This window comes from Staurois parvus, unplaced genomic scaffold, assembly GCF_062004578.1.
Source record: "Staurois parvus isolate SC_StPar_1 unplaced genomic scaffold, SC_StPar_1.0 ptg000003l, whole genome shotgun sequence".
NCBI lineage: Eukaryota > Metazoa > Chordata > Amphibia > Anura > Ranidae > Staurois > Staurois parvus.
The window spans coordinates 42,396-114,484 of record NW_028317799.1 but is presented as its reverse complement, the minus strand read 5'-3'; the positions used below and the strand labels follow the sequence as shown (position 1 = coordinate 114,484).

The window sequence follows — 72,089 nt, the reverse complement described above, 5'->3', positions numbered from 1 at the left end:
ATGACATGTATTACAATCATCTAATCCCTTTACAATTACTTCAAAGGGAGCTGCAAAGCAAGCTTCTCTGAGCTACCCATCGTGCTGCATAGATACAGGGTGCTCATGCTGACCTGTGCCCACAGCCAGAAACCCCTACAATGGCATCAGAACAGGACCACGGAGCAATGGAAGAAGGTGGCCTGGTCTGATGAATCCAAGAAAGGTTTGAGGAACACAACACCAAATATGAGGTGTTGACTTAGCCTCCAAATTCTACAGTTCTCAATCCAATAAAACATCTGTGAGATACAGGATGATACGGGAAAAACAAGTCCGATCCATGGAGGCCCCACTTCTTAACTTAGAGGACTTAAAGGATCTGCTACTGAGAGCTTGGTGCCAGCTACCACAATGTTTCAAATGGTATGATTGCCTGTCATTCATACCTTATACCCTTTGCAGTGTTTCGAAAGTTCTGAAACATATTTAAGCCTCCCTTGTAATAATAAGGCGATTTAAGCCAACAGCATTGGTCACAGTTGTCTTCTCGCACAATGGTGCCTGGTAGGGTGGTGGTCATTTATGTCCAAAGGGAGAGGCGGCAGTGCTTGTTAAGTATTCTGAGATTGAAGGAAGGGCATTATAGTAAATTCCGCTCCCCGCTTGGACACATCTGCTCAGCAGTACTGTAATAATAAATGATAAAAGGTTCATAATACATATTTTGTTTCTTTCCTATCTCTGCCCCCCCATTGCATCTTATTTACTGCATTCGCTTTTTAAATGTGTAGCCTAGGGCAGCAATAATTTAGACATCACTTCTAGTTTTTGTTTATAAACCTTCATTTTGTTTTTCCTTTTTTTCCCCCCTGTGGGCTGTCTGGATGGTTGTTTATTTGCTTGATGTGTTTGTAATATGTCCGTGTCTAGATCAGACATTTCATATCTTAGATAAAAATCTTATCCTTAAAGGCGTACCCTCGAAATTGTTATTACATGGTTGGCCACATTGCAGTTTCCAAAAAAATAGCAACACTTTATCTGAAAACCAAAATTGATTGTCCATGGTTTTACAATGTTTGACCAAATGCGTGCACGGAAATTGATAAAAATGAGGACCTTTTGATGAGCTTTTCTGCTAGGTGACCTGTACTGTTAGCATAGTGTAAGGAGGGCACAGACACATTTAACCATTTGACGCCCGGCCTATGGCCAAATGGCGTCCGCAAAAATGTATTACCTTTCCGGGAGGCCGCCATATGGCATCCTCCCGCACATGCGCAGTTTGCACGCTTGCAGAGCCACGCAGCGGCGCGATCTGTCACCGGCCGTGTACCTCGGACACGGCCGATGACAGATCTGAGTACCGGCCCCTGTTGTCGGTACTATGTGACCTGCTGTGACCAATCACAGCAGGTCACATGACAGTTGTATACAATGGATGGCTTCATTCATGCCATCCATTGTATACTAGTGACTAGCTGTGAATGGTCACAGCTAATCACATGCACATGTCATGTGATTAGCTGTGGCCAAATCAAAGCTAAGCACAAAAAAAAAAAGCTGAATGAATCGATGTCATTCAGGTAAATGCTTGCTTATAGCAAAGTAATTCTTTGCTATAAGCAAATTGTGTAAAAAAAAAAAAATACTGATCACTTCCCCAAAGTAGTACAATGTTACTATGGTAACATTGTACTACTTTGGACATAGTGAAATTAGAAAAAAAAATCTTAAAAAAAAGAAAAAAATGTAATAAAAAATTTTAAATAAAAAAAAATTAAAAAAAAAATTTTTTTTTTCACGCTGTCACCAGTCAGTGTCCCTGATCACCGCCATGCCAGTTATATGATGACGCTGTACTGCACTGGTGACAGTATGTAAAAAAAAAATAGTGAAAATAATTTTTTGTTATTTTTTCATTTTCCGAAAAATTATGACAAAAAAATACAACTTCAAAAAACTCGCCATTCCTCTTATGAAGTACGTCGGACTGTCTACTTTGCAAAAAGGGGTCATTTGGGGGATATCTGTACTGTTCTGACATTCTTGGACCTCAAGAAATTAGATTGGCCGTCAGTACTTCAGGATTGATCAATTTTCAGATCTATACCATAGTTTGTGAACTCTATAACTTTCCTACAAACTAAAAAATACATCCTAATTTGGGTTATTTTCACCAAAAAAATGTAGCAGAATACATCTCGGCCTAAATTTATGAAGAACAATTATTTATTTGCAAACTCTTATAACAGAAACAAAGAAAAACGTGTTTTTTTTTCAAAATTTTCGGTCTTTTTTGTTAATTTAGCAAAAAATAAAACCCCCAGAGATGATTAATTACCACCAAAAGAAAGCTCTAGTTGTGTGAAGAAAATGATAAAATTTTAGTTTGGGTATAATGTTGTATGACCGCGCAATTGTCATTCAAAGTGTGAGAGCGCTGAAACCTGAAAAATGGTCTGGGCAGGAAGGGGGGAAATTGCCCGGTATTGAATTGGTTAAACATCAGTGGCTAATTTGCAGTTTGCTCTATTTTTCAAAGGACATTGTAATTGATAGTTAATTACGTTTAGCGATTTCGGCAGCTACTTGTTCCTGCTTTATATTAGATCATAATCAATTTGTTATATTTCAGGAGCCCAAACGCCGCAGTATATTCCGAACAGTGGACAGCGGAAACAACCTGACAACTGATGACATTGTACAGAGGATTATCAAAAACAGGTCTGTACTGTAGTGCATGTGAGTGTTTGAATGATAAATATATTTTTAAATTCAATATAATCAAAGGTTTGTTGACGTCTTCCAAATTACTGAGTTTGTGGAATCAATAATGCCCCAGCATACACATAATTTTAAGAGCAGCCTTTTACAAAAACAGGGTTATTTCAGAGGTTTCGGGGGGGGGAGGGGGGTTGGTTACACAGTTAGACTGGCTGAAAAGAGACAAAAGTCCATCCAGTTCAACCATTAAAAAAGAAAAAAAAAAGTTATAATCCTACACCCACAGTTGATCCAGAGGAAGGCAAAAAAAACCAGCAAAGCATGATCCAATTTGCTCCTGCAGGGGAAAAAATTCCTTCCTGATCCCCTGAGAGGCAATCGGATATTCCCTGGATCAACTTTACCTATAAATGTTATATCCAGTTATATTCTGTGTATCCAAGAAAGAATCCAGGACTTTTTTAAAGCAATCCACTGAGCTGGCCAGAACCTACTCTTGAGGAAGTCTATTCCACATTTTCACAGCTCTTACTGTGAAGAAACCTTTCCGTGTTTGGAGATTACTTTTCTTTTCCTCCAGACGTAAAGAGCGCCCCCTTGTCCTCTGTGATGACCTCAGGGTGAATAGCTCTACACCGAGTTCACTATATGACCCACTGATGTATTTATACATGGAGATCATATCCCCCCTTATGTATTATACCTGGAGATCATATCCCCCCTTATGTATTATACATGGAGATCATATCCCCCCCTTATGTATTATACATGGAGATCATATCCCCCTTATGTATTATACCTGGAGATCATATCCCCCCTTATGTATTATACCTGGAGATCATATCCCCCCTTATGTATTATACATGGAGATCATATCCCCCCCTTATGTATTATACATGGAGATCATATCCCCCCTTATGTATTATACATGGAGATCATATCCCCCCCCCTTATGTATTATACATGGTGATCATATCCCCCCTTATGTATTATACATGGAGATCATATCCTCCCTTATGTATTATACATGGTGATCATATCCCCCCTTATGTATTATACATGGAGATCATATCCCCCCTTATGTATTATACACGGAGATCATATCCCCCCTTATGTATTATACATGGAGATCATATCCCCCCTTATGTATTAAACATGGTGATCATATCCCCCCTTATGTATTATACATGGTGATCATATCCCCCCTTATGTATTATACACGGAGATCATATCCCCCTTATGTATTATACATGGAGATCATATCCCCCCTTATGTATTATACATGGAGATCATATCCCCCTTATGTATTATACATGGTGATCATATCCCCCCTTATGTATTATACATGGAGATCATATCCCCCTTATGTATTATACATGGAGATCATATCCCCCCCTTATGTATTATACATGGAGATCATATCCCCCCTTATGTATTATACATGGTGATCATATCCCCCCTTATGTATTATACATGGTGATCATATCCCCCTTATGTATTATACATGGAGATCATATCCCCCCTTATGTATTATACATGGAGATCATATCCCCTCTTATGTATTATACATGGAGATCATATCCCCTCTTATGTATTATACATGGAGATCATATCCCCTCTTATGTATTATACATGGTGATCATATCCCCCTTATGTATTATACATGGTGATCATACCCCCCCTTATGTATTATACATGGAGATCATATCCCCCTTATGTATTATACATGGTGATCATCCCCCCCCTTATGTATTATACATGGAGATCATATCCCCCTTATGTATTATACATGGAGATCATATCCCCCCTTATGTATTATACATGGTGATCATATCCCCCCTTATGTATTATACATGGTGATCATATCCCCCTTATGTATTATACATGGTGATCATATCCCCCCTTATGTATTATACATGGAGATCTTATCCCCCCTTATGTATTATACATAGAGATCATATCCCCCCTTATGTATTATACATGGAGATCATATCCCCCCTTATGTATTATACATGGAGATCATATCCCCCCTTATGTATTATACATGGAGATCATATCCCCCTTATGTATTATACATGGAGATCATATCCCCCCTTATGTATTATACATGGTGATCATATCCCCCCCTTATGTATTATACATGGAGATCATATCCCCCTTATGTATTATACATGTTGATCATATCGTCCCTTAATCTTCTCTTCTCAAAAGAGAATAAATTCTTTCCTCATAGCTGAGCTCCTCCATGCCTCTTATCAGTTTGGTTACCCTTCTCTGTACTTTCTCCAGTTCCCCAATGTTCTTTTTGTAAATTGGTACTCAAAACTGAACTGCATATTCCAGATGAGGTCTTACTAATGATTTGTACCGGGGGAATGATATCTCTCTCTCTGGAGTCTATACCTTTTTTAATACAAGAGAGGATTTTGCTCGCTCTAGAACCCGCAGCTTTGCATTGCTGCCATTATTAAGCTTGTGATCTACCAGAACCCCCAGATCCTTCTCCACCATTGATTCCCCCAGTATGTATGATGCATGCATATTCTTAGCCACCAAGTGCAGAACCTTATATTTATCAACATTAAACCTCATTTGCCACATAGTTGACCAATTAAAGAGTGCATTGAGGTCGGCTTGTAAGTTGGAGACATCCTGTAAGGTCGTTATTCCACTGCAAAGCTTGGTGTCATCTGCAAAGACTGAAATTAGATTTTTAATCCCAGACCCTATATCGTAGTAAGGGTCCCAACACTGAACCCTGGGGTACACCACTGACAACCCTAGACCATTCAGAGTATGAATCATTAACCACTACTCTCTGAATACGATCTTTTAGTCAGTTTTCTGTCCATTTACATACAGATTTTTACAAGCCCGTAGACTTTACCTTACACATTAGCCGTGTGTGGGGAACTGTGTCAAACACTTTTGCAAAATCCAAATATACCACGTCCATAGCCACCCCTCTGTCCAAGTATACCACGTCCACCGCCACCCCTCTGTCCAAGTATACCATGTCCATAGCCACCCCTCTGTCCAAGTATACCACGTCCACCGCCACCCCTCTGTCCAAGTATACCACGTCCACTGCCACCCCTCTGTCCAAGTATACCATGTCCACCACCACCCCTCTGTCCAAGGGTTTGCTCACCTCCTCATAAAAAGAAATCAGATTTGTTTGACAACTTCTGTCTTTCATGAATCCATGCTGTCTGTTGCTTAAAATATTTTTTTTCCAGCAAGAACTCATCTATGTGGTTTTTTATTAAACTCTCCAGTATCTTCCCAACTACAGAAGTTACACTAACAGGTCTATAATTACTTGCTAAAGATTTTTTATCCCTTTTTAAGTATTGGCACCACATTGGCCTCACGCCAATCCAGTGGTACTATGGCTTTGAAATGACAGAGCTCAGTTCTTTAAGAACCCGTGGGTATATGCCATCCACTCCAGGTGCTTTATTCACCTTTATACTGTCTAAATATTTTTGGATCATATCAATTGTGAGCCAATGTGGATCATCTGGAACTGTGTCAATACCATGCTGTCTCAGCCAATGAGGAGTAAGAGACCCAGCAGAGCCGCTGCTCTTGTGCACATCACTGGATAGAGATGGAGCTCAGGTAAGTATTAGGGGGGGGCTGGGGGGCTTCTGCACACAGAAGGTTTTATACCTTCATGCATGAAGGTAAAAAACCTTGAGCCTTTAAGCTTTATCTAGCTTTGGAGAACCTCTGTACTGACTGCTAGTCACCTCTGTGCACTTGTAATAATTAGACCATTTCTTACCAGGGGCGGACTGACAACTCATGGGGCCCCCGGGCAATAGGGGATCATGGGGCCCCTGTGTCCTTGCCCAAACTCAAAAAAGCCTATGAAAAAGGTGCCAGGGGCATCTCATGGGGCCCCCTACTGACCCGGGCCCTCGGGCAGTGCCCGAGTTTCCAAATGGTCAGTCTGCCCCTGTTTCTTACTGTATGATAACGCTCTTAAATAATTCTTCCTTTAGGTTGGAGTATGAAGCTCGGAATCAGAAGAAAGAAGCAAAAGAACTAGCGGTGTTGGAGGCACAGCAGAGACGGGAACGAATCATAGAGGGGCAAGAGAACTGAGAGGCTGTCCTCATCTCCCATATATACACAATATTCTCCATCTTCTAATCCATGAACAATACTACACACTCACTACGACAGTCCTACATCCAGCCTCCATTCATCATCACTGCCCCCATCTTATCACACAAGTGGTCCAAGGATAACGTTTAGAGTTTGATCAGGAGATTAAACCACAGGCAGCATAGTGCAGAGAGCCAACCTGACACGAAATCTAGGTTCTCATTTCTTATAAAGAGCAGCTGTCTGAAGGGGCAGGGAGGAAACCAGTTAAGGTGCTCATACACTAGAAGAAAAGACCGTTGTCTTGACCATATTCATCAAGATATTGTTTGAGGATCTGTCACTTTTAAAATAGCTTATTCATTCAATTTGAAACAAGCTTTGACATTTTATGATAAACATTGCAGCTGTTTTAAAGTACCTTTACTAAGGCTGGCCATACACTATACAATTTTCTTACAGTTTTCTGCCCAATTTCCTTTAGATTTACCTTCCACTATGTAGTGCAAGAGCCTGCCTAATTAGATACAATTGAAAGTGTTGTTTAGATTTGACCTCATATAATATGTTTTTTGGTAAATCTAATGCAAAAATCTCAGGAAAATTGTATAATGTATGGCCAGCCTTAGTTGGCATTAACAGCCCCCCACCCGATTACATAATGCTGGTGGAAAGCAGTAAAAATTGAGAGTAAGGCTGGCCATACACTATACAATTTTCTTTAGAAAATTGCTTTAGATTTCCCAAAAACCATATAATATGAGGTCAAATCTAAACAGCACTTTCAGTTGTATCCAATTAGGTGGGCCCTTGCACTACACAGTTGAAGGTAAATCTAAAGAAAATTGGGCAGAAATTGGACTGAAAATTGTATAGTGTATGGCCAGCATTAGGCTGGCCATACACTATACAATTTTCATACAATTTTCTGTCCAATTTCTGCCCAATTTCCTTTAGATTTACCTTCAATTACGTAGTGCAAGAGCCTGCCTAATCGGATACAATTGAAAGTGTTGTTTGGGTTTGACCTCATATTATATGGTTTTTGGTAAATCTAAAGCAAAATTGTCAAGAAAATTCTACAATGTATGCATTAGGCTGGCCATACACTATAAATTTTTCTTACAATTTTCTGTCCAATTTCTGCCCAATTTCCTTTAGATTTACCTTCAACTGTGTAGTGCAAGGGCCTGCCTAATTGGATACAACTGAAAGTGTTGTTTGGGTTTGACCTCCTATTATATTGTTTTTGGTAAACCCTAAGCCAAACATTTCAAGAAAATTGTATAATGTATGGCCAGCCTAAGACTTGCCATACATTATACAATTTTCTTTAGAAAATTGCTTAGATTTACCAAAAACCATATAATATGAGGTGAAACCTAAACGATAATTTCAATTGTATCCAATTAGACGGGCCCTTGCACTACACAGTTGAAGGTAAATCTAAAAGAAATTGGGCAGAAATTGTACAGAAAATTGTATAGTGTATGGTCAGCCTAAGGCTGGCCATACACTATACTATTTTCTTACAATATTCTTTTTCATTTTCTGCTCAATTTCCTTTAGATGTACCTTCAGCTTTGTAGTGCAAGGGCCCGTCTAATTGGATACAATTGAAAGTGTTGTTTGGGTTTGACTTCCTATTATATGGTTTTTGGTTAATCTAAAGCAAAAATCTCAAGAAAATTGTATAAGGCTGGCCATACATTATACAATTATCTGGAGATTTTTGCTTTAGATTTACCAAAAACCATATAATAGGAGGACAAACCTAAACAACACTTTCAGTTGTATCCAATTAGGCCGGCCATTGCACTACACAGTTGAAGATAAATCTAAAGGAAATTGGGCAGAAAATTGGAAGATAATTGTATAATGTATGGCCAGCCTAATGTATGGTATACAATTTTCTGTCCAATTTCTGCCCAATTTCCTTTAGATTTACCTTCAATTATGTAGTGCAAGAGCCTGCCTAATCGGATACAATTCAAAGTGTTGTTTAGGTTTGACCTCATATTATATGGTTTTTGGTAAATCTAAAGCAAAATTCTCAAGAAAATTGTATAATGTATGGCCAGCCTAAAACATAAAATTTCTGTCCAGCTTCTGGTGAGCTCGCCTAGGCACAGGTGACATCACTGGGACTTCTCACAGGAGCCTGGGAATCCTGAGGATGCACATGGCTGGAGCATCTGTTCCAAGATCCTGCTGTAAGACTCAGTGATTTAAGCCACAATAAGCACCTGGAAACTGAGGGGTAAGATGAGCATATTTTTTATTTTTTTTTAAGATTTTATTCATCATGCTGTGTTCCTACAGCATTTCTTAGGTAGGGTGGGGGGGGGGGTCAAATAAGTGGACCTTGTGCCTTAATGCATGGAACACCTATAGCCACTGCTCACTCTCTTCATTTCTGAATTAAAGAGACCCTGACACCTCACCCATTCAGAGCAAAGTTCCATTGTCTCTTTAAATCCTACCCTCCTAAACCAGTTTTACCTTCACTTCGCTACCCTGCCATTCCTTCCTCTGTAACTTCTGTCACAAAATACCAGATGTTGTGTTGGCTAAGGTTTCAGGGGTCATGTTATTCTTGTGACAGTATTGGAGCCTAGGAAAGAGAAACCCCCAAATGCCGCACACCGACAAGGGCCGACAGTCATAGAGTAAAAGCAGCCTCATCCCAGCTCGGTCCAGGCCTCTCCACCACTGCATTTCACCCCTCCCAGGGGACTTAGTTATGGTCCATGACTAAGCCCCGTGGAGGTGGGGTGTATGTGTGTGAAACGCGTTGCATGGCCTGGACAGTGCTGGGCTGAGGCTGCTTTTACTCTATGGTTGGTGGATCTTGCCGGTGTGTGGCATTTGGGGGGGTCTCTTTCCTTGCTGTACTGCTTGCATCGAGACAGGACAGGCTGTTTCAAAGCCATCGCCCACAGTGTGAGTTACTGGATTTGGATAGAGGAACTTGGAGTGGCACCGTTAGCTTTTTTGGTGTGGGTTCACAGCGTTGTAGCCTAGTCATTAGCTGCTAGGACCCAAGCACGGTCATGGAAGGAAGTCAGATAGTCCCCCATACCAAAAACATTATTTACGGGGTATACGGTATATACAGTATTTTGCAGCTGCTGCAAAGAAAGAAGGAGTGTTAGGGTAATGCTGGGAAGGTAAGAACAGGGCTGGCTTTGAAGAGACCTTGTTGTTTTGATCTGAATGGCCAAGGCAACAGGGTCTCCTGTGATGTCAGGTAGGGGAGGGGTGGAGTGGGTTGCTGTGCTTGCAGTGATGCAGGAGGATGGTCTTAAATTGGGCAGGGCAGACCATCATCAGGGAGTCGGGTGGTTTTTTTTTTCTATGAAAGACTTCTTGAAGACAGCCAAAGACAGACCATATAAGAAAATGTAACTTGTGCCAAGGTGAATGAGTGATTTCAGAAGTGACTGGTTCTCTTTAAATGCATTTTCCATCAGGGTTATATGCAGAATTGCATGCAATCCTGCTGAGCACCGCTTTATAACAGACAAAAGTAGTCACCCTTTTCCTGGCCGTGCAGTGTCCAGTCATTGCCAGTCTCTATTCAACAGCAACTATTGTCTTTTAATCCATATCTGTAATGATCAAAAGCCGATCATTTCTACCACCTTGTGACCAATCTTTGCTGTTTTTCTATGAAAAGGGGAGCTAACCATTTAACTGACTGAGGCATGCTAAAAAAACAGGCAATCCCTTTGCTTTTCCCCAAAGGATGCATTTCCCCCACACCCCATTGTGGATTTTTAACACACAATTTAATGAGGTTGACAATTACATTTGCATATCTTTTATAAAGCACAAATATTACGCGGTCAGCTGTGCTAGTTTTATACGGTGTTGGGGGCAGTTTTTGCAGCACAGCAGGTATTTCAAAGGCTTGCAAACCTTTAAAATGATGATCTTTGGATTGCGCACAAACCCAGCCCAATGTTCCTTCCTTTTCTCACAAAATCTGCAATCTATTTAACTCATTTGCAGCTCAACTGCCTCACATTGGTCGCAAGTAGCGCTCAAATGTATTTTGCAGATATCTGCCTGTATATGGCCAGTCTCAGGAGTCTGCTGTCAGCAAAGTTAAAACCTTTTGTCTGTGTATGAGCACCTTAACTTTTCATCGGTTTGTCAAAAGTTACCACAGTTGGGACCATTCTTTTTTTTTTGTTTTCAATTGTAACAATACTAGTCCTGATCTTCTGACACGTGAAATTTTATTTATAATAGAGAGGACTGGTCTGCAGTGGGGTTAACATATATTACCCAGGAATGCTTTCAATGTAAGGCTTTTAGAGTTCCAGGTAATATTTTAATTCAGTCTTAGGGGTCTGTATTTGAAACATTTGTTGGATGAATGTCACAAGCATTTGCCCAGGCTGTACAAATGTCCCATGTATGTTCAGTAATGCTTACTATGATTGTCAGCTCCATCTAGTGTCCAAAATGTGGTATATTTCTCTAAAATACCTTAATCAGAAAATTGACCGCATTTTGGCCAATAGATGGTGCCAATGATCTTAGGAAGTCATAGTGTTAGAGAAAATGAAAGAAAAAATTTGCACAACCCAGACAAATGCTTGAGACATTCCTCCAACGAATGACTTATAACTAGACCCCTTCGTGTAATTTGCGATGTTGGTGTACAGTGAATATAGTTTTTGTTTTTATTTATTGCAATGAAAGATAGATTCATTAGCCAGAAGGAATAGTTAGAGTTTTCCCAGTTTAAAGGTAGTGGCAGAGCTTTGTGTATAGCAGCTATGTTCTCATTTGTTCGCATTTGTGGAATGTATATTTTTTGCAACTCCTCAGATGCCCACAGTGTGGGTACATAATAAAAGAGACCCTGTCATTCTTTAACTAATCCTAGCACAACTGTGCAGGAAAAGAAGTAAGATACCCACTTCTGTGGCGGCCCGTAGCTCTGTTCTACAGTTGCTGCTTTGGCATTTGCCAGTTCTGTTGGTGGTGGATGCCTGTGTCCCCTGCGGTATGCTGTGGTTCCATCCTCTGATCCCTACATTAATATTATTATACAGGATTTATATAGCGCCAACAGTTTGCACAGTGCTTTACAATATAAGGGAGACAGTACAATTACAATACTTTCAGTACAGAAGGAATGTGAGGGCCTTGTTCGTGGAGCTTGCAATCTAAAGGAAGGGGGAGGTGATACAAAAGGTGATAGCTGCGGGGGATGATCTGGCGGAGGTGAATCAAGTACATTTCTTAGGTGGAGGTGGGGTGGGCTTCCCTGAAGAAGTGAGTTTTCAAAGATCACCTAAAGGCAGACAGGGTGGGGGCTGACCGGACATGCTGTGGTAGGGAGTTCCAGAGGATGGGAGGGGCTCTGGAGAAGTCTTGGAGGCGAGCGTGGGAAGAGGTGATGAGGGAGCTAGAGAGGAGGATATCATGGGAGGAGCGATTTGGGCGGTATCTGTGGATGAGTTGGTGCTGTGTCCTGTGGGGACTTTAAAGTTGGAGGATAAAACCGCAGCACACAGCAGGGAAAAGAGGCAACCATCACTCTTGGAAGAGTCTGGCAGTGGCTACAGCACTGGAATGGAGGTAAAAAAGAAAGCACAGGTTGTCAGAGAGGTGAGTATAATACGTCTTCACTTGCAGGGTGCAATCAGGATTTTATAGAGACTGACAGGGTCTCTTTAGGAAGCACTTCTGTTTACAGCAACAGCTGTTAGAGGGCAGAAACAGCAACAAATACCACCATATGCCTCCCCTATTGACTGTTCTGCTTGTAACAACCAGATTCTATTTTCCATTTTATTAATATAAGTGCGAAAATAAAGAAGAAAAATCAGGTTGTTGGAGGCATGCAGTTTTCCAGGTGCTTTTAGTTCACACGGTCTTGTAGGAGTTAAAGTGTATGTCCCGTATCTGTGTCTTGTTCATGGCTGACTTTAAAATGTTTGCGTAAAGTAATGCTTGACTCCACGTAGAATTCTCCTACACAACCCACATACAGTAGAAAATGACACATTGATTGGGCCAGTATGTTGCTGGCGCAGTGTCTTGCCCATCTGCCACTTCAAACCAGTAGGGGGCACCTGTCCCACAAAGAATGATAGAGAGGCTAAGACCGTATTGGGCTGGCTTGCAATTCTTAACCGACAACCCAATACAGATGGGCCATGTGGGGCTCAGCAGCCGTGTGGCCAACATAAGATGGCCAGTTCTGTTCATTGTTTTGCAGTACTTACTGTAGCAGTTAAAATTTGCATTTGTAGCTTAAGCTTTCTACTGCCTAATATCGCATAATGCCACCGTCGGGGCTGATTATAAAGCCAGTTGGCCAGTTGACCGTGAGAGATGGTCAGACGGTGTTGCTGTTAGCATCAGAGTATCCCATTGCCATGGACAACACATTTGTTTTTTCCATGCTCATTACCAAAAACTTCACAACTAATTATAACAGCCTCCTCTGTCCACCTGACGAATAACGATTCATCGGGACACCAATCTGTCTTATCTCTAAATGTTTTAAATTAAAGTTAAATTAAAGACTTTTAATTGTTTTACCCGTCGTCCTGTGTAATTCAGGTGTTGTGTAAGATTTATGTGTTGCTTTGCAAATTTGGCCCAATTTTCCAAAACTTTAGGCATTCGATTTTTTTTCTGTCTCTAAACGTCCCTCTATGTTAGCCTGTCTGTCCATAGGCAGAAAAAAGAAAAGCACCACCAGGGGCGGACTGACAACTCATGGGGCCCCTGGGCAATAAGGGATTATGGGGCCCGTGTCCTTGCCCACACTCAAACTACACCAAAAAAAGCCTATGAAAGTTACCAGGGGCATCTCATGGGGCCCCCTACTGACCCTGGGCCCTCAGGCAGTGCTCAAATGGTCAGTACGCCCCTGAGCACCACCAGCGTGTTCAGGACAAGAGTGTTTTGAAAAGAAAAAAAAAACACGACAAACGTACAATAACTTTAGCGTGTTTAGGCACATTTACATGTCAATGTATTCTAATGGCCAAATGAAATCTATATTCTGACCAGTAGAATGCATTAACGCCAACTGTGCATGCAATACACAGCTTTAGGTGCTTTTTCCACCTATCTTTTCCTCGACCGGAAGAAAGGCATCCAAGGGAGGAAAAAAACCTGTGTGCCTGAAGCCTAACACAAACATAAGTATCATGGACTCCACTGAAAATAGCTGTCTCATTGGTAGGAATAGTGTCTCATCACTGGTGTGATTGGGAGGAATAGTGCCCCATAGTTGATGCCATTGAGAAAAATAGTGTCCCATCATTGATGTCATTGGTGGGAATAGTGCCCCATCGTTGGTGTCATTAGTAGGAATAGTGCCCCATCGTTGGTGTCATTAGTAGGAATAGTGCCCCATCGTTGATGTCATTGGTGGGAATAGTGCCCCATCGTTGATGTCATTGGTGGGAATAGTGCCCCATTGTTGATGTCATTGGTGGGAATAGTGCCCCATCGTTGGTGTCATTGGTAGGAATAGTGCCCCGTCGTTGGTGTCCTTGTTAGGACTAGTGCCCCATCGTTGATGTCATTGGTAGGAATAGTGCCCCATCGTTGATGTCATTGTTGGGAATAGTGCCCCATCATTGGTAGGAATAGTACCCATCATTGGTAGGAATAGTACCCCATCATTGGTGTCATTGGTAGGAATAGTGCCCCATCATTGGTGTCATTGGTGGGAATAGTGCCCCATCGTTGATATCATTGGTGGGAATAGTGCCCTATCGTTGATGTCATTGGTGGGAATAGTGCCCCATCGTTGATGTCATTGGGGGAATAGTGCCCCATCGTTGATGTCATTGGTAGGAATAGTGCCCTATCGTTGGTGTCATTGGTGGGAATAGTGCCCCATCGTTGATGTCATTGGTTGGAATAGTGCCCTATCTTTGGTGTCATTGGTTGGAATAGTGCCCCATCGTTGATGTCATTGGTGGGAATAGTGCCCCATCGTTGATGTCATTGAGAAGAATAGTGTCCCATCATTGATGTCATTGGTAGGAATAGTGCCCCATCGTTGATGTCATTGGTGGGAATAGTGCCCCATCGTTGATGTCATTGGTGGGAATAGTGTTCCATCGTTGATGTCATTGGTAGGAATAGTGCCCCATCGTTGATGTCATTGGTAGGAATAGTGCCCCATCATTGGTGTCATTGGTGGGAATAGTGCCCTATCGTTGGTGTCCTTGTTAGGACTAGTGCCCCATCGTTGATGTCATTGGTAGGAATAGTGCCCCATCGTTGATGTCATTGTTAGGACTAGTGCCCCATCGTTGATGTCATTGGTAGGAATAGTGCCCCATCGTTGATGTCATTGGTAGGAATAGTACCCCATCGTTGATGTCATTGTTGGGAATAGTGCCCCATCATTGGTAGGAATAGTGCCCAGCATTGGTAGGAATAGTACCCCTTCATTGGTGGGAATAGTGCCCTATCGTTGATGTCATTGGTGGGAATTGTGCCCCATCGTTGATGTCATTGGTGGGAATAGTACCCCATCATTGGTGTCATTGGTAGGAATAGTGTCCCATGATTGGTGTCATTGGTAGTAATAGTGCACCATCATCGGTGGGAAGAGTGTCCTATCATTGGTGTAATTGGGAGGAATTGTGCCCCATATCCAAATAAGGATCCTTATCCTGGTGTATTAGCTTTGCAAACTGAATCTAAAGTCTACCTGTTGGCTAGAAGTTGTGTTATCTGATACATAACTCTGAGATGTGATTGTTTTAGGAACGGTATTGTTAAAGGGTAAGTTCACACAAAATAGGTTTTTCAGATTTGAGCAGATGCTGGTTGGAGGGATCACCTACCAGTGTATGTTATCTTTTGGGGACAGCAGCAGTAAATCTATATCCATAAAATCAACAACAAAAAAATGTAACACAAAATGTGGCAGCAAGCAGAGCTGGGATCTCACACAAAGCATAGCAACAGACAAAACAGGTGGGCAGAGCCGGGACTTTCTCGCGCGGAATGCGGCAAAAAAGCCCTGATGCAGCAGGTGGGCGGAGCTGGAATCTCACACAAAGCATAGCAACAGACAGAAGGTGGGCAGAGCCGGGACTTTCTCACACGGAATGCAGCAAGAAAGCCCTGATGCAGCAGGTGGGCGGAGGTAGGATCTCACAGAAAGCATAGCAACAGACAAAGTAGGTGGGCGGAGCCGGGACTTCTTCATGCAGAATGTGGCAACAGATGCAGCAGGTGGGCGGTGCTGAACTGCACAGGGCGGCACAACTGCGCAAAATCATGCATATATAAGTGGTTTCCATTTCCGGTTCTCGGCCGGGACTCAGTGATCGTCGGCAAAGCTGACGGGAGAGACCTGTGTGTAGGTCTCACTCCTGTCAGTATGGACATGCTACTTTTTATCTCTCTGCAAAGCAGAGAGATACAAAGCAGCATGTCTTCCAAGTAAAACAGCACACAGTTAACCCTTTGATCACCCCAGATGTTATTCCCTTCCTGTACAGTGTCAGTGCTTTTTATTAGCACTGATTACGTTATTAGTGTCACTGGGGATGTCAATGGCAGTCAGTTCCCACCCAGTGTCAGAAAGCCCGCCACAGTCCCGCTAGAAGTCGCTGATTGCCGCTATTACTACTATTAAAAACAAATTCCAGTATATATACCGCCATTTGTAAGCGCTATAACTTTCACGTAAACCAATTCATTTACACGTATTGGGATTTTTTTTTCTAGCAAAGACATGTCGCAGAATACATTTTGGCCTAAATTTATTTTTATTTTATTTATTTTATTTTTAAATTTTTTTATTGGATATGTTTTATAGCAAAAAGTAAAAAATATTGCTTTTTTTCCCCAAAATTGACGGTCTTTTTTTGTTTATAGCACAAAAAATAAATACCGCAAAGGTGATCAAATACCATAGAAAGAAAGGTCTATTTGTGGGGGGAAAAGGACATAAATTTCATGTACAGCATTGCATGACCGCGCAATTATCAGTTAAAGTACGCAGCACCGTATCACAAAAAATGTCCTGGTCAAGACGGAGGCTTAATCCTCTGGGGGGCAAGCGGTTAATAAAGAATTTTGAATTCTAAAGATGAATTTTTGGCACTCTTATGCCTGCATGGCTATTATATTCTGAGAGCTGACACCCCTGGCTGTTAGAATACCCAGTGACTACATCTGATTGGATGTAAGTGCTTTTAGCTGAGAATTTTCTTCCTGGCTCCTTCAACAAAAGTCTATTGGGAAGTTAAAGTGGATGTTCCAGTCAAATTCTAACTAAGCCTAAACCCACCTCTATCTACCTTACTTACCTATTCTGAGGTTGCTTCGGTCCAGTCATATGTCCGGTTTCCGACGCCAGCTTCAGTATTCTGCAGGGATAGTCAACAATGGGTACACCGTAGGAAGCCTTTGGATGATGTCATCGCCCAGGCTCTGCAGATGTTGTCGCTGCCTCTACACTGAAGCCAGTGCTGGAAGCCGGTCTTTTGACCGGACCAGAGGGACTTCAGAGTACAGTAGGTAAGTATAGACATCTTTTCTTTTACAGGGAAGATAGAATAGTCTTAGAATGGGATTGGGAGTAGATAGAGGCTTCATTAGAATTTGTCTGGAATTCCACTTTAAATTTTGTCAAGCCAGGGGGTGCCGAAGGGACCACCCGTGGAACGAATTTTAGCCAATTCAATAGGATATTATTATACAGGATTTATATAGCGCCAAAAAGTTTGCTCAGTGCTGTACAATATAGTGGGGGACAGAACATGGGACAATACAGTAACAATACAATACATGAGGAGTTCGAGGGCCCTGCTCCTTGGAGCTTACAATTTAGGAGGGAGGGGATAGTGGTACAGGAGGAAATGGCTGTGGGGGATGGAGTGGAGGAGATAGGCTGTTAGGTGAGGGCGGGGTAGGCTTCCCTGAAGAGATGGGTTTTCAGGGTGTGCCTAAAGGTGAGGAGGGTAGATGACAGTCTGATGGATTGAGGTAGTCAGTTCCAGAGGATGGGGGAAGACCTGGAGAAGTGCTGGAGTCGGGCATGGGAGGAGGAGACCAGGGAACTGGAGAGTAGGAGGTCTTGTGAGGAGCAAAGAGTACGTGTTGGGTGATATTTGGATATCAGGTCGGTGAGGTAGTTTGGGGCAGTGTTATGAATAGCTTTGTACGTCAATGTTAGTAGTTTGAATTTTATGCGTTGGGCAATCGGGAGCCAGTGGAGGGAATGACAGAGGGGGGTGGCAGATACGGAGCGGTTGGTAAGGTGGATGAGTCTGGCCGCTGAGTTCAGGATAGACTGAAGCGGGGATAGTCTGTGATGAGGTAGGTCGGTGAGGAGGGAGTTTCGGTAGTCGAGTCGTAAGATAATAAGGGAGTGAATGAGTTGTTTAGTAGTGTCTGCGGCTAGGAACAAACGTATTTTGGAGATGTTGAGGAGGTGGAGCCTGCATGAATTTGCCAGCGATTGAACATGGGGCTGGAAGGATAGGTTGGAGTCTAGAGTGACACCTAGGACTTTAGCTTGCGGGGTTGGACTGATGGTGGCGTTATTGGTCGTGATGGTGAGGTTGGGGTGGGGGGCACGGGCTGGGGGGAAAACTAGGAGCAGTTGACGTTTGATTTGTGTAAAGCCAACTATAGCCTAAAGCACGGGTGTCAAACTGGCGGCCCTCCAGCTGTTGCCAAACTACAAGTCCCATGAGGTATTGCAAGATTGACATTTACAAGTATGACTCCCAAAGGTAGAGGCATGATGGGACTTGTAGTTTGGCAACAACTGGAGGGCCGCCAGTTTGACACCACTGGCCTAAAGATATGGTTAGCAGTCTGAGCAATTAGTAGGTTACTGCTTTTTTTCCCCAATTTTTTAAAGAAAAAATTCTATGCCAAACAATCAATGGTGAGTTCTTGGCTCAGACAGCTACAACACAGCCTTAGCTATGGACTCTAGAGATGACTTCTTGATGCACTGTTTGCTTATACATGAATGGCTTTTGTATTATGACAGCTTGCACCCTTCTTCAAATAGTCTGAGCCAGGTGCCGACCTCGCCACCCATAGAGTGAATTTTGGCTGATTCTGAAGGAATTGGCCAAAATTTGATTCATGTATAACCATCTTTAGCCTAAAGCAGCCTTTCTCAACTTGGGTTCCTTCAGAAGTTACTTGGGGGTCCTTGAGCAGTGAGTAATTTCTGACTTTCAGATAAGTAACCATCGACACCAGTGTACCTACCTGTAGGGTGGATTCTTCCAGGATCAGGAAGGAATTTCTTTGCCCTGCAGGAGCAAATTGGATCATGCTTTGCTGGGGTTTTTTTGCTTTCAACTGTGGGTGTAGGAATATAACTTTTTTTAATGATTGAACTGGATGGACTTTTTTGTCTTTTTTCAGCCAGACTAACTACGTGTACTGACCACAAATGTAAGAAGCATTCTTCCTGCTGACCATCACACTAACGTAGTGTGAGCTGTAGATATAGTAATTATTAGCAGGGGTCTCCTGACACCAGAAAGTTGTTTTAGGGATTCCTCTGTATTAAAAGGTTGCAAAAGACTGGCCTAAAAGGTTAGGATATGGCTAGTGGTCAGGGAAGTTGGAAGGCTGTTTTTCTGTTTTTTTTCTATGACGAAAATCCTATGCTAAATAATCAGCATTAACTTCTTGGCACAGAAGGCTCCTATACAGCTTTGTCTCTTGTATCGGTCAGAATGATGATGATAGTACTAATTGGTTCAATTCAGTGATTTTCACAGTTGCTGTTTTTCAACCAATATCCATCATTATGATTAGACCCTGGTGTCCTCAGAAGGATAAACTCGGTGCTACAGATGAAAAGTAACGAGTGATCTTGTGAGGGAAGGTAAACGAAACACAGCCTGCAGGTGTAATCAACGTCCTCTCTGACAGAAAATACCGACCAGTAGGTACGCCTCCATCTTTAATCAGCATGCAAGGCAGCAAAGGGTACATAGAAGGAAAGACCTTCTGTAATGAGCCGGTCAGCTTGGTGACCTGGAATAAAAATGTCGGTGGGAGGGGAGCTTTGAACTGGCATTTATCAAACATCGTTGTACAAAGCCTGTACTGGATGCAAGGAGAAAACTTCCTGAATTAACTTCCTCCTCCAAATGGTTTCTAAAACAGTCTGTCCAACTTCACTCTTTCCTTCCTCTTCTATTTTCTCTTTCTCTCTGGGGCCTATGGAAAAGAAGTGGTTTACTAAAATTTGTACGCCATTTCCTTATATGCTACTTTTGAGAGATGGTACAGTGCAGGGGGGACTGACAACTCCTGGGGCCCCCGGGCAATAGGGGATCATGGGGCCCCTGTGTCCTTGCCCAAACTCAAAATGAAAAAGGTATGAAAAAGGTACCAGGGGCATCTCATGGGGCCCCCTACTGACCCCGGGCCCTCGGGCAGTGCCCGAGTTTTCAAATGGTCAGTCCGCCCCTGGTACAGTGTAATGGTACAATGATCAAACTGTTGATTTGCTAGAATTTTGAAAATTCTGCTGTATATTCAGGAAAAGGTATTGTTTTCTTGGCAAGAGAACGGAAACACAGCTGTCGAAATCAGAACAAACTTGCTGGCTTGGAGAGTAATTAGGTTCAGACAATTTAAAAGGTCAGAGTGCGGTACTAACCATGCAAATTTGATTCTTTACAGCTATGTTCGCCTCTATATAAATGTGTCATGTTTTAATATGATGAGCTGTTCCCTACTCTCTCTATATCCATTCCCCCCTCTCTCTATCGCTTATTTCTTTTTCTCTCTTTCCTATACTCTACTCTGTTTCTGCTCTCTCTTGTTCCTTTCTTTATCTCTCATGTCCTCTCTCTGCCTTCCTTTCTCCCTCACTCTTCTCTCCTTTCCTCTTCATCTCCTTTTTCTCCTTCTCTTTGCTTTCCTCTCTTGCTCTCTCGTTTGCTCTCCACTTTTTTTTCGCTCTTTCCCTTGCTCTCCTCTCTCCCTTTCTCATTTGCTCTTCTCTCACCTTCTCTTTCTTTCTGCTCTCCTTTCTGCCTTGCTATATTTCTTAATTTCCTCTCTTTCTCTGCTTTCGTTTTTCTCTCCCTCTTCATATGCTTTCACCTCTCTCTGCTTCATCTCTCTTGCTCTCTCACTTGCACTCCTATCTTGCTCTCCCCTCACTCTCCTTTCTCTCTGCTCTCCTTTTTTTCTCATGCTCCTGCTTGAGCAAGCTCTGCATTCCTCTCTTAGTCCCTCACTTGCTTTCTTCTCTTTTGCTTGCTCTCTACTCTCTTTCTGTTTTTTTTCTCTCCCCTTTCATTTTCTCACCTGCTCTTTTCTCTCCGCTCTCCTTTCTCTCTTGCTTGATTTCCTCTCTCTGCTCTCCTTTCTCTCCTGCTTGATTTCCTCTCTCCTTTCCCCTTTCTCTCTTGCTTGATTTCCTCTCTCTGCTCTCCTTTCTTGCTTGATTTCCTCTCTCCTTTCTCGCTTGATTTCCTCTCTCCTTTCTCGCTTGATTTCCTCTCTCAGCTCTCCTTTCTCTCTTGCTTGATTTCCTCTCTCCTTTCTCGCTTGATTTCCTCTCTCCGCTCTCCTTTCTCTCTTGTTTGATTTCCTCTCTCCGCTCTCCTTTCTCTCCTGCTTGATTTCCTCTCTCCTTTCCCCTTTCTCTCTTGCTTGATTTCCTCTCTCTGCTCTCCTTTCTCGCTTGATTTCCTCTCTCCTTTCTCGCTTGATTTCCTCTCTCCTTTCTCGCTTGATTTCCTCTCTCCTTTCTCGCTTGATTTCCTCTCTCAGCTCTCCTTTCTCTCTTGCTTGATTTCCTCTCTCCTTTCTCGCTTGATTTCCTCTCTTCGCTCTCCGTTCTCTCTTGCTTGATTTCCTCTCTCTGCTCTCCTTTCTCTCTTGCTTGATTGCCTCTCTCCTTTCTCTCTTGCTTGATTACCTCTCTCCTCTCTCCTTTCTCTCTTACTTAATTACCTCTCTCCTCTCTCCTTTCTCTCTTACTTGATTACCTCTCTCCGCTCTCCTTTCTCTCTTGCTTGATTACCGCTCTCCTTTCTCTCTTGCTTGATTACCTCTCTCCTTTCTCTCTTACTTGATTACCTCTCTCCGCTCTCCTTTCTCTCTTGCTTGATTACTTCTCTCCGCTCTCCTTTCTCTCTTGCTTGATTTCTTCTCTCCGCTCTCCTTTCTTTCTACAGCTTGTATAACAGTGTAAATTTGCTGTCCCCTCAAAATAACTCAACACAGTCATTAATGACTAAACCGCTGGCAAAAATTGCGTCCACCCCCTAAGTGGAAATGTCCAAATAAGGCCCAATTAGCCATTTTCCCTCCCCGTTGTCATGTGACTCCTTAGTGTTACAAGGTCGCGGGTGTGAATGGGGAGCAGGTGTGTTACATTTGGCGTTATCGCTCTCACTCTCTCATACTGGTCACTGGAAGTTCAACATGGCACCTCATGGCAAGGAACTCTCCGAGGATCTGAAAAAAATAATTGTTGCTCTGCATAAAGATGGCCTAGGCTATAAGAAGATTGCCAAGGCCTTGAAACTGAGCTGCAGCATGGTGGCCAAGACTATACAGCGGTTTAACAGGACAGGTTCCACTCAGAACAGGCCTCGCCATGGTTGACCAAAGAGGTTGAGTGCACGTGCTCAGCGTCATATCCAGAGGCTGTCTTTGGGAAATAGACGTATGAGTGCTGCCAGCATTGCTGCAGAGGTTGTAGGGGTGGGGGTGGGGGGTCAGCCTGTCAGTGCTCATACCATACGCCACACACTGCATCAAATTGGTCTGCATGGCTGTCGTCCCAGAAGGAAAAATCTAAAGATGATGCACAAGAAAGCCTACAGTTTACTGGAGACGAGCAGACTGAGGACATGGATTACTGGAACCATGTCCTGTGGTCTGATGACACCAAGATAAACTGATTTGGTTCAGATGGTGTCAAGTGTGTGTGGCGGCAACCAGGTGAGGAGTACAAAGACAAGTGTGTCTTGCCTACAGTCAAGCATGGTGGTGGGAGTGTTATGGTCTGGGGCTGCATGAGTGCTGCCGGCACTGCGGAGCTACAGTTCATTGAGGGAACCATGAATGCCAACATGTACTGTGACATACTGAAGCAGAGCATGATCCCCTCCCTTCGGAGACAGGGCCGCAGGGCAGTATCCCAACATGATAACGACCCCAAACACACCTCCAAGACGACCACTGCCTTGCTAAAGAAGCTGAGGGTAAAGGTGATGGACTGGCCAAGCATGTCTCCAGACCTCAACCCTATTGAGGATCTGTGGGACATCCTCAAAACGGAAGGTGGAGCAGCGCAAGGTCTCTAACATCCACCAGCTCTGTGATGTCGTCATGGAGGAGTAGAAGAGGACTCCAGTGCAACCTGTGAAGCTCTGGTGAACTCCACGCCCAAGAGGGTTAAGGCAGTGCTGGAAAATAATGGTGGCCACACAAAATATTGACACTTTGGGCCCAATCTGGGCACTTTCACTTAGGGATGGATTCACTTTTGTTGCCTGCAGTTTAGACATTAATGGCTGTGTTGAGTTATTTTGAGGGGACAGCAAATTTACATGTTATACAAGCTATACACTCACTATGTCACATTGTAGCAAAGTGTCATTTCTTCAGTGTTGTCACATGAAAAGATAGAATCAAATATTTACAAAAAAGTGAGGGGTGGACTCACTTCTGGGAGATACTGTATGTAGTAAACCCAGCCATAAGCATATTCTATCAATATATCCAATAGGTTAGCCTGACATGTCTGCAGATAAATTAGCCCAGCAGTAATTATAAATGGACACACGATAGATATGAGGGGCAATGACCTCTAAAGAGCATGACAAATGGTTATTATGTCTAAACCAACAATCTGTGCAGGGTAATAGTCTGTATGCAAGAGGGGTAGTCTTAGGTTAGCAATGCAGCAACCTGAAACCGGAAGGGTCAATGAAGACAATTTAAAAGGTCACAGTTCCCAGGAGAATGTGATGGTGAATATTTCTCACCACTTAATACGAACTTCTCATGAAGGGTGTAAGACACAAATAAGAAACACAATCCATAAGAACTTGGTGTGCAATAACCTACAAAAGCCGAGGATCGGGAATTTGTCAAAGTCTTCTGAATAGTGAGAAGATCCTTAGCTACAGTTGCAAGAAAAAGTATGTGAACCCCTTGGGATTACGTGGAGTTTTGCATGAATTGGGCATAAAATGTGCTCTGAACGTCATCTAAGTCACAACAATAGAAGAACACAGTCTGCTGAACATAATACTACACAAACATTAGATGTTACCATGGTTTAATTGCACATAACATGTAAACATTCACAGTGCAGGGAGGAAAAAGTATGTGAACCTTTGGACTTAATAACTGGTTGACCCTCCTTTGGCAGCAATAACCTCAACCAAACATTTCCTGTAGTTGCAGATCAGACCTGCACAACGATCTGGAGTCATTTTGGACCACTCCTCTTCACAAAACTGTTTCAGTGTAGCAATATTTTTGGGATGTCTGGTGTGAATCGCTCTCTTAAGGTCATGCCACAGCATTTCAATCGGGTTGAGGTCAGGACTCTGACTGGGCCACTCCAGAAGGCGTATTCTGTGCTGTTGCAGCCATTGTCTTGTTGAATTACTTGTATGCTTTGGGTCATTGTCCTGTTGCATCACCCATCCTCTGCGGAGCTTCAGTTGGTGGACAGATGGTCGTACGTTTTCCTGCAAAATGTCTTGATAAACTCTGGAATTCATTTTCCCATCAATGACAACAATCCGTCCAGGCCCTGAGGCAGCAAAGCAGCCCCAAACCATGATGCTCCCTCCGCCATGTTTTACAGTGGGGATGAGGTTTTGATGTTGGTGTGCTGTGCCTTTTTTTCTCCACACATAGTGTTGTGTGTTCTTTCCAAACAACTCAATCTTGGTTTCATCTGTCCACAGTATATTTTGCCAGTAGTGCTGTGGGACATCCAGGTGCTCTTTTGCAAACTTCAAACGTGCTGCAATATTCTTTTTGGACAGCAATGGCTTCCTCCGTGGTGTCCTCCCATGTACTCCATTCTTGTTTAATGTTTTCCTTATTGTAGATGTGTCAACAAAAATGTTAGCATGTGCCAATGATTTCTGTAGGTCTTTAGCTGACACTCTGGGATTCTTCTTTACCTCATGCAGCATTCTGCGCTGTGCTCTTGCAGTCATTTTTACAGGACGACCACGCCTAGGGGGAGTAGCAACAGTGCTAAACTTTCTCCATTTGTAGACAGTCTGTCTTACCGTGGACACATGAACATCAAGGCTTTTGGATATACTTTTGTAACCCTTTCCAGCTTCATGCAATTCAACAATTCTTGATCGTAGGTCTTCTGAGAGCTCTTTTCTGCGAGGCATGGTTCACATCAGACAGTGCTTCTTGAAACCAGTAAACTCAAAACAGGTGTGTGTTTTTAAGGGCAGGACAGCTGTCAGCAACACATCCAATATCATCACACTGATTGGAGTCAAGGTTGGCTCACACCTGGCTCCAATTAGCTCTGGGAGAAGTCATTAAGATAGGGACTCACATACTTTTTCCTCCCTGCACTGTGAATGTTTACATGTTATGTGCAATTAAACCATGGCAACATCTAATGTTTGTGTAGTATTATGTTCAGCAGACTGTGTTCTTCTATTGTTGTGACTTAGATGACGTTCAGAGCACATTTTATGCCCAATTCATGCAAAACTCCACGTAATCCCAAGGGGTTCACATACTTTTTCTTGCAACTGTATGTGCAAGCTCTGATCCAGACCAGCTTGGAACTCACAAAGAGCTTTTTCTCAGGACTACAGGGAACCAATTCAGTAAAGTTGACATATTTTTGGCAGCTGTAGCATACAGTATTTATATAGATACATATATTTATTACAGTTATTTATAGTCTCAACAATTTATGCAGAACAGAGCATTGTATATTCACATCACGCCCTGCCCTCAAGGAGATTACAATCTAAGGTCTCTATCTCACATACACATACTAGGGCAAGTTTGGTAGGAGCCAGTTAACCTACCAGCAGGTTTTTGGAGTGTGGGAGGAACCTGAGTACCTGGAAGAAACCAACGCAAGCACAAGGAGAACATGCAAACTCCATGGAGGTAGTGTTGTGGATGGGAATTAAAACAGGCACCCCAGTGCTTCAATATACAGTGAGGAACAGAAGTATTTGAACACCCTGCGATTTTGCAAGTTCTCCCACTTAGAAATCATGGAGGGGTCTGAAATTCACGTTGTAGGTGCATTCCCACTCTGAGAGACAGAATTAAAAAAAATTAAGGAAATCACATTGTATGATTTTTAAAGAATTTATTTGTCTTGCAATGCTGAACATAAGTATTTGAACACTTAAGAAACAGCAAGAATTCTGGCTCTCAAAGACCTGTTACTGTGCCTTTAAAAAGTCCACCTCTACTCCACTCATTAATCTAACTTAGTAGCACCTGTCTGAGCTCTTTAAAGACACTTGTCCACCCCACAGTCAGTCAGACGCCAACTACTACCATGGGCAAGACCAAAGAGCTGTCAAAAGACACCAGAGACAAAATTGTGGACCTCCACAAGGCTGGAAAGGGCTACAGGGCAATTGCCAAGCAGCTTGGTGAAAACTGATCAACTGTTGGAGCAATTGTTAGAAAATGGAAGAGGCTAAAGACGACTGTCAGTCTCCCTCGGACTGGGGCTCCATGCAAGATCTCACCTCGTGGGGTAACACTGATGATAAGAAAAAGTGAGGAATCAGCCCAGAACTACAAGGGAGGAGCTGGTCAATGACATGAAGAATGCTGGGACCGCAGTTTCAAAGGTCACTGTCAGTAGAACACTACGCCGTCTTGGTTTCAAATCATGCATTGCACGGAAGGTTCCCCTGCTCAAGTCATCACATGTCCAGGCCCGTCTGAAGATTGCCCATGACCATCTGAATGATCCAGAGGAGGCATGCGAGAAAGTCATGTGGTCAGATGAGACCAAAGTAGAACGGTTTGGTCTAAACTTCACTTGTCGTGTTTGGAGGAAAAAGAAGGATGAGTTGCATCCCAAGACCAAGAACACCATCCCTACTGTGAAGCATGGGGGTGATAACATCATGCTTTGGGGGTGCTTTTCTGTGAAAGGGACAGGACAACTGCACTGTATTAAGGAGAGGATGAATGGGGCCATTTATTGTGAGATTTTGAGCAACAACCTCCTTCCCTCAGTCAGAGCATTGAAGATGGGTCATGGCTGGGTCTTCCAACATGACAACGACCCGAAGCACACAGCCAGGATAACCAAGGAGTGGCTCCGTAAGAAGCATATCAAGGTTATGGAGTGGCCTAGCCAGTCTCCAGACCTAAATCCAATAGAACATCTTTGGAGGGAGCTGAAACTCTGTGTTGCTCAGCGACAGTCCCGAAACCTGACAGATCTAGAGGAGATCTGTGTGGAGGAGTGGGCCAAAATCCCTGTTGCAGTCTGTGCAAACCTGGTCAAGAACTACAGGAAACGTTTGACCTCTGTAATTGCAAACAAAGGCTTCTGTGCCAAATATTAAAACTGATTTTCTCAGATGTTCAAATACTTATGTTCAGCAGTGCAAGACAAATACATTCTTTACAAATCATACAATGTGATTTCCTGAATTTTTTTTTTTAATTCTGTCTCTCAGAGTGGGAATGCACCTACAATGTGAATTTCAGACCCCTCCATGATTTCTAAGTGGGAGAACTTGCAAAATCGCAGGGTGTTCAAATACTTCTGTTCCTCACTGTAGGAGTATTAACTAGAGATGAGCAAATTATTCAAAAATTCGATTCGGCTGATTCGCCGAATTTGCGGGAGAAATTCGATTCGATGCAAATTTATTCGCTGCGAATTTAACTTATTAAAAGGGTTTCTAGGCTTCAGAGAGCCTTTATATTAGTGCAGAACACTGTACCTTTAATTTAAATGCCCTTGGAGTCTGCTGGGGAAGAGAAATAATACTGTCAGTCAGTATGACATGCAGATGAGTGCCGTCGATCTTAGAATCACCGCACACTTCACTCATTTGGGCAGTCACGGGGCACGACGAAGAAGAAGAAGAAGAAGAATGAAAAGAAGAATGAAAAGAAGAAGAAGAAGAATGAAAAGAAGAAGAAGAAGAATGAAAAGAAGAAGAAGAATGAAAAGAAGAATGAGAAGAAGAATGAAAAGAAGAATGAGAAGAAGAAGAAGAAGAATGAAAAGAAGAAGAATGAAAAGAAGAAGAAGAAGAAGAAGAATGAAAAGAAGAATGAAAAGAAGAAGAAGAAGAATGAAAAGAAGAAGAAGAAGAATGAAAAGAAGAAGAATGAAAAGAAGAATGAAAAGAAGAAGAATGAAAAGAAGAAGAAGAATGAAAAGAAGAATGAAAAGAAGAAGAAGAAGAATGAAAAGAAGAATGAGAAGAAGAATGAAAAGAAGAATGAGAAGAATGAAAAGAAGAATGAAAAGAAGAAGAAGAATGAAAAGAAGAATGAAAAGAAGAAGAAGAAGAATGAAAAGAAGAAGAAGAAGAATGAAAAGAAGAATGAAAAGAAGAAGAAGAATGAAAAGAAGAAGAATGAAAAGAAGAAGAATGAAAAGAAGAAGAAGAAGAAGAATGAAAAGAAGAAGAAGAAGAATGAAAAGAAGAAGAAGAATGAAAAGAAGAAGAAGAATGAAAAGAAGAAGAATTCCAGTACAGCAAAAAGTGTATCTGCAGAGAGCTCCGCTATTTCTGACAGTTCTCTGACAGTTCCTTCACATTTACAGCGGTTGAAACATTGTATCTATTTGTTTCCGAATAAAAACATCTGTATCCTAAATGGAAACAAATAGATACAATGTTTCAACCGCTGTAAATGAACTGTCAGAACTGTCAGAGAACTGTCAGAAATAGCGGAGCTCTCTGCAGTGACACTTTTTGCCGGCTGATCGGGGAAAATTCGATTTGTGCATCCAAAGTTTGCTAAAATTCGGATTCGGTGCGAATCGAATTTTTCCTAATATTCGAAACGAATTCCACTTTGCCAAGTTCGATTCGCTCATCTCTAGTATTAACCAATAAGCCAGTGTGTGTACTGTATGTGTGTGTAGATGTATACACAAGCACACATACTGCAAATCACTGCAGGGTCTCAAGTTTGAGAGCTCCAGAGGGCCAGTCCAACCCCAACCCCCAAATGGGGAGGCACTGTCATGGGTCTGGGGAGGAATTGCCTACCCATGAGGCTGGCTGTGGAATGCAACAGGAGGTCAATGGGCGGGTGTATTGATACTCACTGCAGCAAGTATTTAGGTGGTCAAGCTGCAATATACCCTAATGGCCATCCAAACTACTGGTATTTTAATCCACCACTAGAAATCCCTTCCCTCTCAAAAAAAACTTATGGGTTTAAACCCTCCCGTACTCTATCCAAAATTGAAAAATACGGTTTTGGCTATGGATGCACTTATAATTTTGCCTATGCACTGGTCTTGTGTCACTGTCTGCCCTACTCCATCTAGTCCCTTTAGTTGCCATGAGATATGATATGGGTAGGCAATTCCTCCCCAGAACCATGACAGTGCCTACCCATTTGGGGGTTGGGGTTGGACTGGCCCTCTGGAGCTCTCAAACTTTCCCCAACTGTTATGTTGGAGCGCTCAGGGTAATGTCCCTTTAACCAATGATGACACAGACTCTGGTCTCCCTCTGTATACCGAGTGAAACACAGCTGGTCTTTGTCTGCAGTGCCCTTTCTCCTTGATCAGGCCTACTGCCTGATCAACTGCCGAACTGTTAGAGTGTGCATACATCTCCTTAGTTAGGATTGCTCCAGTATAGGATTTGGAAGAATGCTCTCCACGCTCATTGCTTGTTTTTGACAGCATATTTCTTTCTACTGTTCGCCTATTTGCCATATATTTCTTGCTATAGTTTAACTGTTTGTTGTATCAGTGCTGTTGTTTCATATCTCTTTTTCTACTGGGCTACTGCATATGCATCTGCAAAAAATATTCCTCACCCAGCGAGGCGTGTTCGAGTGTGTGGTGCTGTTTGCAGTGTCGTGGGCACAGGAACAGGAGACTCAATACATCTAGCGGCTGCTTCAGGAAAAGCACCACAGTTCCATCCAAGAAAGCCTTCTCAGATCTCTGGAAGCAGTTAAAGCTGCAAAGAGGCCTAACTCCATTTAAATGGCCATGGTTTGGAATAGGATGTCCAACCAGCTCCTAGAGGTATGATGGTGCACAATGTAGTGTATATCTACTTTGGGTGGAGTAACTCTATACCAGGGGTGGACTGACAACTCATGGGGCCCCCGGGCAATAGGGGATCATGGGGCCCCTGTGTCCTTGCCCAAACAAAAAAGCCTATGAAAAAGGTACCAGGGGCATCTCATGGGGCCCCCTACTGACCCCGGGCCCTCGGACAGTGCCCGAGTTTCCAAATGGTCAGTCCGCCCCTGTTCTATACTCTATATGTTTGTTCCTGTTTGAGAACTATTGCAGGCTGAAAAAGTACAAACTCCCTCCAAGTCTCCATCTATGTCTTTTTGTCTCGCTTTCTTGACTAATTAAGAAATGATTATCTTTTGGGAAGGCAGCAGAAAATGCCTTCGGTGGTCTGAGGATTTCATTCCTACACCCTCCGCCCCCGCCCCAGCCAAGGTGACAGCAATCTGGATGTATTAATATGCTGTTTTCTCCATTATTCCAATCAGAAAGTGTAAAATTGGCTCAGAATTGATCTGATGATTAAAGTGACACATTAGATGTACCGTGACCCTCGTGATCCGTCTGCTAATCACTGTGCCGGGGACTAACTGATAATGTCACTGAGTGTCCCCAAGGTGCAGGGTGGGCTTCTGAGCTAACCAGAAATAATGATTGTCTGACAACTGCTGGATGCAGAGATATAATTAAAGAGAGGTTTTGCGCAAAAGAAAAAAAAAAAACCCTGATCAGATGTATTTCTGATGACCTGTAAAGTCCTTTCACTTGTTTGCTGGTTAGCCCTTGTTTCTGGTGGTTCCCCCAACCCATTGCGGTGATTGCATGATTTTTGGTGGGGGGTGACTGTAGGTGTCTAGTCTAGGGTATTAAAGAGGTCAAAAAGATCCCTGATCTATAGGGAACAAAAATACAGCTTTGTTCTTCATAAAATTCATAAAATGTAAAATCAACAATCACTTAGCTTTTATTCATAGAAAGTTGAAAGGAAAATGCAACCAATATTCGTTAACTTTTTGTTTGAAAACCAGCCATTGGTGATGGTCGTCATACAAACAGAACAGCAAATAATACCATAACACAAAATGTTCCTCACCGGTACAGCTGACCAGAGGTTCTTAGAGCGGATAACCCATAAAATCAAGTATTCAAGGGTCCATAAGGTTGGATAATTTTTTGGGGGTCCCTGGATTTCATGAGCCCTGGAACAAGTGCTCCTTTTGTACCCCTTGTGCACTCTAGTCCAGCTATTTTCAGCTAGGGTTCTTTCAAAGGTTGTTAGGGGTTCCTCTAGATGTGGCTGAATGACCTTCTATCTGATGGGGTCTGCATAGTTCTATGGCCAGTGCCACTTCCAGCTGCCTGTAAGGGTGGTATTCTAACCACCACTGTAAGATGGGAATTCTTGACCACCAATATAGGGGGTATTTTTCCCACAGACCCCCAATATAGGGGACATTATTTCCACTGACCACCTATGTAGGGGGCATTCTTTCTGCTCACCACCAATGTAGGGGATATTTTCCCACTAACCCCCAATGTAGGAGGCATTCTTCCCACTGACCCCCATTGTAAGGGAAATTCTTCCCACTGACCCCCAATGTAAGGGGCATTCTTCCTACTGACCCCCAATGTAAGAGGCAATTTTCCCACTGACCACCAATGTAAGGAGCATTCTTCCCATTGACCTCCAATGTAAGGGGCATTCTTCCCACTGACCCCCAATGTAAGGGTCATTCTTCTCACTGACCACCAATGAAAGGGGCATTCTTCCCACTAACCCTCAATGTAGGGTCATTCTTCCTACTGACCACCAATGTAAGGAGCATTCTTCCCACTGACCCCCAATGTAAGAGGCATTCTTCCCACTGACCCCCAATGTAAGAGACATTCTTCCCACTGACCACCAATGTAAGGGACATTCTTCCCACTGACCCCCAATGTAAGGGGCATTCTTCCCACTGACTCCCACTGTAGGTTATTAAAGACATTCAATGTAAGGGGCATTCTTCCTGCTGACCCCCAATATAAGGGACATTCTTCCCACTGCCCACCATTGTAAGGGACATTCTTCCAGCTGACTTGCACTGTAAGGGACATTCTTCTCACTAAACCTCAATGTAAGGAACATTTTTCTTACTGACCCCCAATGTAAAGGAAATTATTCTCACTGACCCCCAGTGTAAGGGGCATTTTTCCCACTGACTCCATTATAAGGGGCATTCTTCCCACTGACCCCCAATGTAAGGGGCATTCTTCCTGCTGACCCCCAATATAAGGGACATTCTTCCCACTGACCACCAATTTAAGGGGAATTCTTCCCACTGCCCCCGATTGTAAGGGGCATTCTTCCCACTGACTTCCACTGTAAGGGACATTCTTCTCACTATCCCTCAATGTAAGGGACATTCTTCCTACTGACCCCCAATGTAAGGGACATTCTTCCTACTGACCTCCAATGTAAGGGACATTCTTCCTACTGACCCCCAATGTAAGGGACATTCTTCCTACTGACCTTCAATGTAAGGGACATTCTTCCTACTGACCCCCAATGTAAGAGGAATTCTTCCCACTCACAACCCTCGCAGGGGGCATTCTTTCCATTCACCACCAGTGTTGGGGCACTTTTCCCCCTAGCTCCCAAGGAACTGGTTATACCAGGGGTTCCTTGAGGCCTGAAAATTATTTTAGGGGTTCATCTGGGGAAAATATGTTGAGAAAGGCTAGTCTGTCTCTCTCTCCCCCCCCCCCTGCAGTCTCTTCCCTGGAATGGAGTTTCAACTTGTCTCTTTGGAGGTCCCCGGCGTACAGCTCTTGGCAGGTGTCTTTTTATGAAAAAATATTTGATATTAAACAGGCATGGAGGAAGAATCTTTTATTTATTCATTATCTGAGTTAAAGGAGCTCAGAGACAAACAAATGATATCGTCCTTCACGTAAATCAAATCACATCAAACAACAGAAAATAACCGTCACAGGTGGAGACATGATTATGTCTAGTGGTGCCCCTGTGGCGGGGAGCCAGGGGGAGCGCTGGGGGGGACGATTTACATGATGTACAGGAGAGGATTTTGCGCTGCTGTCACTTTCACTTCCCAGCTCTGGGATACATCAATATGGGTTACAATTCCCTGTCTGGAATTATCTGCACTCTATTTCTTTATGCATTTTTGGCCCATGGGCAAATGATTGAAATGTTTCACGTTATTACCAGATTTACATACGGAAGTCCTTGATTGTGTTCTGCATCAACAACCTTTAACCACTTGCCTACCAGGCACTTATACCCCCTTATTTACCAGGCCAATTTTCAGCTTTCAGCGCTGCCGCACTTTGATTGACAATTGCGCGGTCATGCAACATTGTACCCATATGAAATTTTGATCATTTTTTTCTCACAAATAGAGCTTTCTTTTGGTGGTATTTAATCGCCACTGTGCGCTTTACTTTTTGCGCTATAAATAAAAAAAGTGCAAAAAATTTAAAAAAAAAAAAAGTTTCTTTGTTTCTTTTATAAAATTTTTCAAACAGGTATTTTTTCTCCTTCACTGATGTGCGTTGATGAGGCAGCACTGATGGGCACTGATAGGCGGCACTGATGGGCACTGATAGGCAGCACTAAAGGCCACTGATAGGCAGTACTAATGAGGTGGCACTGATAGGCAGTACTAATGAGGTGGCACTGATAGGCAGTACTAATGAGGTGGCACGGATAGGCAGCACTAATGAGGTGGCACGGATAGGCGGCACTGATAGACAGCACTAATGAGGTGTCACGGATAGGCGGCACTAATATGCAGCACTGATAGGCGGCTCTGATAGGTGACACTGAGTATGGGTACTGATAGACGGCACTGACTGGCATCACTGATGGGCACTGACTGGCGGCACTGACTGGCACAACCCCTGGGCACTGACTGGTGGCACTGACTGGCAGCACTGCTGGGCTGCACTGGTGGGTGGCACTGGTGGGCAGCACTGGTGGGTGGGCACAGGTGGGTGGCACTGGTGGGCACAGGTGGGTGGCACTGCTGGGCACAGGTAGGTGGCACTTCTGGGCACATGTAGGTGGCACTGCAGAGTGGCACAGGTGGGTGCACTGCTGGGCACAGGTGGGGGCACTGCTGGGCACAGGTGGGTGCACTGCTGGGCACGGGTGGGTGGAGCTAGTGGGCGCACTGCTGGGCACAGGTGGGCAGAACTTGCGGGTGTCACTGCTGGGCACCGATCATCAGGGCACTGATCATCAGTGCCCTGATGATCGGTGCCGATCCCCGCTCTGACAACTGCCGGTTCTCGGCAGTACTTTCCTCACGATCTGACACAGTGAGGAAAGTGCAGCCGAGAACCGGCACTTGCATTTTCCTCTGATCAGCGTGTCATTGGACACCGCTGATCATGTGGTAAAAGGCGGCTGTGATTGGCCTTTTACCACATCACGTGATCAGCTGTGTCCGTAGGACACAGCGATCACAGAGATCGCCGGGTGCGCGCCCCCTGGGGCGCGCAGGAGAGCGCGTTCTGGGAGGACGTCATATGACGTCCACCCAGAACTGGCCGGCCGCAGTGCAGCCGTCCTTCGGCTATCTGCGGTCGGCTACTAGTTAAGGGAGACGTCTGGTCACGATTGGGCTTATGTGTTTGATTTTACTGTTGTTGGTTTAACTGAGGATTTCAACAGTCTGTATATGCAGTAAAGCATGCTTGTTATTGTCACTGTGGAACCTAAGGGGTTAATCCTCTGCATTGTGTAAAAAGGCCGTTTGATCCTGTCTTCTCTCTTCCTCCCCTTTTTCAAGCAAACACCTCTTATCTCCTGATATGACAGACTGAACTGTAGGCATTATGCACATGCTCAGCTTGGTGTGAGTTTTTTTTTCTTGGGTGAGTGCATGTGATCAGCACTGGGCCAATCAGCACTGGTGAGACACAGGTCAGGGGCTCTGCATCCTCCTAGAGCAGAACAAAAACTCCTCCTACAAAATTTAGCTAGTGCTGGACACTGATAGAAGTCACAAGACTGCTCTAACTGCTGATGAGAAAATGTATTTAGCAGTTTATATTTACTAAAATAATTGCATTTCCATGTTGTGTGTACTGTGGAAGACCAGATATAGTGAATGCAGGGTCTGGGGAGAGCAGATATAGTGAATGCAGGGTCCGGGGAGACCGGATATAGTGAATGCAGGGTCCGGGGAGACCAGATATAGTGAATGCAGGGTCCAAGGAGAGCGGATATAGTGAATGCAGGGTCCTGGGAGACTGGATATAGTGAATGTAGGGTCCGGGGAGACCGGATATAGTGAATGCAGGGTCCTGGGAGACCGGATATAGTGAATGCAGGGTCCGGGGAGACCGGATATAGTGAATGCAGGGTCCAGGGAGACTGGATATAGTGAATGCAGGGTCCTGGGAGACTAGATATAGTGAATGCAGGGTCCGGGGAGACCGGATATAGTGAATGCAGGGTCCGGGGAGAGCGGATATAGCGAATGCAGGGCCCGGGGAGACCAGATATAGTGAATGCAGGGTCCGGGAGACCAGATATAGTGAATGCAGGGTCCGGGGAGACCGGATATAGTGAATGCAGGGCCCGGGGAGACCAGATATAGTGAATGCAGGGTACTGGGAGACACTGCAGAGCCTGTGTCCCGCTCAACAGTGCAGCCATGATTGTCACCTCCCAGTTGCTTAGGAGCTTTACACTTGACTTGGATCCAGTTCATTGCTACCTCTTGCTTCTGTACCACCAAGCTAGGTCCCCCATGTCTCAAAGTCGGTCCCGCCTATGGGGAACCATTCGCTAGGAAGAGGGTCAAACTCGCCAACCCGCTCACCACCAGGGTGACCATCTTCTATGCCAGGTACCAACCTTCCCGCTGGCTGCTCTTGCATTCACACCACTTTACTGGTTACCAGTAGTATCAGCATTATATCCCATCTCCCACCAACAATTAACCTTTCAATGGTGGCCCTCATATACTTGTGCTCAAAAGTTTGCATACCCTGGCAGAAATCATGAAAGTTTGGCATTGCTATTGAAAGTCTGACTGTTTGTGCAAAAAACTTTTATTTAACCTCTTCACGCCAGGGCCTCCTGGCCCCTTACGGGGTTTCAGATGCCAGGAGGTGGGCGGGGTTTAGGGTCATGTGACCGCCATGATTCACTGTCACATGATTGGAAAAGGTCCTGATCGCAAGGGGAGATCGGGACTTTTCCGTGAGACACTGACATATGTGCTGGGAGCGTAACGTCAGCACATATGTGTTGTCAGATGGTACACAAATATGCGGCCGCTCGCCGTCAAGGGGTTAAGGATAGTGATTATAGGAAGCCATTTATTATCACATAGATTTTGGTTCCTTTTTAAATCAATGATAACAGAAATGGCCCGGATCAGAGGTTTCCCTCCCCTGGAATGTTTGGCCTTGGTACAGACACACAAGGTGACACACAGGGGTTAAAGTGGCAGGTAAAGGTTCATTTCCCACATCTGTGGCATTTTAAATTGCAATTAGTGTCTCTCTATAAATAATCAATGAATTTGTTAGCTTTCATGTGCATGCACTGAGCAAGCTAGATCTGAACCATGGGGAGCAGAAAAGAACTGTCAAAAGACTTGCGTAACAAGGTAATGGAACATTATAAAGATGGAAAAGGATATAAAAAGATATCCAAAGCCTTGAATATGCCAATCAGTACTGTTCAATCATTCATTAAGAAGTGGAAAATATGAGGATCTCTTGATATCAAGTCAAGGTCAGGTAGACCATGAAAGATTGCAGCCAGAACTGCCAGGCAGGAGTCGGGAGATGCAGCCGCAATTTGGAGACCACTGCGTTAGCAGATGCAACGATTAATGGCATGTCTGCGAAAAGTCTTCACGTTTCTGTGCATGTCAGGAAAGCTTTCGATTTTGCACAGTTTAGGGAGGTCTGTTTATGTTGGCTGGTGGGGATTTATTGTTGCTCGAAGGGATCTATTTTTGCGGGAGGGTCTATTGTGCTGAGGCGGTCTTTTAATGCTGGTGGCAGATCTGTTGTTGCTGGGGGTGGATCATATGTTGCTGGGCAGCGTCAATTGTTGATTATAGGGATCTACTGTTGAGGGGGGTTATTGTTGTTATTGACTGATGAGAGATTTGTTGTTGCTGGGGGGATCTATTGTTGTGGGCTGCAGGGGATCTATTTTACTGCTTTTGTTAAATTCCCTGTTGAGGGGGGTTATTGTTGTTGCTGGCTGAGGGTTGATTTGTTGTTGCTGGGGGGATCTATTGTTGCCAGGGGCGGACTGACCATTTGGAAACTCAGGCACTGCCTGAGGGCCCGGGGTCAGTAGGGGACCCCATGAGATGCCCCTGGTACCTTTTTCATAGGCTTTTTTGAGTTTGGGCAAGGACACAGGGGCCCCATAATCCCCTATTGCCAGGGGGCCCCATGAGTTGTCAGTCCGCCCCTGATTGTTGCTGTCTGCAGGGGATCTATTTTACTGCTTTTGTTAACAAATTCCATACAAATTTTTTAGCACCACAAAATGATACTTGGTTCTGTGATCTCTAAAAGGGCTGTACTTGGAGGGTAGGGGTGGAGACAAGGGGTGACTCTGAGCCTGGATTCGCACTGATGCGGTGCGGAAATCGCAGTGTTTTCACTGCGAATTCCGCACTGCATCAGAATCGCACCCCGTTCATGCGAACCGCTGCGGGTGTGTATGTTAAGTTAACAACACCCCAAAAGTGATCCGCAAAACGTGGTGCAATGTGCAGGATCGGATCGTATAGGTGTGAATACACATGCGATCTGATTCTACTGCGGACTAAAAACAGGGTCCTGCACGTTTTTGGTGCGAGTGCGGTGCAATTAGTGCCATACAGAATGTACGGCTCCAATCGCACCGCACACAAATCACATGTGATTTGCACAGGAATGTACTGCGGTTCCTGTGCGAATCACATGCGATATACCGCACCACATGTATGTGAACCCCAGGGAGAATTCCTGCACCTATTTAACCCTGCAGATTGTAACGATTGCCATACACGCTTTAATAAACGATCAGTGTGCTTTCCAAAGGAATAATTGATCTATAGTCAACAACTAACCATTCCATCGATATGACACACTGGGAAGTTGACTTCTGTTGTTATTGACGATACAATTGTAACATATGGTTGCTAATTATCGTTTGCATCTTTGTTTCCACCATGTCATCTCATAATCTGATCATTTAGAAAAAAATTCATATTCATGAACAAAGTATCCAAATGCTTCCAACTGATGCAGAACAATTGATCATTTTCCATCCTGGACGATCGGCTCAGTTTGATCAAATCCAATCTAAACTACAGGAATACCTCCATTTATGAACGCCTCAGTTAACGTACTTTTCGGTTTACAAATGAAAATCCATTGAAAATAATGCCTCGGTTTACTAATTTTTTTCGCAATACGAATGGATTAATTGGTTTTCAATGCATTTACGCATTGTTTTTTAATCATGTCCCTGTACAGTATTTATGCCATTAAAGTGCACTTTATAGAGTTTGAACAGATAAGACTTTTTTTTTTACTTTTTTCTGACTTCCGGAGCGGATTAATTGGTTTTCAATGCATTCCTATGGGAAACCGCGTTTCGGTTTACAAATTTTTCGCAATACGAAAAGTCCCGCAGAACACATTAAATTCGTAAACCGAGGTACGCCTATATGTCTAAATCCATTGGAAGGGAAGTTAAGGGTATTCTATTGTTTCGGGATACGATTGTTTTAATCAAATCGCACATTGACTGGATAATGGGCAGCACAGTGGCTAAATGGTTAGCATACCACCTGGCAGTACTAGGGTTGTTGGTTCGCCTGGAGTTTGCATGTTCTCCCTGTGCCTGCGTGGGTTTCCTCCGGGTACACCGGTTTTCTCTCACACTCCAAAGACATGCTGGTAGGTTAATTGGCTCCTGTCTAAATTGTCCCTAGTATGTGTATGTATGAATGTGAGTTAGGGACCTTAGATTGTACGCCCCTTGAGGGTTAGGGACTGATGTGAATGTACAATATATAGATGTAAAGCGCTGCGCAGGGGTGGACTGACAACTCATGGGGCCCCCGGGCAATAGGGAATCATGGGGCCCCTTTGTCCTTGCCCAAACTCAAAAAAGCCTATGAAAAAGGTACCAGGGGCATCTCATGGGACCCCCTACTGACCCCGGGCCCTCGGGCAGTGCCCAAGTTTCCAAATGGTCAGTCCACCCCTGGCGCTGCGTAAATTGATGGCACTATATAAGTACCTGAAATAAATAATAAAAGTGAAGCAGTAAGGCCACCATAAGGCTCACCATACACATGGTGTACAATGAGTTTACCAAAACGTTGTCATAGAAGAACTTCACTGAACTATCCAATCATTATGTATTCAATCAGACAGGTCCATGTACTACATACTTATCGGTAATCTAAAGGAGATTGTACAATCAGATGGTAAGGTGTATGGTCAGGTGAAAGTGTATGGTGAGTTTTAATGAGATGGTACAATTAGATTGCAATGTTCATGGTAAACTCTACAATCTCGTATATCAACCAGTTTTCGAAGTATTTCTTGCACCCTTCAAGATTAAAGTATATGTAAAAATGAACAGTGAAGCTAGTGGACTACAAAACACGTCTCCCCTATGTTATAGAGAAGAGGAGAGGGAGAGGCATCTCTTTATTCTGTCCTAGGATGACTATATATTATTATACAGTATTTATATAGCGCCAAAAGGTTTGCTCAGCTCTGTACATTATAGTGGGGGACAGTACATGAGACAATACAGTAACAATACAATACACAAGGGGTTCGAGGGCCCTGCTCCTTGGAGCTTAAATATAGAGGACTACAGAATCCCTGTGTTACAGGGATGTGTTACGGGGATGATAGGAGGGGGCGGGGTTTTGTAGCCCTATCCTAGGGTGGCCACGCTCTTTCTCCATAAGTACAGTGAGTGAGCGTTGTCACCCTAGGACAGGAAGTGTGTGTGTCCCTGGCAGGATCACCAGCTGAAACTAAAAAGTCTGTTCCTATGTCTAGATTATCTTCACACTAGAAGACCATGCAGTCGAATTGTAAGGTGTGTGGCCAGTTTGGGTTAAGGACCCCCCCTCTTCCTGCACATTAAGGCACACAAACACAGAAAAGCAAGTCAATCGGTTGTTTAATTTTATTAAACGAACAAATATGCGTTCTAAAGCAGCAGATACAGAATCGAATACAAATCTACACAAGTGTCTGGAGTAAACGTTGGTGGATCTGTGTTTCTGGGGACATATGGGGGGGCAAGGCAGTGTCTCTGGGTCGGGGGTTATGGGGTGAGACAGTCCGTGCTGTCCAGTGATAGATAGATCTGGGCTTTGCACTGGAAGGTGCTGGATGTGTCCGGGATGAGCTCACAGCTGTGCAGGTTCGGAGAGACGTCTTTCACACACAGTGCCTGCAGGGGGAGACAAAGAGAGGATGAGAAGACATACAGGATGGATGGAAGTCAGTCCACCCCAATGCCTGGGCTTCTTTTATCCTTTGGGTGGCTCCAGTAATAAGAGCTCCCTGTTGAACGACACAGCAAAATATATACGTAATTAAGAAGAAACGTAATTCATATTTTTTATTCTGCAGCTTTCGTTAAAACTTTACCTGGTGATCCTGCCATGAAGGTCCTTGTACAGGCACTTCCTGCTCTAGGGTGACAACGCTCCGTTCTTCTCACATCAGTGTGCTGCGTTAGAGGGCTGACAACTCATGGGGCCCCCAGGCAATAGGGGATCATGGGGCCCCTGTGTCCTTGCCCAAACTCAAAAAAGCCTATGAAAAAGGTACCAGGGGCATCTTATGGGGCCCCCTACTGACCCCGGGCCCTCGGGCAGTGCCCGAGTTTCCAAATGGTCAGTCCGCCCCTGGCAGTGCGTTGCGTTTTTGGAAAAAACCCTTTTGCACCCTAAGCAGAGTGTAGGTCCCCCTTTTGCTACCAAAACAGCCCTGACCCATCAAGGCATGTGCACTACTAGACCTCTGAAGGTATGCTGTGGTTTCTGGCAACAATCTGTCAGTAGCAGATCCTTTAAATCCTGTAAGTTGAAAGGTGGGGCCACCATGGATCAGATTGATTTTTCCAGAAAATCCCACAGATGCTCAATTGCACTGAGATCTGGAGAATTTGGAGGACAAATCAACACCCCAAACTCATTGTAGTGTTCCTCAAACCAATCTTGAACCATTTTTGCAGTGAGGCAGGGTGCATTATCCTGGCTGAAAGAGGCCACTGCCATCTGGGAATACCGTTTCCATGAAAGGGTATAACTGGTCACCAGCAATAGACCTAAGAGGAAAAACACAGCTCTAGGTCTGTGCAGCAGGATCCACCCAACCAGGGGCGGACTGACAACTCATGGGGCCCCCGGGCAATAGGGGATCATAGGGCCCCTGTGTCCTTGCCCAAACTCAAAAAAGCCTATGAAAAAGGTATTGGGGCATCTCATGGGGCCCCCTACTGACCCCGGGCCGTCGGGCAGTGCCCGAGTTTCCAAATGGTCAGTCCGCCCCTGGAAGTGCGTTGCGTTTTTGGAAAAAACCCTTCATGCATTTTGGTAAAAACTGATAACCATCAATGTTTAAAGACAGTCATATTCCGCTGCAGGCTTCACCTTCTTCTCCAGCCACCCAGCATCAGGAGAAGGCTCCCCATCCAACTCCACAGTCCTCGTAACCAAGGGGGGAAAAAGCTGCTCACCATGGAAGCCAAGGTTAAGATGACTGAAGCAAATCAATGCAAAGGCAAGTCCACCAGGTGCAAGCGAAGCCAACATGTTTCACTCCTAGTTGGAGCTTAATCATATAGTCTACAATGAAGCTCCAATAGGCTCCAGTTAGGAGTGAAATGTGTTCGGTTTGGTCACACGGAGAAGTCCACCAGGTGCAGCTGACCCTAACGCATACATTCCTAGTTGGCTCCTAACTGTAGTGTCTATGCCTTGGTTCCAGGAAGCTCCAGATCGGAGTGAAATGAGTAGGAGTTGGTTGTACAGACAAGTCCACCAGGTGCAACCAACCCAAATGCATTTCACTTCTAACTGGAGCTAAATTTTAGAGTCTAGGATGAAGTTCCAGTAGGCTCAAGCTAGGAGTGAAATGTGTTAGGGTTGGTTGCAAAGACAAGTCCACCAGGTGCAACCAACCCTAATGTGTTCATTCCTAATTGGCGCTTAATTGCAGCATCTATGACTAACACTAACCGCTAACACGTTAATTCATTTTTGGCATAGTGTCTACAACTAGGTTCCAGGAAGCTCCAGATAGGAGTGAAACGAGTTGCAATGTTGGCTGCACAGACAAGTCCACAAGTCCAAGTGCAACCAACCCAAATGGATTTCACTTCTAACTGGAGCTAAATTGTAGAGTCTACGATTAGGCTCCAGTTAGAAGTGAAATATGTTAGGATTGGTCGCACAGAGAAGTCCACCAGTTGCAACCAACCCTAACGCATACATTCCTAGTTGGTGCCTAATTGTAGTGTCTATGCCTTGGTTCCAGGCTCCAGATAGGAGTGAAATGTGTTAGGTGGGGTTGCACAGACAAGTCCACCAGGTGCAACCAACCCAAATGTATTTCACTAGTAACTGGAGCTAAATTTTAGAGTCTAGGATGAAGTTCCAGTAGGCTCCAGTTAGGAGTGAAATGTGTTAGGGTTCTTTGCACAGACAAGTCCACCAAGTGCAACCAACCTTAATGTGTTCATTCCTAATTGGTGCTTAATTGCAGCATCTACGACTAACACTAACCATTAACACGTTCATTCATTTTTGGCGCTTAATCATAGTGTCTACAACTAGATTCCAGGAAGCTCCAGATAGAAGTGAAACGAGTTGCAATTGTAAGCAAGGTTGGTTGCACAGACAAGTCCACTAAGTGCAACCGACCCAAATGTATTTCACTTCTAACTGGAGCTAAATTGTAGAGTCTACGATTAGGCTCCAGTTAGAAGTGAAATGTGTTAGGATTGGTCGCACAGAGAAGTCCACCAGTTGCAACCAACCCTAACGCATACATTCCTAGTGGGTGCCTAATTGTAGTGTCTATGCCTTGGTTCCAGGAAGCTCCAGACAGGAGTGAAATGAGTAGGAGTTGGTTGCACAGAAAAGTCCACCAGGTGCAACCAACCCTAATGTGTTTTACTGGTAATTGGAACTAAATTTTAGAGTCTAGGATGAAGCTCCAGTAGGCTCCAGTTAGGAGTGAGATATGTTTGGGTTGGTTGCACAGACAAGTCCACCAGGTGCAACCAACCCTAATGTGTTCATTCCTAATTGGTGCTTAATTGCAGCATCTACGACTAGGTTCCAGGAGGCTCCAGTTATGAGTAAAACGCGTTGGTGTTGGTTGTACAAACAAGTCTACCAGGTGCAACCAACCCAAACTGGTTTCATTTCTAACTGGAACTTAATCGTAGAGTCTATGGTTAGGCTTTAGTAGGCTCCAGTTAGGAGTGAAATGTGTTAGGGTTGGATGCACACAGAAGTCCACCAAGTGCAACCAACCCTAATGTGTTCATTCCTAATGGGCACTTAATAGTAGCATGTATGACTTGGCTCCAGTTAGGAGTGAGATATGTTTGGGTTGGTTGCACAGACAAGTCCACTTGGTGCAACCAACCCTAACGTGTTCATTCCTAATTGGCGCATAATTGCAGCATCTACGACTAGGTTCCAGGAAGCTCCAGTTAGGAGTGAAATGTGTTAGGGTTCTTTGCACAGACAAGTCCACCAGGTGCAACCAACCCTAATGTGTTCATTCCTAATTGGTGCTTAATTGCAGCATCTATGACTAGGTTCCAGGAGGCTCCAGTTAGGAGTGAAACGCGTTGGAGTTGGTTGCACAAACAAGTCTACCAGGTGCAACCAACCAAAACTGGTTTCATTTCTAACTGGAACTTTAATCGTAGAGTCTACGGTTAGGCTTTAAAAGGCTCCAGTTAGGAGTGAAATGTGTTAGGGTTGGATGCACACAGAAGTCCACCAGGTGCAACCAACCCTAATGTGTTCATTCCTAATGGGCACTTAATAGTAGCATGTATGACTTGGCTCCAGCTAGGAGTGAAATGTGTTAGGGTTCTTTGCACAGACAAGTTCACCAGGTGCAACCAACCCTAATGTGTTCATTCCTAATTGGCGCTTAATTGCAGCATCTACGACTAGGTTCCAGGCGGCTCCAGTTAGGAATGAAATGCATTAGGTTGGTTGCACAAACAAGTCTACCAGGTGCAACCAACCCAAACTGGTTTCATTTCTAACTGGAACTTTAATCGTAGAGTCTACGGTTAGGCTTTAGTAGGCTCCAGTTAGGAGTGAAATGTGTTAGGGTTGGATGCACACAGAAGTCCACCAGGTGCAACCAACCCTAATGTGTTCATTCCTAATGGGCACTTAAAAGTAGCATGTATGACTTGGCTCCAGTTAGGAGTGAGATATGTTTGGGTTGGTTGCACAGACAAGTCCACCAGGTGCAACCAACCCTAATGTGTTCATTCCTAATTGGCGCATAATTGCAGCATCTACGACTAGGTTCCGGGAGGCTCCAGTTAGGAGTGAAACGCGTTGGTGTTGGTTGCACACACAAGTCTACCAGGTGCAACCAACCCAAATTGGTTTCATTTCTAACTGGAGCTTAATTGTAGAGAGTAGGCTCCAGTTAGGAGTGAGATATGTTTGCTTTGGATACACAGACAAGTCCGCCAGACGCAGCCAACACTAATGTGTTTCACTCCTAACAAGCTTAATTGTAGAGTCTACAATTAGGCTCCAGTAGCCTCCTGTCAGGGGTGACAACCTAACCTTTCATTTTACAATGAACAGCTTTCCCCCCTTTCTCCTAAAGATGGAGGTGTTGGTAAAAAAGGACACTACATTGCTCCAGGGCAATGCATGGAAAAGGCACTAAAAACGCACTAAAATTTCCAAAAAAACACAGACACAACCCACATAATGGAGACAGGGAAATACAAAAACCGGCATGTGATACGAATGAAATCTGTATGTATAACACATGTTGTGTTACGTTATGCAATGCATTAAAAATGTACTAAAAACACATTATGCACTTTGCGGAGAACACGCGTGCATTTCTAATGGCACTGAGCTGTGAGTAGCCCGTAAACTGAGATGACGCAGGGACTATGTGATCTGTAGCGTGCACAGAGCAGTACGCATGACCACAACTAACATTCATTGCTCATTCCAAACAAATGGAAGTGAGGAGAAAAGGAGAGGTTTGGAAACACATGATACATTAGTGTGATGGCCAATGGGAAGAATGCTCCTTACACTTGTGGTCATTGAGAAGAATTCCCCTCCTACAGATAGCTAAAAAGATCAGTGGTGTCAGTGGGAACTTATCTGAGAGGCTGAAATTGCTCAAGGAACCCCTAGCAAGCTCTGGAGGAACTCTAGGGTTCCATGGAACTCTGGCTGGGAAACCCCGCTTTATACCCTTTGTTGGCCCAGGCAGTGCTCACATCTAGTTTACAACTGATAATGAGATCTGCCAGCACTGTACAGCCAGGGTTCATGATTATGCAATTAATGGGGACATATAACAAATATAAAGTAGGCGTTATCCTAATCCGACAGCGAAAGTGGAAATACACTTTTATTACTACAGAAAGCCCTTATGACATGTCAAAGACAGAGCAAAGCGAACTCCCCGCAATCCTATCCCTTAGTCTGGGTTCACACCTAAAAAAAAAAAGTATAGCAGTCCATTTAACATGATTTCCTATGGGACACATTCACATCGCCGCGTTTTTTGGAAAAGGTCAGGGACTCATTTAAACGCAAAAAACATTGCGTTTTGCTTCAATGGAGACGTTGCAGAAATGCATGCAGTGAGTTTTTTATTCATTTCTGATGCTTTTTTTTTTTGCATTTTAATAAAAAAAAACCCATAAAAATGTATCAAATATGAATGTGCAAAAAACGCAAAAAGCACTGCAGAAACGGATCAAACGCAATCTGCATAGGTGTGAACCTAACCTTACCGGCTGCAGACGCTTCTCCCGGGGTTGTTTTGCATTGCTGTAGATTTGGAGAGATCATGTACATACACTGCACATACACCACATACACTACATACACTGCACATACACTGCCATATACTTCACATACACTACATACACTGCACATACACTGCCATACACTACATACATCATGCACATACACTACATACATCATGCATATACACTGCCATATACTACATACACTGCCATACACTACATACATCATGCATATACACTGCCATATACTACATACACTGCCATACACTACATACATCATGCACATACACTGCCATATACTACATATACTGCCATACATCATGCACATACACTGCACATACACTACATACATCATGCACATACACTACATACATCATGCACACACACTGCCATACACTACATACATCATGCACACACACTGCCATACACTACATACATCATGCACATACACTACATACATCATGCACATACACTGCCATACATCATGCACATACACTGCCATACACTACATACATCATGCACATACACTTCCATACACTACATACATCATGCACACACACTGCCATACACTACATGCATCATGCACATACACTGCCATACACTACATACATCATGCACATACACTACATACATCATGCACATACACTGCCATACATCATGCACATACACTGCCATACACTACATACATCATGCACATACACTACATACATCATGCACATACACTGCCATACACTACATACATCATGCACATACACTTCCATACACTACATACATCATGGACATACACTGCCATACACTACATACATCATGGACATACACTACATACATCATGCACATACATTGCCATACACTGCCATACATCATGCACATACACTACATACATCATGCACATACACTGCCATACACTACATACATCATGCACATACACTACATACATCATGCACATACACTGCCATACAGTACATACATCATGGACATACACTGCCATACACTACATACATCATGCACATACACTACATACATCATGCACACACACTGCCATACACTACATACATCATGCACATACACTACATACATCATGCACACACACTGCCATACACTACATACATCATGCACACACACTACATACATCATGCACATACACTACATACATCATGCACATACACTGCCATACACTACATACATCATGCACACACACTACATACATCATGCACACACACTACATACATCATGCACATACACTGCCATACACTACATACATCATGCACACACACTACATACATCATGCACACACACTACATACATCATGGAATACACTGCCATACACTACATACATCATGCACATACACTACATACATCATGCACACACACTACATACATCATGCACATACACTGCCATACACTACATACATCATGCACACACACTACATACATCATGCACACACACTACATACATCATGCACATACACTGCCTTACCGGGAAGTTGAAATTGTAATACATGCAACTGCACACTAAGGCTTGGTTCTCGCCTGCAGGTGCCGCCAAGCGTTGTCGGGCTCCCACTCTTTTTGCTGTGCGTTCCCGCGCATTGTGTGTAGGGCAGACTATTCGTTTCAATGCTCTGCCCTCTGTGCAAGAAACGTGACAAAGTAGTCCCTGAATCTTTTCCAAAAATGTGCCGCACAGAACCTCATGGTGCTGACCACTCTGCGGCTTGGCACAGGAAAATGCTTGCATGTGCAGACGTGTGGGGGTCTAACAATTAATGGCAGCGCTGCATGTCCAGTCAAAGGGCAGCACATTGCTCTGCGTGCCAGAACCTGCGCCTGATTGCGCTCATGTTCTTGACGCACAAAGGTCTGAGCCAGGGGCATCCCTAGGGTTGGTGTCACCCGGTGCAATAACACTTGGTGACACCCCCTCCAACGATCCCCGCAGGACGGATCGGATCTGCGGATTGGGGAGCCTAATGGAGTAGAGTCCGATCCATTGTGCTCAATCCGCAGATCCGATCCGTCTTGTGGGGATTGTTGGCTTGCTTTAAAACTTACCTTTTCGTGGAGAGATCAGTTCACCCCGTATAGGTTGCATGCCGACGATCCCCGCAGGATGGATCGGATCTGCGGATTGAGCATAATGGATCGGACTCTAATCCATTACGCTCCCCAATCCACAGATCCGATCCGTCCTGCGGGGATCGTCGGCATGCAACCTATACGGGGTGACACCGGACCCGCTCCATGAAAAGGTAAGTTGTAAAGAAATCCGACGATCCCCGCAGGATGGATCGGATCTGCGGATTGAGCATAATAAATCGGAGTCTGATCCATTATGCTCCCCAATGCGCAGATCCGATCCGTCCTGCGGGAATCATCGGATTTCTTTACAACTTACCTTTTCATGGAGAGATCAGTTCACCCCGTATAGGTTGCATGCCGACGATCCCCGCAGAATGGATCGGATCTGCGGATTGGGGAGGATAATGGATCAGACTCCGATTTATTATGCTCAATCCGCAGATCTGATCCATCCTGCGGGGATCGTCGGCTTTCTTTAAAACTTTCCTTTTCGTGGAGCTCATGGAGAGGGTGCGGTGTCACCCCGTGCGATAGGTGTCACCCAGTGCGGCGTGCCCCCCCATCCCGCACCTGCCTAGGGACGCCACTGATCTGAGTCTAGCCTAAGGCTTTGGTCACACGGGTGGCCAGGAGATGGTAAAAACAGGCGGTTGAGCCATTGTTTTACAGCCCCTTGCTTCTCAACTGCTTAACTAGAAGAACATACATCCACTCAGGGCTTTATTGCTCTGCAGTACGCTGGGGTCTTGATGCTTCTCTGTGCCGGTGTGGCAAAAATGAAGACTAAAAATCCCTGCTGTGTTCAAGTGAGTGGGGCCGTGCCGCAACTGCCTGCAGCTGAATGCAATGCAAGTGGTAGAAGTGCAAAGGAGCCGTTCAAAGAAGGAAATCAGCTGTCCCATTCCAGGGAAAATGGCCGATCGCAGATCTCTAGCACAGTGGACCTGTGTCAGGCAATTAGCATTTCCCCAATGGGAGCCCCGTGTGTCTGAGCCTGAGAATATACAGTATATGTAATCCAGAGTACTGCAGTCCTGAGCCCCCATTCACACTTCTCAATTTGGAGCCCCCCCCCGACTTTAGGTCCCCATAAGAGTCCCCGTCAGAGCCCCCCACATAGTTCCCATCAAAGTGCCCCTTACATCAGAGTCCCCCCTCGACTTTAGATCCCCATAAGAGTCCCCGTCAGAGCCCCCCACATAGTTCCCATGAAAGTGCCCCTTACATCAGAGTCCCCCCTCGACTTTAGATCCCCATAAGAGTCCCCGTCAGAGCCCCCCACATAGTTCCCATCAAAGTGCCCCTTACATCAGAGTCCGCCCCCCGACTTTAGATCTCCATAAGAGTCCCCGTCAGAGCCCCCCACATAGTTCCCATGAAAGTGCCCCTTACATCAGAGTCCCCCCTCGACTTTAGATCCCCATAAGAGTCCCCGTCAGAGCCCCCCACATAGTTCCCATCAAAGTGCCCCTTGTATCAGAGTCCCCCCCGACTTTAGATCCCCATAAGAGTCCCCGTCAGAGCCCCCCACATAGTTCCCATCAAAGTGCCCCTTACATCAGAGTCCCCCCCCCCGACTTTAGATCCCCATAAGAGTCCCCATCAGAGCCCCCCACATAGTTCCCATCAAAGTGCCCCTTATATCAGAGTCCCCCCCCAACTTTAGATCCCCGTAAGAGTCCCCGTCAGAGCCCCCCACATAGTTCCCATCAAAGTGCCCCTTATATCAGAGTCCCCCCCGACTTTAGATCCCCATAAGAGTCCCCGTCAGAGCCCCCCACATAGTTCCCATGAAAGTGCCCCTTACATCAGAGTCCCCCCTCGACTTTACATCCCCATAAGAGTCCCCGTCAGAGCCCCCCACATAGTTCCCATCAAAGTGCCCCTTGTATCAGAGTCCCCCCCGACTTTAGATCCCCATAAGAGTCCCCGTCAGAGCCCCCCACATAGTTCCCATCAAAGTGCCCCTTACATCAGAGTCCCCCCTCCACTTTAGATCCCCATAAGAGTCCCCGTCAGAGCCCCCCACATAGTTCCCATCAAAGTGCCTCTTACATCAGAGTCCCCCCCCCCGACTTTAGATCCCCATAAGAGTCCCCGTCAGAGCCCCCCACATTGTTCCCATCAAAGTGCCCCTTACATCAGAGTCCGCCCCCCGACTTTAGATCTCCATAAGAGTCCCCGTCAGAGCCCCCCACATAGTTCCCATCAAAGTGCCCCTTACATCAGAGTCCGCCCCCCGACTTTAGATCTCCATAAGAGTCCCCGTCAGAGCCCCCCACATAGTTCCCATCAAAGTGCCCCTTACATCAGAGTCCCCCCCCGACTTTAGATCCCCATAAGAGTCCCCGTCAGAGCCCCCCACATAGTTCCCATCAAAGTGCCCCTTACATCAGAGTCCCCCTTACACTGTAGTCCCTATCGGAGTCCCCATTTACATCAGAGTCCCCATCAGTACCCCTTATCAGAGTGCCTATCAAAACAGTGCGTTTTTGGTTCAATGGAGATGCTGCAGAAAACGCATGTAGTGCGTTATTGACACATGTTCACATGTTTGCCACCTTTTTGATGTGTTTTGCGTTTTTAATCTGCCCAACAACAAGCTGGCCAGAAAAAAAAAACATTTAAAAATGCAAAATGCATTTAAAAACCAGTCAAAAGTGTGCGTGCAAAAACGTAAAATGCTTTGTGATTTTTTTAATCTGCCCAACAACAAATTGGCAAAATAAAGCATTTAAAAAACCTGCAAAACGCTAAAAAAGAAAAAAAAAAAGCGTCACAAACACATGTGCAAAAATGACAACTCATGGGGCCCCCCGGGCAATAGGGGATCATGGGGTCCCTGTGTCCTCGCCCACACTCAAACCACACCCAAAAAAGCCTATAAAAAGGTACCAGGGGCATCTCATGGGGCTCCCTACTGACCCCGGGCCCTCGGGCAGTGCCTGAGTGCTCTAATGGTCAGTCCGCCCCTGGGTCAGGGACCTTTTTTAAATGCAAAACAGTGCATTTTGGGTCAATAGACTTCAATGGAGATGCTGCAGAGACCGCATGTAGTGTGTTTTTGACGCATGTTCACGTGTTTGCCACGTTTTTGCTGTGTTTTGCGTTTTTAATCTGCCTAGCAACAAGCTGGGCAAAAAAACATTTATAAAGCGCAAAATGCATTTAAAAACATCAAAACCGTGCGTGCAAAATCGTAAAACACTTTGTGTTTTTTTTTAGCTGCCCAGCAACAAATTGTCAAAAAAAAAAAGCATTAAAAAGCTGCAAAAAAATGAAAATAAAAATAAAAAAGCGTCACAAACGCATGTGCAAAAAGTGCTACAGAAACTGATCAAAAGCCATTTAATATGGTTTTCTATGGGACACATTCACATCTCGGCTTTTTTCAGCTGCTGCGTTTTTGGAAAATGTCAGGGACTTTTTAAAACACAAAACGGTGTGTTTTGGGTTCAATAGACTTCAATGGAAACGCTGCAGAAACGCATGTAATGTGTTTTGAATGCATTTTACAGTTTGCGTTCTTTAATCTGCCTGACAACAAATTGGCCAAAAAAAACCAAAAAAACTAAAACGCATCAAAAACGTGAAAAACGCAAAACGCACCACAAAAAGCACTGCAGAAATGGATCAAAAGCAAACTGCATAGGTGATAACCAACCCTTACATCAGCATTCCCATCAGGATCCCCTTCTATCACAGTCCCCATCAAAGTCCCTCTTACATTGGGTGTCCCTCCTGACATCAGTGTCCCCATCACAGTCTCTCCTGACATAAGTGTCCCCATCAGAGTCCCTCCTTACATCGGGTGTCCCTCCTGACATCAATGTCCCCATCAGAGTCCCTCCTGACATCACTGTCCCCATCAGAGTCCCTCCTGACATCAGTGTCCCTCCTGTAACATCAGGGTCCCCATCAGAGTCCCTCCTGACATCACTGTCCCCATCAGAGTCCTCCCTGACATCACTGTCCCCATCAGAGTCCCTCCTGGCATCAGTGTCCCTCCTGGCATCAGTGTCCCCATCAGAGTGCCTCCTGACATCACTGTCCCCATCAGAGTCCCTCCTGACATCACTGTCCCCATCAGAGTCCCTCCTGACATCAGTGTCCCTCCTGGCATCAGGGTCCCCATCAGAGTCCCTCTTGACATCAGGGTCCCCATCAGAGTCCCTCTTGACATCAGGGTCCCCATCAGAGTTCCTCCTGACATCAGTGTCCCTTCTGACATCAGGGTCTCCATCAGAGTCCCTCCTGACATCAGGGTCCCCATCAGTGTCCCTATCAGAGACCCTCCTGACATCAGAGTCCCTCCTTACATCAGGGTCCCGGTCAATTTCCCCTCTTACATCAGATGATCAGATAAAATCTTGCAATGGGTCACATTTGGCCCATGGGACATAGTTTGGAGCCCCCCCCTGATTTCCTCCATTAAGAAAAAAATAAAAGCATTAAGGTGGCCATACACGTAGTGATTTGAGGTCGATCTAGATATGGGCGATCAGTTTAGATATTGAATGATGTAAAACATTTGGTATCAGTTGAGAGTATAATCTATCAGAAACAATCATGAAACAATAATCGGCCTGTTTTATGACCAGATGTCTAGCGCAAAAGCAGATATTCGATCGATCGATTGATCAGAAGCAATTGATAAAATTCTGCCTCAGCTGATCAACCTGCCAATGCCAAAATCTAAAGCTCAGCAAATGATATGAACGGGTCGTCTATGATTTACGGTTCTTATTTAATTCGATCATTTTATGGTGGCTGTACACATTTCAATGAATGATTGATTTCTTTTCCAATTGGTCTCTTCTGGTGTGAATAATCGATCTGTGGTCGAGAACTGATTTGATCGATTGTATGTCACACTTGGGGAAGAAGATTTCAAAACTTGTGATCTCAAGTTGTCAATCTCACCTGTTTCTACCATGCACTCTCATCATCTGATCAATTCAAATACAATCGTATTAAAGAACAAAGTATTTAAGAGCTACCGACTGAAGCAAAATGATCGATCATTTTTTTTGCCCTGGCTGATTGCCTCGCTTTGTTCGAATCTGATGGAAATTGGGTCTAAACTGAATAGCCATAATTTCCCTTATGATCAATTTAGTTTCAACTTTTGTTAGACTCTTTCAAACTGAGGGCACATCAAATCGATCGAAAGAGAAATTATGGCTTGTGAATTGGTTGCGGAATTAATCATTTTTAATTGAATTGAACATCGATCAGATGAAAAAAAAAATCAAAGCATGTATGGTCGCCATAAATTGATCGGAAGGGAAGTTAGGTTTATTCGATTTTTTTAAAGAATCAAATTGCACATCAGGTGATAAAATCGGAGTATGTCTGACCAGGGGCGGACTGACAACTCATGAGGCCCCTGGGCAATAGGGGATCATGGGGCCCTCGGGCAACAAGGGATCATGGGGCCCCCGGGCAATAGGGGATCATGGGGCCCCTGTGTCCTTGCCCAAACTCAAAGCACACCCAAAAAAAAGCCTATAAAAGGTACCAGGGGCATTTCATAGGGCCCCCTACTGACCCCGGGCTCTTGTGCAGTGCCCGAGTGCTCGAATGGTCAGTCCGCCCCTGTTGTGTGACCACCATTAGAGAAATGTCCCCTTCCTGTCCCAGTGACACGGGTTGATATCAGGGGCGGACTGACCATTTGGAAACTCGGGCACTGCCCGATGGCCCGGGCTCAGTAGGGGGCCCCATGAGATGCCCCTGGTACCTTTTTCATAGGCTTTTTTGAGTTTGGGCAAGGACACAGGGGCCCCATGATCCCCTATTGCCTGGGGGCCCCATGAGTTGTCAGTCTGTCCCTGGTTGATATGACCATTCAGTGGGATTTATGGGAGCCATACCAAGGGCGGACTGACCATTTGAGTACTCAGGCACTGCCCGAGGGCCCGGGGTCAGTAGGGGGCCCCATGAAATGCCCCTGGTACCTTTTATAGGGTTTTTTGGGTGTGCTTTGAGTGTGGGCAAGGACACAGGGGCCCCATGATCCCCTATTGCCCGGGGGCCCCATGAGTTGTCAGTCCGCCACTGAGCCATACACACTTCTATCATCTGATCAACGTGTGATTTGATTAAAAACAATCAAATCTGCAAACAACCGAATAGCCATGACTTCCCATCCTACTGATTCACACTCAATTTCGATTGGATTCGATCAAACTGAGTTGCTTGGCCAGGGCGGAATATTATCAATCGATCGGCAGCCCTGAGATACTTTGTCCATGAATCTGATTGGATTTCGATGGATCAGATAATGAGATGATATGGTGGAAACAGAGATAGGATTGATCAATAATAATACTAGCTTGCCACCATAAGTGTCGATCGTCTCTTAACTACCGATCGAAATCCACTTCCCCACGTGTGGGATAACAATCAAACGGGTTATCGATTATAGATCGATTATTAAATAAAAAAATTTTTTTAAAAATGCAGCGCAGTACCAATCCATGAACGGACGGTCAATGATTTACGATTCTTATTTAATTCGATCATTTTATGATGGCTGTACACATTTCAATGAATGATTGATTCACATGTGGGGACACAGTACATGCTCGCTGCAGTACTTGTTTCATAGGAGGTTCATTGCTCTCATATATAGATCGATCATTGCTATAGGAAGAGATCGATCAGAAAATTATTTATTTCAGGTACTTATATAGCGCCGTCAATTTACACAGCACTTTACATATATATTGTACATTCACATCAGTCCCTAACCCTCAAGGGGCGTACAATCTAAGGTCCCTAACTTACATTCATACATACACATACTAGGGACAATTTAGACAGGAGCCAATTAACCTACCAGCATGTCTTTGGAGTGTGGGAGAAAACCGGAGTACCCGGAGGAAACCCACGCAGGCACAGGGAGAACATGCAAACTCCAGGCAGGTGGTGCCGTGGCTGGGATTCGAACCAATGACCCGAGTACTGCCAGGTGGAAGTGCTAACCACTGAGCCACTGTGCTGCCCAATTGATCAGTCATCAAAGCATGTATGGCCACCATAGCAGAGCCCCTGGATGGCAATAAATACCTGACAGGGGTTCTTATCCTTCCATACTCCATACATCCCCTGGATGGCAATATATACCTGACAGGGGTTCTTATCCTTCTATACTCCATACATCCCCTGGATGGCAATAAATACCTGACAGGGGTTCTTATCCTTCCATACATCCCCTGGATGGCAATAAATACCTGACAGGGGTTCTTATCCTTCCATACATCCCCTGGATGGCAATAAATACCTGACAGGGGTTCTTATCCTTCCATACATCCCCTGGATGGCAATAAATACCTGACAGGGGTTCTTATCCTTCCGTACTCCATACATCCCCTGGATGGCAATAAATACCTGACAGGGGTTCTTATCCTTCCATACATCCCCTGGATGGCAATAAATACCTGACAGGGGTTCTTATCCTTTCATACTCCATCCATAACTGGACGCACCCACACACACGTCTCCCAACCCCACCACCAGTCACCCCCCCCCCCCTCCCCCCGTTCCCATACTCACCATATTCTTGAGCACGGCTCCCTGCCGCTGGCTCCCGAAGGCGTTCAGGAAGCTGTCGTCTGCGCTGTCGGCGCTCTCCGCTGCGTTCTCGGGCTCGGATCGGCGTATGTCGGGCGACCTTCGGATTCCGGAGAGCAGCCCGGACGCCCTGCCGACGGAGTAGTAGCTGGGGCCGGTAGACTGCTTGTACCAGGCGGCTGTGCGCTGGCAGGAGAGCAGGAGAGCCAGGGCACTGCACAGCAGGGTGAGTCGTAGGGAGGAGCGGGGGCTCACACACGCCATGGCGATGTACTGCAAGCCACAGGCTCTCGGTAGGAGATCTGGAGGAGAGAACGGCAGGCTGGCTTATAAAGAGCAGAGGGGTGGGCATGCCGGCTCAGACCAGGAGGGGGAGATGGAGAGGGGCTGTGGGGGGGGGAGGGAGGATGGTGGTGGTGGGGGGGATGTTAGATCTCATATTAAACCTCTGACAGCTCCAGAATCACTAAATCAACGCTGAAGCCTGGAGCAAAGTATATGGAGATATCTAACCGAGTGACAGATAAATGGACTGCTTAGCAAGTGATAAAGAATGCCAAATTCTGATTACACGGTGACAACGGACCTGAAAATCACACAGCTATTCCCCGCGCAGCTCCCAGCCGCCGATACAAATCTGAGAATGGTTTAATATGTCATCTGTGAAATGTGGGAATGAGATCTAAAAACTGTCAGGGGAAAAAAAAAAAATCAAAGATCACTTAAAGGGTGAATCCACCCACAGCTGTTACCAGCAGAAGTTTAAGCTGCTCATATTTTGCCTTCCCTGGCTCCTTCTTTCCCCTCCCTCATCAACACGCTGATAAATTGTTCAATAAAAACTTTTCCCTCTTCATTACTGACCTGATTTTAAATCTAACACTGGGTTTCTGTGCTTCTCTATGCAATGCAGGCAGATCGTGGCTTGTGGGAGGGGCTGGCTCAAGGCTTGTGGGAGGTTCCGGCTCATGGGTGGTGAAGGGTGCCAGCTTATGGCTGGTGGGAGGGGCCGGCTCATGGCTGGTGGGAGGGGCCGGCTTATTGCTGGTGGGAGGGGCTGGCTCATGGCTGGTGGGAGGGGCAAGCTCAAGGCTTGTGGGAGGGGCCAGCTCATAGCTGGTGGGAAGGGCCGGCTCATGGCTGGTGGGAGGGTCCAGCTGAATGCTTGTGGGAGGGGCCAGCTCATGGCTGGTGGGAGGGGGCAGCTTATTGCTGGTGGGAGGAGCAGGCTCATGGCTGGTGGGAGGGGCCGGCTTATTGCTGGTGGGAGGGGTGGATGTCAGTTTGGAGCAGTGGGCGTTCCTAGGCTGTATTTGCATACAGGCTGCCCAGGGTCTCCCCCACATGTGATGCTGAACCTCCATGATTGACAGAACTTAAAGTATTACTAAACCCACAAAAGTACAATCAGTCTGTAGATGCAGTAAAGCATGCTGATTATACTCACTGTGGGACCTAAGGGGTTAATCCTCTGCACTGTGTAAAAACGCTGTTTGATCCTGTCTTCTATCATCCTACCCTTCTTCTACTGTCCCCAATCCATCTGCTGAAAGAACAGAGCCTTGGGAGCAAGCTGCATGTGCTCAGTTTGGTGTGTATTGCTAAAGAGTTTTTTTTTTTCATGGGAGACCAGATATAGTGAATGCAGGGTCCTGGGAGACAAGATATAGTGAATGCAGGGTCCGGGGAGACCAGATATAGTGAATGCAGGGTCCTGGGAGACCGAATATAGTGAATGCAGGGTCCGGGGAGAGCAGATATAGTGAATTCAGGGTCCGGGGAGAGCGGATATAGTGAATGCAGGGTCCGGGGAGAGCGGATATAGTGAATGCAGGGTCCGGGGAGACCACATATAGTGAACGCGGGGTCCGGGGAGACCGGATATAGTGAACGCGGGGTCCGGGGAGAGCGGATATAGTGAACGCGGGGTCCGGGGAGAGCGGATATAGTGAACGCGGGGTCCGGGGAGACCGGATATAGTGAACGCGGGGTCCGGGGAGACCGGATATAGTGAACGCGGGGTCCGGGGAGACCGGATATAGTGAACGCGGGGTCCGGGGAGACCGGATATAGTGGACGCGGGGTCCGGGGAGACCGGATATAGTGGACGCGGGGTCCGGGGAGACCGGATATAGTGGACGCGGGGTCCGGGGAGACCGGATATAGTGGACGCGGGGTCCGGGGAGACCGGATATAGTGGACGCAGGGTCCGGGGAGACCGGATATAGTGAACGCAGGGTCCGGGGAGACCACATATAGTGAACGCGGGGTCCGGGGAGAGTGGATATAGTGAACGCGGGGTCCGGGGAGACCGGATATAGTGAACGCGGGGTCCGGGGAGACCGGATATAGTGAACGCGGGGTCCGGGGAGAGTGGATATAGTGAACGCGGGGTCCGGGGAGACCGGATATAGTGAACGCGGGGTCCGGGGAGACCGGATATAGTGAACGCAGGGTCCGGGGAGACCGGATATAGTGAATGCGGGGTCCGGGGAGACCGGATATAGTGAATGCGGGGTCCGGGGAGTCCGGATATAGTGAATGCGGGGTCCGGGGAGAGTGGATATAGTGAATGCGGGGTCCGGGGAGACCGGATATAGTGGATGCGGGGTCCGGGGAGACCGGATATAGTGAATGCAGGGTCCGGGGAGACCGGATATAGTGGATGCAGGGTCCGGGGAGACCGGATATTGTGAATGCAGGGCCCGGGGAGACCGGATATAGCGAATGCAGGGTACGGGGAGACCAGATATAGTGAATGCAGGATCCGGGGAGACCAGATATAGTGAATGCAGGGTCCGGGGAGACCAGATATAGTGAATGCAGGGTCCGGGGAGACCAGATATAGTGAATGCAGGGTCCGGGGAGACCAGATACAGTGAATGCAGGGTCCTGGGAGACCAGATACAGTGAATGCAGGGTCCGGGGAGACCAGATACAGTGAATGCGGGGTCCGGGGAGTCCGGATATAGTGAATGCGGGGTCCGGGGAGAGTGGATATAGTGAATGCGGGGTCCGGGGAGACCGGATATAGTGGATGCGGGGTCCGGGGAGACCGGATATAGTGAATGCAGGGTCCGGGGAGACCGGATATAGTGGATGCAGGGTCCGGGGAGACCGGATATTGTGAATGCAGGGCCCGGGGAGACCGGATATAGCGAATGCAGGGTACGGGGAGACCAGATATAGTGAATGCAGGATCCGGGGAGACCAGATATAGTGAATGCAGGGTCCGGGGAGACCAGATATAGTGAATGCAGGGTCCGGGGAGACCAGATATAGTGAATGCAGGGTCCGGGGAGACCAGATACAGTGAATGCAGGGTCCTGGGAGACCAGATACAGTGAATGCAGGGTCCGGGGAGACCAGATACAGTGAATGCAGGGTCCGGGGAGACCAGATACAGTGAATGCAGGGTCCGGGGAGACCAGATATAGTGAATGCAGGGTCCGGGGAGACCAGATATAGTGAATGCAGGGTCCGGGGAGACCAGATATAGTGAATGCAGGGTCCGGGTTTATTAATAAGAAAACTGCCATTTTTATTGATTAATGGCTGTCCTGACTTCCCTGATCCTCCCCTTCTTCTACTGTCCCTAATCCATCTGCTGATAGAACAGAGCCTTGGGGGCACAATGCACATGCTCAGTTTGGTGTGTATTGCTAGAGAGTTTTTTTTCTTTCTTGGGAGGGTGCATGTGATCAGCACAGGGCCAATCAGCACTGTCCAGACAGAGTGTCAGGGCCATTCAGGGGAGAATGAAAACTCCTCCTACAAGCTTTAACCAGTGCTCGGCTGGACACTGATGGAAGTCACAAGACTGCTATATACTGCTGATGAGAAAAGGTATTTAGCAGTTTATATTTACTAAAATAAATATATTTACACAGTGATGGTGGTCAGCACGCCAGAACAATGTCAATGCATGACTCCGATCCAGGAGAGACAGCATGCAGGGCCATCTCCTGCATTCAGAAGAAGGTGGAAATCAGCCTCCGCCTGAAGAGGGCACTCTGTGACTTGGGGGCTCAGTGATGTGAAAACTCCAGTGTGATGGGGGCCCTGTGTTATTGGGGGGCTTTGTTCTGGGGGATGCTGATGTAATGGGGGGACTTGTGTATAGGGGGCTTCTGATGTAAAGACAGACCTCTGATATGGGGGACTTCTGATGTGATGGTGGGCCTCTGAAGTGAAGGGGGGGTGGCTCTGATGTGATGAGAAATCTCTGATGTGAAAGAAGGCTTCTGATGTGAAGGGGGTTTTAATGTGGTTGGGCAACTCTAAAGTAAATGGAGGGCTCTGATGTGATGGGGAAATGTCTGATGCGAAAGGTGAGACTCTGAAGAAAGGGGGGTGGTCAGTATGTGATGGGGGATCTCTGATGTAAAGAGGGACCTTTGACGTGATAGGGGGCTTCTGCCTTTAAGGGTAGCACTCTAATGTGCTGGGGAACCTTTGATGTGATGAGAGGCCCTCTGATGTGGTGGAGGAACCTCCGATGTGATGGAGGACCTCCAATGTGATGGGAAACCTCTGATGTGATGGGTTATCCTCCGATGTGATGGAGGAACCTCCGATATGATGAAAGACCTTAGATGTGATGGAGGAACCTCTTATGTGATGAAGAAACCTCCGATGTGATGAAAGACCTTAGATGTGATGGAGGAACCTCCGATGTGATGAAGAAACCTCCGATGTGATGAAAGACCTTAGATGTGATGGAGGAACCTCTTATGTGATGGAGGAACCTCTGATGCGATGAAAGACCTTAGATGTGATGGAGGAACCTCTGATGTGATGGAGGACCTCCAATATAATGGAGTAACATCCGATGTGATGGGGAACCTCTGATGTGATGGGTGAACCTCTGATGTGATGGGGGGACCTCTGATGTGATGGGGGAACTCTATTGTGATGGAGCACCTCTGATGTGATGGAGTAACCTCCGATGTGATGGGAAACCTCCAATGTGATGGGTGAACCTCTGATTTTATGGATGAACCTCTGATGTAATGGGGGGGACCTCTGATGTGATGGGGACCTCTGATGTGCTGGGTGAACCTCTGACGTGATGGGGGAACCTCTGGTGTGGTAGAGGGAGCTCTGATATGGTAATGCTCAGCTACACAAATCACTTTTGAAAACCAGTTCTGTTGGTCTCATCAGCTGTCATGCATGAGAACATTCCAGGAACATTCCATCTCTTATCATTTCCAATATCTGGTGATGAAAGGACATCTGATGTGAAGGGGGGACCTCTGATGTGATTGGGGGGACTCTTCTGTGGTCTTTACTCAGCTACAAAAGTCACTTTTGGAACTTGTGAATGTTGTGAATGTTCATGCTCGGAGGGGGGGTCCAGTGCTGTCGGTCACATCAGCTGTCATGCGTGGGAACATCCCAACATTCCACCTCTTCTAATTTCCAATATCTGGTGACCAAGCTGTGACACTTCCAGTTAAGCTGACATCTAATTCATTGATTGCCTCTTATCTCAGTGAACGTGTTGCGGCGGGCTGTCAGCATCAGGGTGACTCACGAGTCTTTGTGCCACCTACATACATAGGGTGCCTATGGCTCATCCAATGTTGAGAACTACAAGGCTCAGAATACAAGTAGCCGGGGAGCCATTGCTCACTGGAAGGGACACTGGTTGTAGGACAGCTGAATGGTTTGTTAGCTGGTTCTGGGGTGCCGGGGTCACTTCCCACCAGGGGTGCTAACTGTATAGAATGTGTATACTCTGTCCATGCTTATCTGTATTTCTTACCACATTCAACAAACATCCTAACTGGCTCTAGAAACTGCAGAAAGGACATAAGTTGGTCCCATTGGGAACAGATGCTAATTCAAATTAAATTAAATTAATGCCCATGCGCTTGGCGTGCCTAAATGTGTTACACATGTTTACAAGCATCAAGCGTTCTTTTTGGGTTTTTTTCCGAAATGCTGCTGCCAGGGAAGAGGTGTCTAGTAGAGTTGGAAAACCGTCCAGCGTGCATGAGGCTTTCTTACAGTGATTGGTTCATACTAATAATCAAGAGCCAGTCATGTGACCGCTGTGACAGCCAATTACAGTGGTCACATGACCCTTCCCCTCCGCGGCATACAGATCATGTTATTGGGATGGCAGGGCTGGCTGGGAAGGGATTAATCAATAAAAATGGCAGTTTTTTAAATTAATAACCCCGGACCCTGCATTTACTATATCTGGTCTCCCCAGACCCTGCATTCACTCTACCTGGTCTCCCGGACCCTGCATTCACTATATCTGGTCTCCCGGACCCTGCATTCACTATATCTGGTCTCCTCAGACCCTGCATTCACTACATCCGGTCTCCCCGGACCCTGCATTCACTATATCTGGTCTCCCCGGACCCTGCATTCACTATATCTGGTCTCCCCCCTGACCCTGCATTCACTCTACCTGGTCTCCCGGACCCTGCATTCACTATATCTGGTCTCCCCGGAACCTGCATTCACTATATCCGGTGTCCCTGGACCCTGCATTCACTATATCCAGTCTCCCCGGACCCTGCATTCACTCTCTCTGGTCTCCCCAGACCCTGCATTCACTATATCTGGTCTCCCCCGGACCCTGCATTCACTCTACCTGGTCTCCCGGACCCTGCATTCACTATATCTGGTCTCTCCGGACCCTGCATTCACTATATCCGGTCTCCCCGGACCCTGCATTCACTATATCCAGTCTGCCAGGACCCTGCATTCACTATATCTGGTCTCCCAGGACCCTGCATTCACTATCTCCGGTCTGCCAGGACCCTGCAGTCACTATATCTGGTCTCCCCAGACCCTGCATTCACTATATCTGGTCTCCCCGGACCCTGCATTCACTATATCCGGTCTCCCCGGACCCTGCATTCACTATATCCGGTCTGCCAGGACCCTGCAGTCACTATATCCGCTCTCCCCGGACCCTGCATTCACTATATCCGGTCTGCCAGGACCCTGCAGTCACTATATCTGGTCTCCCCGGACCCTGCATTCACTATATCTGGTCTCCCCCCTGACCCTGCATTCACTCTACCTGGTCTCCCGGACCCTGCATTCACTATATCTGGTCTCCCCGGAACCTGCATTCACTATATCCGGTGTCCCTGGACCCTGCATTCACTATATCCGGTCTCCCCAGACCCTGCATTCACTATATCCAGTCTCCCTGGACCCTGCATTTACTCTCTCTGGTCTCCCCAGAGCCTGCATTCACTATATCTGGTCTCCCCCGGACCCTGCATTCACTCTACCTGGTCTCCCGGACCCTGCATTCACTATATCTGGTCTCTCCGGACCCTGCATTCACTATATCCGGTCTCTCCGACCCTGCATTCACTATATCCAGTCTGCCAGGACCCTGCAGTCACTAAATCTGGTCTCCCAGGACCCTGCATTCACCATATCCGGTCTGCCAGGACCCTGCAGTCACTATATCTGGTCTCCCCAGATCCTGCATTCACTATATCTGGACTCTCCGGACCCTGCATTCACTATATCCGGTCTCCCCGGACCCTGCATTCACTATATCCGGTCTCCCCGGACCCTGCATTCACTATATCCAGTCTGCCAGGACCCTGCAGTCACTATATCCGCTCTCCCCGGACCCTGCATTCACTATATCCGGTCTGCCAGGACCCTGCAGTCACTATATCTGGTCTCCCCAGACCCTGCATTCACTATATCCGGTCTCCCAGGACCCTGCATTCACTATATCTGCTCTCCCACAGTACACACAACATGGAAATGCAATCATTTTAGTCAATATAAACTGCTAAATATTTTTTTTCATCAGCAGTCTTGTGACCTCTATCAGTGTCCAGCTGAGCACTGGTTAAAGCTTGTAGGAGGAGTTTTCTTTCTACTCTAGGAGGATGCAAAACCCCTGACCTCTGTCTGACCAGTATGGATTGGCCCACATGCAGTATCCCAAAGAAAAAAAAACAAAAAAAACCTCCCTAGCAATACACACCAAACTGGGCCCCCTACTGACCCCGGGCCCTCGGGCAGTGCCCGAGTTTCCAAATGGTCAGTCCGCCCCTGGTGGGGGATACCCTGGGCAGCCTGTATGCAAATACAGCCTAGGAATGCCCACTGCTCCAAACTGACATCCACACATAAAAAGAAATGTTTGTGGGTTTAGTAACACTTTAAGGATCATTCATTGTTTACAAATGTCAACTTTTAAGCCTTGAAGAAGGCGGAGTTTGACCCCCGAAACACGTTGGATGTTTCATGCTTTCCTGCTGTGAGACATTTTTATCATTAAGAGATTTTGGACTTTTGGTCGTTTATTTGACGTAGATTCGCCATTCTGGGTCACCATCCCTCCTCGATAAGCGCCCCCATTTTATGAAGCTGAACCAGAGCTTTTTTGCCCCGGTAATAATTTAACCAAAATGCCGAAGGTTTGTATCCAGCGCCTGGTATTCACCGATCGTGCCACAGCTAAACCCAGCCGTTCCATCACAGCGCTGAATATTTGCGCATCCACACGTAAAATATTAACGAGTCACCCCGCACACAGGGGCTCCTACAGATGGCACTGCACCCCCCTCCCTCCTCCGGGTAAGCCGGGACCACAGCTGTGTCTCATGAACATTTAAAGTCATCATTCGTAGATCTCGATTACGCTGCTCGGAAAATGCGTCCCTTTATGACACCGCGAGGAACGCTTCAAACAGCATGTGTTTATAATCAATCCTTACACATAACGATCATGCCACCAGCACAGAACCGTCTGCCACATACCGAGGGAGAGATAGGCACACAAACACAGCGAGTACAGGTCTGATCACCAATTACCGTAAGGCCGTCCTACGCACCGCGAGGAGCTAAAGGCTGATAACGTTCCTGTGCGCTATGACGTCATAATATACAGAACTATGGTAGAGTGTGTCTAAATCCAAAAAATGTCATCTATTACAGCTTATCAGTCCTTAGCTGTGGTGGCTGCATTAGTTTTCCTACTTTCTTTTCACTATACAGGCGTACCTCGGTTTACGAATTTAATTCGTTCTGTGGGACTTTTCGTATTGCAAAAAATTTGTAAAACGAAACTCAGTTTCCCATAGAAATGCATTGAAAATCAATTAATCCGTTCCGGAGGTCAGAAAAAGTAAACAAAAAAGTGTTTTATCTGTTCAAAACACTTTATAAAGTGCACTTTAAAGGCATAAATACTGTACAGGGACATGATTAACCCCTTCCCGTCCGGCCCATGTACATAAACGGCCGGACGGGAGCAGTGCAGGAGTGGGTGGCCGTTTATAAATGTCCTCCTACATTCCCTGCCTGTGCACGCTCCCTGGTATCCAATCATGTACGGGACCCAATCATGTGATCACTGATTGGCCAATCAGTGATCACATGAACAGGAGCGGACTGACAACTCATGTGGCCCCTGGGCAATAGGGGATCATGGGGCCCATGTGTCCTTGCCCAAACTCAAAAAAGCCTATGAAAAAGGTACCAGGGGCATCTCATGGGGCCCCTTACTGACCCCGGGCCCTCGGGCAGTGCCAGAGTTTCCAAATGGTCAGTCCGCCCCTGACATGAATAGTAGTAAGCAAGATGTCACTTCTGACATCATTGCTTACTACTTGTGAAATCTGGAAACGATCACAGAGATCACATGGTAGAAGCCTAGTCACAACAGCCTTGTACCATGTGACAAGCTGTGACCAATCACAGCTCACTCATTATTTCTCAATGGCTGCAAGAATGCAGCCAGAGAGAAGGAGAAATTATTGCTTTTACAGTTTTTATGGGTGTAAAAGCAATCAGTGTAAATAAAAAAAAAAAATCTTCATCACCCCCACAAGTAGTGTCAGAATGTCCACCGCAGGCCCGCTATAAGTTGCTAATCGCCGCCATTACTAGTAAAAAAAAAAAAATTATACCACCATTTGTAGACGCTATAACTTTCATGTAAACCAATTAATTTACAGGTACTGGGATTTTTTTTAACAGAGACACGGAGCAGAATACATTTTGGCCTAAATGTATGAAGTCATTTGATTTTTAAAATTTTTTTACTGGACATGTTTAATAGCAAAATGTCAATAATAGTGTTTTTTTCTCAAAATTGTCTTTTTTTTTTATAGTGCAAAAAAAAAAAAAAATAAAACACACAGACGATCAAATACCACCAAAAGAAAGTTCAATTAGTGGGGAAAAAAGGACATAAATTTCATTTGGGTGCCGGGTTGCATGACTGCGCAATTGTCAGTTAAAGTAACACAGCGCCGTATCACAAAAAATGACCTGGTCGGGGGGGGGGGGGGGGGGGGGAATCCTCTGGAGGGCAAGGGGTTAAATACACTAGCAAACTGAAGCTTAAACCCCAGCTCACACTTTATAACCAGTTACAGAAAAAGTTTTTTTTTTTCTTTTTGGGATAAAGGTTTTACATAAATAAATAAAATCTGATCATTTTAATCACCCCTGCTGATATTTAAATGGTTTGTTTCCTCCCTGCTAACTGATACATTCTACTGGAAAGCTTGTGCTTTTGAAAAACAACAGACTTACTGGCAGTGGCGTCCTGAGGCAAGTGCTGGGGGTGCGGCCCATACCGGGTGACACGGACCGCACAGGGTGACACCGAACCCGCTCCACTAAAAGGTAAGTTGTAAAGCAAGCCGACGATCCCCGCAGGATCGTCGGCTTTCTTTACAACCTACCTTTTTGTGGAGCGAGTCCAGTGTCACCCCTTGCGGTCGGTGTCACCTGGTACAGGCCACTCCCCCAGCACCTGCCTCGGGATGCCACTGCCAGTAAGTCTGTTGTGGGTCCGGTGTCACCCTGTATAGGTTGCATGCCGACGATCCCCGCAGGATGGATGTGATCTGCGGATTGAGGAACATAATGGATTGGACTCCGGTCCATTGTGCTCCCCAATCCGCAGATCCGATCCATCCTGCTGGGATCATCGGCATGCAACCTATACGGGGTGACACCGGACCCACAACAGACTTACTGGCAGTGGCATCCCGAGGCAGGTGCTGGGGGAGCGGCCTGTACCAGGTGACACCGACCGTACGGGGTGACACCGGACCCGCTCCACGAAAACGTAAGTTGGAAAGAAAGCCGACGATCCCCGCAGGATGGATCAGATTTGCGGATTAAGCATAATGGATCGGAGTCCGATCCATTGTGCTCCCCAATCCGCAGATCCGAACCATCCTGCGGGGATTGTCGGCATGCAACCTATATGGGGTGACACCGAACCCGCTCCACGAAAACGTAAGTTGGAATGAAAGCCAACGATCCCCGCAGGATGGATCGGATCTGCGGATTGAGCATAATGAATCAGAGTCCAATCCGTAAATCCGATCCATCCTGCGGGGACCGTCAGCTTGCTTTACAACTTACCTATTTGTGGAGCGGGTCCGGTGTCACCCCATATAGGTTGCATGCCGATGATCCCCGCAGGATGGATAGGATCTGCGGATTGGGGAGCCTAATGGATCGGAGTCCGATCCATTATGCTCAATCCGCAGATCTGATCCATCCTGCGGGGATCGTTGGCTTTCTTTCCAACTTCTTTCCAACATTATGCTCACTCCGCCGATCCGATCCATTCTACGGGAATCATCGGAGGCGGTGTCACCAAGTGTTACCGCACCGGGTGACACCAACCCTAGGGACGCCTCTACTCACTGGCCGGATCACCAGAACAAAATATCAAAAAAGAATACTACAAATAAAAGGAATGCAGCCACCACATCTAAGGATTGATCAGCTGCAAAATAATAAATGTTTTATTTTGGGTTTAATCCGACTTTAAGTTCAGGAAGGATTCAGACGAAGCGACAGGTAAACCAGAAAATCCCTTCTGACATCTGTGTGACATTCTGTATATCACCTACGTCATTTGATCGGCCATGCACAGCACTTCATCCTCCATGGAGGAACGGCTTGATGAGATGCGTGACTACAAGACGCATATTTGTTTTCATCCAATCTAGAGCAGTGCGGATGTTTCACAGAAAACTCTTCATCAACTACAATTAGACACATAATAGGGCAGATTGTTATTCGCAGAACTGCGCCCCCAATTATACTGCAAACATACCATACAAAGCACGGGTACCAGTAATCAAATGTAAATTAATAAAAGGAAAAGAGCTCTTTAAACCCCTACAGACTGCACTTTCTGTTTGCATCAACCCTTTCGCTGCCAGAACATGCACTTTTTTTTTTTTAACATGAAAACACACTAATTCACATGTGAGGTTGGAGGGGGGTGGCAAAACCCCGCAGATGAGGCATGCTTTTATCACCCCTCAACTGATGCCCCCTTCAGCGGCCAGGGGGTGTACAGATGCTGCAGTCGCCATTGCGTCAAGAATTATACTCGCTGTTGCCCACGTTGTGAAAGAACCTCGCACTGACATGCAATGCACATGGTTGTGACGCATTAGTGCGTGAATCAAGGGGTTAAAGCAGGCAGTGAGAAGGCAATACAAAGGCTCCTCACTGCTTGTTGAATGCTCCCTGCGGAGTGAACCAGACAAGGATCACTATTATGATTTCAAAACAAGCGTGGACGAGCCCTTAGAGTGACACTGAACTTTGTTTTATGAAAACCCATTCAAATACATATTCTTGATTCAAAAAGTCCCTGATTGCTGTCAGCCTCCTCCAGATTCTTTTTGCTGCTGTGATCTGAATTCCTGTTAGAGGGTGGCTATGTTCTTTCTCCATGGTCCCACTGTATTTAAGAATGTAGCCACCCCACCTTGGTCCCACTGTATGTAAGAATGCAGCCACCCCACCTTGGTCCAACTGTATGTAAGAATGTAACCACCCCACCTTGGTCCCACTGTATGTAAGAATGTAGCCACCCCACCTTGGTCCCACTGTATGCAAGAATGTAGCCACCCCACCTTGGTCCCACTGTATGTAGCAATGTAGCCACCCCATCTTGGTCCCACTGTATGTAAGAATGCAGCCACCCCACCTTGGTCCCACTGTATATAGGAATGTAGCCACCCCACCTTGGTCCCACTGTATGTAAGAATGCAGCCACCCCACCTTGGTCCCACTGTATGTAAGAATGCAGCCACCCCACCTTGGTCCAACTGTATGTAAGAATGCGGCCACCCCACCTTGGTCCCACTGTATGTAGGAATGCAGCCACCCCACCTTGGTCCCACTGTACGTAAGAATGCAGCCACCCCACCTTGGTCCCACTGTATATAGGAATGCAGCCACCCCACCTTGGTCCCACTGTATATAGGAATGCAGCCACCCCACCTTGGTCCCACTGTACGTAAGAATGCAGCCACCCCACCTTGGTCCCACTGTATGTAAGAATGCAGCCACCCCACCTTGGTCCAACTGTATGTAAGAATGTAGCCACCCCACCTTGGTCCCACTGTATGTAAGAATGTAGCCACCCCACCTTGGTCCCACTGTATGTAAGAATGTAGAAACTACACCTTGGTCCCACTGTATGTAAGAATGTAGCCACCCCACCTTGGTCCCACTGTATGTAAGAATGTAGCCACCCCATCTTGGTCCGACTGTATGTAAGAATGCAGCCACCCCACCTTGGTCCCACTGTATATAGGAATGTAGCCACCCCACCTTGGTCCCACTGTATGTAAGAATGCAGCCACCCCACCTTGGTCCCACTGTATGTAAGAATGTAGCCACCCCACCTTGGTCCCACTGTATGTAGGAATGCAGCCACCCCACCTTGGTCCCACTGTATGTAAGAATGCAGCCACCCCACCTTGGTCCCACTGTATGTAAGAATGCAGCCACCCCACCTTGGTCCCACTGTACGTAAGAATGTAGCCACCCCACCTTGGTCCCACTGTATGTAAGAATGCAGCCACCCCACCTTGGTCCCACTGTATATAGGAATGCAGCCACCCCACCTTGGTCCCACTGTATGTAAGAATGCAGCCACCCCACCTTGGTCCCACTGTATGTAAGAATGCAGCCACCCCACCTTGGTCCAACTGTATGTAAGAATGTAGCCACCCCACCTTGGTCCCACTGTATGTAAGAATGTAGCCACCCCACCTTGGTCCCACTGTATTGAAGAATTTAGCCACCCCACCTTGGTCCCACTGTACGTAAGAATGTAGCCACCCCACCTTGGTTCCACTGTACGTAAGAATGTAGCCACCCCACCTTGGTCCCACTGTATGTAAGAATGTAGTCACCCAGCCTGGGCCTCACTGTACGTAAGAATGTAGCCACCCCGCCTTGGTCCCACTGTATGTAAGAATGTAGCCACCCAGCCTGGGCCCCACTGTATTTAGGAGTGTACCCGCCCTGCCTGATCCCACTGTATGTAGGAGTATAGCCACCCCACCTTGCTCCCACTGTATATAGGAATGTAGCCACCCAGCCTTGATCCCAATGTATGAAGGAGTGTAGCCACCCTGACTTGGTCCCACTGTATGTAGGAGTGTAGTCACCCCACCTTGGTCCCACTGCATGTAGGAATGTAGCCACTCTGCTTGAGTCCAACTGTATGTAGGAATATAGCCACCCAGCTTGGGTCCCACTGTATGTAGTAATGTAGTTACTCTACCTTGGTCCCACTGTATGTTGGAATGTAGCCACCCAGCCTGGGCCCCACTGTATGTAGGAATGTAGCCACCCAGCCTGGGCCCCACTGTATGTAGGAGTGTAGCCACCCTGACTTGGTCCCACTGTATGTAGGAATGTAGCCACCTCGCCTTGGTTCCACTGTATGTAGGAATGTAGCCACCCAGCTTGGGTCGTACTGTGTGTAGGAATGTAGCCACCCAGCCTGATCCCACTCTACGTAGAAGTGTAGCCATCCCACCTTGGTCCCACTGTTTGTTGGAATGTAGCCACCCAACTTGGGTTCCACTGTATATAGGAATGTAGCCACCTAGCTTGGGTCTCACTGTATGTAGAAATGTAGCCACCCGCCTTGGTCCCACTGTATATAGGAATGTAGCCACTCCACCTTGATCCCACTGTATATAAGAATTTAGCCACCCAGCCTGGGCAGCACTGTATGTAGGAGTGTAGCCACCCAGCCTGATCCTACTGTACGTAGCCATCCCACCTTGGTCCCACTGTTTGCAAGAATGTAGCCACCCAGCTTGGGTCCCAATGTATATAGGAATTTAGCCACTCTACCTTGGTCCCACTGTATATAGGAATGTAGCCACCCAGCCTGATCCCACTGTACGTAGGAGTGTAGCCATCCCACCTTGGTCCCACTGTTTGCAGGAATGTAGCCACCCAGCTTGGGTCTCACTGTATATAGGAATGTAGCCACTCCACCTTGGTACCACTGTATATAGGAAAGTAGCCACCCAGCCTGATCCCAATCTATGTAGGAGTGTAGCCACCTGGCTTTGATTCCACTGTATGTAGGAGTGTAGCCAACCTGCCCTGGTGCTACTGTATGTCAGAATGTAGCCACCCTGCATTAGTCCCACTGTGTGTAGGAATGTAGCCACCCCACCTTTATCCCATTGTATGTTGGAAAATAGGCACCCCGCTTGGGTCCCACTGCATGTAGGAATGTAGTCACCCTACCTTGGTCCCACTGTATGTAGGAATGTAGCCACCCAGCCTGGGCCCCACTGTATGTAGGAGTGTAGCCACCCTGACTTGGTCCCACTGAATGTAGGAGTGTAGCCACTCAGCCTGATTCCACTGTATGTAGGAGTGTAGTCACCCTGCCTTGGTCCCACTGTATGTAGGAATGTAGCCACTCAGCCTGATCTCACTGTATGAAGCCACCCCGCTTGGGTCCCACTGTATGTAGGAATGCAGCCACCCAGCTTGAAGCCACCCCGCTTGGGTCCTACTGTATGTAGGAATGTAGATACCCATCTTGGGTCCCACTGTATGTAGAAATGTAGCCACCCCGCCTTGGTCCCACTGTATGTAGGAATGTAGCCACTCTACCTTGGTACCACTGTATATAGGAATGTAACCACCCTGTCTGATCCCAATCTATGTAGGAGTGTAGCCACCCGGCCTTGATTCCACTGTATGTAGTAGTGTAGCCACCCGGCCTTGATCCCACTTTATGTAGGAGTGTAGCCACCCGGCCTTGATTCCACTGTATGTAGGAGTGTAGACACCCGGCCTTGATCCCACTTTATGTAGGAGTGTAGACACCCTGCCGTGGTGGTACTGTATGTAGGAATGTAGCCGCCCTGTGTTAGTCCCACTCTATGTAGGAATGTAGCCACCTTTCCTTGGTCCCCCTTATATGTAACAGTGTAATCACTCCGCCATGGTCCCATTGTATGAAGGAATGTAGCCACCCTGCCCTGTCCC

General features: G+C 45.9%; 2 protein-coding genes across 2 annotated transcripts in view; one reads left to right on the top strand and one right to left on the bottom strand.

The window, feature by feature from the left end:
- Positions 1 to 7,600, top strand: part of PCYT2 (phosphate cytidylyltransferase 2, ethanolamine) — a 53,607-nt gene extending 46,007 nt beyond the window's left edge. The window contains exons 12-13 of the mRNA XM_089669390.1: positions 2,621 to 2,709; positions 6,720 to 7,600. Coding sequence (XP_089525516.1) covers positions 2,621 to 2,709; positions 6,720 to 6,822 — 192 coding nt within the window. The 3' untranslated portion in view covers positions 6,823 to 7,600. The remainder of the gene's footprint in view (positions 1 to 2,620; positions 2,710 to 6,719) is intronic.
- A 32,624-nt stretch (positions 7,601 to 40,224) lies between these two features.
- Positions 40,225 to 56,121, bottom strand: NPB (neuropeptide B). Its single transcript, XM_089669172.1, has 2 exons — positions 55,764 to 56,121; positions 40,225 to 40,517 (listed from the first exon to the last, which is right to left on the bottom strand). Exons 1-2 carry the CDS (start codon positions 56,043 to 56,045, stop codon positions 40,389 to 40,391), a joined length of 411 nt encoding a protein of 136 aa, XP_089525298.1. The 5' UTR covers positions 56,046 to 56,121; the 3' UTR covers positions 40,225 to 40,388.
- Between the last annotated feature and the right edge of the window lie 15,968 nt (positions 56,122 to 72,089).

Excerpts from the sequence above, each read along its gene's own strand:
- NPB (XM_089669172.1), bottom strand. The coding sequence starts at position 56,045 with ATGGCGTGTGTGAGCCCCCGCTCCTCCCTACGACTCACCCTGCTGTGC. Across the intron at positions 40,518-55,763 it reads GAGCCGTGCTCAAGAATATG|GCACTGTGTGTGAAAGACGT; the intron begins GTGAGTATGGGA and ends CTCCCCCTGCAG.